This window comes from Apteryx rowi, unplaced genomic scaffold (assembly GCF_003343035.1).
Source record: "Apteryx rowi isolate R43461 unplaced genomic scaffold, aptRow1 scaffold_128, whole genome shotgun sequence".
Classification (NCBI taxonomy): domain Eukaryota; kingdom Metazoa; phylum Chordata; class Aves; order Apterygiformes; family Apterygidae; genus Apteryx; species Apteryx rowi.
Window position 1 is genome coordinate 1,666,674 of NW_020447508.1, and position 68,022 is coordinate 1,734,695.

A 68,022-nucleotide genomic window follows, 5' to 3' on the forward strand; every position below is an offset into this window, starting at 1 on the left:
GCTACCTTTCCCTCTCAGACCCATTTTGCTCTCAGTAGGCACCAATGACTATCAGCACTGACCCTTCACAACATCAACACGCCTCCAGGAGTAGCCATTTCCATACGTGACACCTCAGAACAACATCCACACATATCGATCCCTATCCACAGGCATCAATACCTCTCTCAAGATCGATACCTCTCCATAGCCATCACTATCGAAACAYATCGATACCTCTCCATCTCCACACRCATCAATCGCTTTCTGTCTCCGACCCATTTTCCTAGTCGACAGCATTGACCGATACYGACACTGATACCTCTCAATATCGAGGGGCATCAATGCCTGCCCATTGTCAAACCCATCCATAGGCATCGATATCAATAGGTATCGATAGCTCATCGATACATCAACAGCTCATCGACAGCTCAGAACATTTCTACATTTTTTCAAGTAGTTTGGCCAAACTAAACCTTTAACATGTCTAATGAAAAAATAAAAAAAAATAAAAAAAGGAGGGGCTCAAGGAATCTTTTTTCTACCACTTAAAAGAAGGCACAGATACAAATAAAATAATCACGAAGGTGTTCAAAAAGGACAGATGAGCTTTTAATTACACTACTAAGTTGAGCTGGAGTCCTGTCTTATCTCCAAAAGGAGTGTCATCAGCAAATATCGTTAACACACTACATTTTATACGAGAATTGTTAATGAAATGCTAAACAAGATCAGTACAAACTAACTGTTGATTAACTCCACCAAAAAAATCCAGCTAGTCTAACRTTTCTCTTCGCAGTGACGCATTTTGTGTCATTTTCTTCTATCAGATGATTGCCCAATTTAGAGATTTTCTACTGATCTTTCCATTGTCCATCCTCCCTATCAGTTTCTAGAGAGACATCATATCAACTCTTTCCTTTAAGATCAGATGGATTAACACCCCTTTTTTTCCTTTGTCTAGAAAGTCAAGTTAACAGGAGAGAAATAGAAATGTTTACAATGTCTTCTGAAAGTTGTCATGAGTTTGAAAGCAAGCCCATCTGCTGCACACGCAACAAATCTGAATGCAGAGCTCCAAACAGAGCCAGCAAGAGCTGGCAGGTTAGTATGCCACTGAGAAAGCTTGTAGATGTTACCTACATTGTGTGTGGCAGCCATTTGTACAGAAAATAGGGAGACCCCAGGTAAGAGCACAGAGGCAGCTGTATCAGTGATAGAATTAGAGCACTGAAACCAAGCATAGAGAAAGCTGAACCAATTTAAGATCCTAATGTAACTCAGAGATAAGGGGAAGAAGATCAGAGGTCTAGGAGAGATGTTTGAARAGGATGCCCTCAAATGGGAGTTGATGAAAAAATAACCTCTATAAAAGGGCTTCTATTTCTTAAATCGTACATGAAGCAAATGAGCAAGACTAATCAAAGATTCTTGGATTCCCTTACTGTTTTTGTCACTGGCTGACTGCAAAAAATGTGGGCAATCCAGTGAACTCCCACATGCCTCTGTTTCTATTTTTAGGGGGAAACATGTGRCATATGCACTTCTGTGAACATTTTAAAATCTGCAGATGAATGTACTGCAAGTCATTTTAAAGCAATATTAATCAGTTGCAACAGCAGCCTATTTTACCGCAACCTCCAAGGCCAAAACCTTTGAGGTACGATTGCCAACAGTAAGTTACACTTCAGCATTCAGTCTTGCAGAGGATCCAATGGCGGTTTCCATCTGTATCTAATTCTGATTAGCAGCTCTCATAAAACTGGTTGTGATTACTTTATTCCAGCATTAAATATCAGCACTTAGCACTTCCCCTTGTGTGTTACTGTCCAAAATACACATCCACGTATGAAAGACTGTTTTAAAAAGACGATTCCAGAGAAATCTGCCCCCTGTTTAGAAATACTCCATGGTAATACAGAGGCAATGGCAGATCAAACCTCGCTGAAGCTAAGCCAAGAAAGCAGTAAAGTATCAAGGCTATTCCCAGTGGTCCCACTGATCTTGTGTAAAGTAACTTAATGAATCCTGGTCCTCTGATAAATTCCAGTATAACTCTGCTTGGCTCTGGCTTCAGCCTGCTTGACATGCTTAGGTACAAATAAATGATACCGAAGTGAGTTTCCATTCAGCAAGCAGAGTGGACCGCACTTCGCACTTGTCATGGCTTGATTTGAAAGAATATCAGGTTGCTACGAAAACTGCATGAGTACAGAAGAGTTGGGTTTTTTTTCATACTTCAGGGTACAATCTTGCATTCCCAAAGATCCTCTCAACATTTTTCAAAATAGAGTCCTAACCTTAAATCTGAAATAGTTTTAAAAAGCTACTTCATACAGTCTCTTGCTTTCCCTCTTCTCCAGGTTTTCAGTTTGAATTCCTACCAGATGAGCAGTAACAAATGGCTGTGGTCTCCAAAAGACCCTCTGTGTCTTGTCTCAATCCGAGAAGAAAGGCCTACATTACAAGGACCACTGTTTGCTCCAGGTAACATCTTGTTAACAGTCCTAACAGAAAGCAAACTCCACAAAGTTTGYCAGGCTATCACTGAGACATAATTATAGTATGGGAATGCCTGTATCAAAGCTGTCCTATATGGTAACTAATTGAAAACCAGAGGCTTGTTCCCCTGTGAACTGTCAATCATATTGCCCAGGCACTAAAATTAACTGTATTGATTTATTTCTTAAAAACATTGCAATGACAAGAAAAGATGCCAATACAGAATGACATTTCTCATGTTCAATAAACAGAATTACTTCTCATTCCGTGAGAGTGGACCACATCTTTCCCACTACAGATGTAGTACAGCAGAGTGTCATGGGTGGAACAGAGTAGATGGCAACACATAGTGGATCTAGATACTGGGGTTTATTTAAGAACCAGCGAGATTAGAGCTCTTMCCCTACTTGATTATCTCACAAAATCACTTGCTCCCCACACTGCACTACATTCACTGTGTCTCAGCTTCCCTTCCTGGCAAAGAGATCGCTGCTGGTCCAGAAAAGTCGGGCAGAAAGTTGTGTCAGTTCATGCTCATGTATTACCCCAGAATTCATCTCTATGCAGTTCTCTCACCTCCACAATCTTCCTCCACTTCCAGGATCTTTCCTCCAGTTGGGCTCTTCACCATCTTCTTTCCAGGCCCCCTTCTTTTTTCCAAAATCACTTCTTTTAAGAAAGMCTTCTTTTGGGCCTCCTCTTCCTTCCAATACCCCAAGCCTCTGGTTTTCCCAACCTAAAGTCTAGAGTGCAAAAGCACAACACATGATCAGCCTTCTAATTGGTGGCTGTGTCTCATATCTTCTTTATTAATTGGAGGATTCAGGACTTTAACTGGAGGATTTGAGACTTGCCACTTCTTTTTAGTCCAGGTATTATCAAAATTTATACCCAGCCTGTACTGGTTGTAGTTAGCAAGTAACAGGCTTCTGCTTGAAAGTTCAAAAGTTCAATTTTGGACCTTCTCACACACACACAGAGTTATCTGCCACCTGTTTGCTTTCACTGTTTAAACTATTTTTCAGCCAAGACACAAACAAATGTGTTAGCCATGTCGAGACAAACTGAAATCTGCAGATCATTTCCACGTAAGAGTCATGTCTCCCAAGAGACTGTCATGAGAACTGGATTATATAATGCGTCATCCTCTAGTCCTAGTTAAGTTCCCACACATATTCTGGAATCAKTTCAAATGAAAGCAAATTGCCCTGATCCAAAATCCAAAGTCTGTGGATTTCTCTGTTGCGAACAAGCAGATCAGGCCCCAATCTTTAGTTGTCCACTGCTTATGCTTTTACCCAGACTGCTGTATTTGCAGCAGTAGTAAAGTATTTGGAAGGCAGCACAAAAATGGGAGCTCTGATTCATTTTGATTTTCAACTCTCAATAGGAAAGAAGCAATTAAAAATATCATCAGAATATTCCCCATTGAATTAAAAAAAGTTTTAAGGTTAAACATTTTCATTATTCTTAATAGCTCAGAGTATAAAGATATAAGATATATATGACATATATATGTCTCAGACACACACACACATATATATGGAAAGATATATATGGCTTATATAAGACCAAATGACATAGGCAAAAAAAACAAAAAAGTTTTTGGCCTTCTATAGGACCTATTTTGTTCTAGCTATATCAGTGGATCTAGACAAACTATTTGCCTCACATCCTTGGGCCATCAAAGCTACAAGAACACTATTATTCTAAGTAACTTAGCATCTTACCAACACTGGGAATCAGACTTCATAAACAGGTTTCCTTTTAGAAAGGAGACATAAACAGAGAGAATCATGATCTGGAAGATTTAACCTGCTTTTTATATGTCAGGAAAGGTATTTTCTTTCCATGGGAACTCAGAGCTATCTAATGATATTAAGCTTAAGTCCAGTTTTAAAGTTCTCAGATATGCCAATAGATATAGCTAGTTTAACTGCCTTCTCCCCAATAGATTAAATGAGTTAATTTGTTGAGTTTATCAGTGGCAGAAACTTTCATTAACATACAATAACTGCACAGTGCATGTACACTGCAACTTCCATACTTCCATCTATCAGACTATGGCCCCAGTACTGCAATACTCAAGCAGCTCATAATTCTCTTTGAATGTATCTCATCTCCTTGAGATTGAGGATATACTATTATCCCTATTTTGCAGGTAAGGAATTTAGGCAGAGACAGATGTCTGACCAACCTAAGGACTCACCTGAGGTCTGCAGAACTGCAGTAAATTGAACTTCGTTCACCTGTGCCCCAAGCTGACAGTCCTCACTATTGAACAGTTCCTTCTGGCAGATTGCCTTCGCCCTCCATACTTCACTTTGACAGGCTCTGTTCCTACATTGCTGACAAAACTATTTTCCATAACATTGTTGTCCTGTGATCATGAAGAACTGAAGAAGTGTCTCCAGAGCTAAACATGCCCATCACAGCTAATGGTCTTGCCATTAAGACAAACAGAGATAAGTCAAGCTATATAATTTGAATATTAACAAAATTGGGGGGGGAAAAAAAGATTATCCTTAATCCAGCAGTGCACTGCTGTCTTTTTTTTTTTAATAGCACATCCCTGTCTTTAATTACAGCAGGTGGGATGTCAACACATGCTTATAACACCAGGCAACCCAATGATTCATTCAAACTTTTAGCTAATAGAAAATCCTTTAGGTAGCAGACTCAGGCAAACAAGATGTGCAGATTCCCCCCAGCTGATTAAGCACTGGGTTTGCACAAGCTTGGCTCATTGACCACAGCTGTTGGAGATATGAATGTCCTCACCTGACAGCCCTGTTCTCAGTTTCATTATTGTTTTGGGTTGAAAACGAAAGTGTCAGCATTCAAATAACAAAGTACCACAAATCAGTAGGTGAGGAATTCCTGCATGAAATGAATCTCAGGCTGAAGTTATTTAAATCATGAAAAAATAAAAGCAAAGAAGAGGATATGGGCTACTGTGATACCCAGACCACAGTTCTCAAAATCCCTTGAATTTATGCACTGGTTCCAGGTATCTCAAATATGAGACCTGGCTCATATTTGGCCCTGTAACTACATCCCAAGGAAACAAAATCCACACAAATTTTCACTGATAGCCAAACTTCCTTCCTGTGGAAAACAAGGTATCAGAGAAGGGGAAGGGTGCACACCATGATCTCATGCTGGGGTGCAAGCAGTGCACAAGCTCAAACCTGTACATAGCCTTTGTGGTACATTATCCAGACCCTGTAGCAAACAGCAACTGTTAGTGAAAAAAACATGGAAGTTTATTTTTACTGATTTTTATCTAATTCTAGCTCACAGTTTTGTGTTGTCCTCCACGTGTCAAGGACAAATGGATCACTCCTGTGTAATTTAAAGAACACTGTCTTTTTAAAARGACTGATTGGGTCAAAACCACAGAACAATAGGACATTTCCTCAGGCAGTTCTTGATCAAACAGGACCTGAAAATTTCACATGCAGAAGAGAAGCCAAGACAACCACATTTTGAGATCTTTCAATGCTCAAAATACCCCAAGGACCAGCTCCAAAGTCCACCCAAACTGATAGCCTTTTACTCAAAACACATTGTGTTTGTACAAGACAAAATTGTCCGCCAGAACTTGACAGTTAAAATGAATATATCAAACATACAGACACCTTTAGGTTACTACAGGGTTCTTTTAAGAAATGAAATAATATTTCTGGATATGTCAAACACAACTAAAACCTTCAGAACATCCAGCTTCATAAAAGGACAAGAGCTATGCTACAAGTCCTTTCTCACAGATGTTGACAAAGAAAGGCAAGCATGCCAGTTTTGCTGATCTGTATGTCTGCTGAGATAAACCATGGGGTACTAGACTGCCCTCAGGACACAGAGAATCAGCTGTGAAAAGGACAAAGGTAGGCAAGCCATGACAACTTGTTATGAGGCACACCACATTTGCAGAGAAAACTGCCACTGCTATTTATTTCATACCACTGCAGCCCAAAGTTGGTTGGTGGAACAAAGGGATGAATCCTGCAAAATAGCAGTAAAACCAAATTCAGCAGGGAGCTGATGGACAGCCAGGCAAAGAAGTTTAGAAAAAAAACTACTGTAGTACAACAGAATTTCCAGGGATAATTCAGGAGCCAGCTGTATGAAGAGTCATTCCTTTGATTTGCTTCTCCTGTTAGCATTTGAATATAAGATATGGCAACAAGATCATATGGAATACGCATGAGATCAGCACACTGCTCTTAGCAATGAGATGGATGTAAATTCACAGTAACATGGTTGACATCTGCTACTGACATCAGCTTTACACGCAGTTAAACACATTTGCTCTGAGGGCTTGTAAGAACATGCAGAGAGCTAATCAGGAACAACTAATTTATTTTTTAATACCAGCCTTGGTCCAGACTGAAGGCAAGACTGCATCTGACATTACACTAAACATCTTATTTTCCTTGGAGTAGAGAAAGTCTAGGATATATCTTTCATATCCTGCTCCTTCTTAATAGCTGTCCTCAGGAAGGGGAAAACTTTTCTGTATGCTCCTTCCAATAACTAAGTATTCCTTTTTACCTTGGGAGTGACTCTGTTACAGAATTCTTCTATATGAAAGAGAAAGCCAAATGTGTTATGTCAGCTGGGCAGTTTGCAAAGGGCCTGCCTGCTTGCTTTCACCATGCTTTTCACTAAACAGCTGTCATTAGCCCTCCACTTTTAATCAGCACTAATTCACTGAACCAGATGAAAAGAYAGAATGCTTGGGTAAGCCCTGATATTACAAGGGGAACACACAACATAAGTTTAATCCTACTCCAATCAGCAGAAACTTTATCGAGCATATACAGAGGTAGATCTTTTCATGTCTGGGGCACATCTTTAAAGGTAATTTGTTCTACAGATTTTTTTTWAAAAAACTGTGAGCTAAAAAAACCACACACACCCTTTTTAGCATTTGAAGTCTGTTAAGGGACCCGTAKTATCCCTTTCCTTTTACACCGTACTTAGGTTCCACCTACTGGCTTTCAACAGTAATAACGTCAGCCTGAAGAGAAGACAGGTGTATTATTGCCCTAAACGCTTAAATTTCTAAATCTTTGTATTTAGTTGCAGAATACAACTAAAATCTTTTTTTTTTGGACATAGATTTTATCTTGCTATCTCTCTAAAAACTCTCTTGGCCTAGTCCTAATGGGTCTCAGTGAGTACATAGAAAATAATGTAAATACTAAAACTTATTGTAACATTTTATCCATGAGAATTTTCCAGCTATTTCAAACATTAAATCAGAAAGGTCCTAATATACACTAAAGCTTATTCCCGTGCAAACATGGCCTGAGAGGATGGACTGGTTAAGAGCATTAGTAGCTTGCAGACAGGAGCTGTGTAGTGCTGCTGTGCCTGTTAAAACAACTGCTGTGTCCATCCCCAGCCACATCTCACGAGGAATATCTGTCTGATTATGTGGGCCACGAGCAGAATTCTGCTGGTAAAAAATCTGTCATGACCAGTGAGATCTGTCCCACTTAACTGATGACGTTTTCAGCATAGACTCTCTGTACAGTCAGCTGAGAAACAAGCATTCCTAGATCATGATTCAGCCAAGCTATTTTAGAGGTCTACCTTCAGATGAGATGAACTGCATCCTAGAAGCATGTCATTTCCTTAATTTCCATTATAAAGGGAAACTAGAAGACTTACTGATAGGATGATATCTACATCATATCTTGAATCCCACGCAGCATGTCTGACAGACTCTCACTGTCTGCTACACAGAATTTGAAGCCACCTCACAGTAAGCGCTAAGGAGACAGTAAAAGGAATCTGGAAGCAGGGCAATTACAGCAGAGTTACAGAATTTGCAACTAAGTGAGAAGATGAAGGTGACAAGTAGCCATACTACCACAGACAGCTTGATTCTGAGGTTCACCCTGCTGCTCAGCACTGCTAGACTGGTTAAAGTAGGTTTGTCTTACTCTAGGAAAGATATAGGACAGTTCTGCTCCTATCTAGTTTAAAAGGAAAGTTATAAAACAAGCTATGTTTATATTTCAGTTTCCCAAGGCATAGCCTGTAACCACTGACATTTTAGCCCTTTTCAAAAGAGCTTCACCATCTCTAAAGAATCACCATCCTCAAAGGGAAGGGAAAAAAACTATCAGAGAAATGTGAAACTTAATGAATTTATCAGCTGCCACACCAGCAGTCAGAAGCAGGTATTTTAAAGTAATTATACTGTCTTATATAAACAAAAAGACTGAGTTCACCAGAACTGGTTTTGTTTGTCTACAGAGATCATATCCATTTAAAGCAAAGGTGTAAGGAGAGAGAAAAAAAAAAAAAARGACCTAGTTCATGATTGACCTAATTCATGATTGTGGAGTGTGGAATGGAAAAAAGGTCTTTAATTCCTTAATGCRGCTCTTTCTGTCCATTCTCATTTCAAGGAGCTTTATTTTTTATCACATTCTGTTTAAGCCTGGCACCTAGCAAGTCACGTCTGCTTTTCTAAAATGTGCTTCCAGTGTTCAACAGGAATCAAATTTATTGAGAGAGCCCAGCRCAGGGTATTGTTCCAGAGCAGGGTCTCTCAACTTCCTCTTCACAGCTTACCTTTTCACTTCTATCCAAACTTTCATGGATGAGAGCTGAATGTGAAAGACTGGCTTTCTTATGCAAGGAAGAGAAAATCTTCAGCAGCTTCAAACTTCATTATTCTGTGAAATTGAGAAGAAAAATTAAGGCTACACAATGCCTATTTATCTCGCAGTAGAGTTCATATCCTAATCAACCTAGTTTTGTGGTTTATTTGAAAGAAAATTAAACCACAGTTTTTCCATACCATCAGGTTTCACAAAAGCTGAGAAGATTTACAACACCAAGTTGATTATAATCTCTAAACTTTTTTTTAAGAGTTTTCACTTTGCAAAAAATTGTATGTTGTGCAGCTCTATATCCCAAAATGTAGAATCAGCTCCCACTGTGAGGAACACCTACTAGCTTTTTCACAGCATGGATTACAAAACTAGATGGTTTAAGGACTGAAGAATATTGTAGCAATCCTTGAGGTAATCCTTTTGCAAGGCTTAATTTGTCATTGAAACGTTGTCCATTACAACAGCATATTTAATTATACACAAGTCTACTTCATCCTGAGTTTGCAGTCAGCATACTTGCAGGCACCATACCCCATTAACAAACTGGGCAGGACTAACCTGGCTGCCCCGGGGGGATACCCTGAGGGTGAGCTTGCTGGGACCAGCATTCACCACAGTCACAGGTCACTTTTCCAGGGGGAGGGAACAGATCCAGGGAAAACGCAAAGGATRGGACTCGGAGTAGGGGGATCAGAAGGACAAAACGCCCTCAGAGAGCCCTGAGACAAGAAGCAGGCCCCATGCGGCCTGCCATTTCCCTGGCTCCGGGCTAGATGCGTTGCAGGTGTAGAAGAGCCGCGGGCAGTTACAGAGGCGGGGCCTAGGCGGCCACCTGCGCCGGCAAGAGTTCCCTCCCTGCGAGGAAAACCGGCTTTGCGTGAAATAACCCAGGCAGAGGGCGGCGGAGTCCCCGAGCCGAGAGCGACAGCAGCAGGCCCCGGCCCGGCCCAGGAGCAGCACCAAGCCGTTGGCGGGCGGTGGCGGCCGGCAGCCGCTGGGGCCATGCCGGGAGCCGGCTCCAGCCTCCCCGAGGCCTCGCGGGTGGCTGCCGCCACGCAGCGCCCGCCCAGGCGCCCCGGCGGCACCCGCGAGGCCCGCAGGTGCTCGCCGGGGGCGCGGAGAGGGGCGCAGCGGGCGCCCCGCGGGCGGGCGCCGAAGCGCACAGCACCTGTCGGCAGGGGTGGAAATGATAGGTGGCTCCATAGCTCAGTGGTTAGAGCACTGGTCTTGTAAACCAGGGGTCGCGAGTTCGATCCTCGCTGGGGCCTTCTGTGCTTTTCGTTTTCCGCCCGCCAAGACGGGTAAATTTTTTTCCTCAGTCGCGGAGCCGCCCGGGCCTCGCTTCCCGGGGCAGTGGGCCTACGCTGCGTCGCCCGGGCGCCTCACGGCCACGGCCCCACGGCCGACAGGGGGCGCCGCCTCCGCGCGCGGCCGTTGGCGGCCGTTGGGGCGGGGTCGTCTCGCATCCGGCAGGGACAGCGGGGCAGCGGCCGCGGATCCTCCCTTGGGTCCGGGTAAAGGGCGAATCCCGCAGAGGCGTGGCGGCAGCAGGCCTCGGCACAGGCCCTTCTCCAGCCCCTTCGGAAACTCTGAAGAGTTTTGGCTGTGCCTCCCCTTTTATTTATACCCTCCCCTTCAGAGGCCCGGCCAGGCCGCGGCCCTCCTTATCAATCTCCTCTCAGCCCCGGCGGCTGGTGCCCCAGGGAAGGCTTCTCGGGGGGCTCCTTGCAGCTGTGGGGGCCACCTCCGTTCCTGTCCTCCCCTGTCTCCTGGCAGAGCAATGCCGGGCAGCATCTATCCCCCCGGCATCTTTAAGGGAGATGTGGATGCCCTGCTCCGTGTCCCTCTCAGGTTCCCAAGCAATGCATTTTTGATCCTGTGACCCTCGCACTCCTTTATCTCCCACAGCCAGTTGTTTTCTCTGTGGTTTTTCTTTTTTCCTTTAGGGTTTCTCTTCCCTAGAAAAGCTTTAATGTTTTGTTAGAGCTGGACTAGCACCTAGCCCTATGGGAGAATATAGGAGGGGTAACAGGCAATGCTACTTAATGAGACCATGTGAGGCTGGCCACTTCCAAGTCCATTTTCATTAAACTTCCCCAGCATCTACGATTATTGGGTGAAGACCTGAGTTATATGGACAGCAGAACATTTTTGTGTTCTTCCCGCTTGTTGCATTTTCCATAACAGTTCTGTAAAATCCATCAGCAGCCACGCTGATTCTGTGCGAGGAGGAGGGAGTAACAGTAACAGGCTAGGACTGTAGTTTGGCTGACACAAGGAAAGGCTGACACTACATTTCCTTACCTGGCAGCTCCCATTTTTTTTATGTTTYGGGTTTCAGCACCTGTTGAGGTCTCTTCCACCTTATTCTAAATGAAAGAACCATGGATTGCCCCCAGAAAATGAGAAGTTGGTCAGCTGAGCTGTGTGGTTGTTCTGCCGGTATTTGCCTTACACCTGAGGGTTGTTTTTCTTACCAAACTCCTACAGCTAGTTATCAATTACACCTTCTCAAGCAGTTTGTCTCAAATGCTGTAGGCTGTTATTCTACACAGCAGTTGTACCATTCCAAGTTGAACCTCGCTTAATGGCAACATTACATCCCAAACAGGCAAGTCCAGAAGATGGCAGTAGGAGAAAACATAACTTTGAAAGCAGTTCCATTTTAAGTTGAACTTGCAAAATGATGCAATTTATTTTGGCTCCATCTTAGCCTAAGGGTATGAGGTGCTGGCACAGGCTAAGCTAGACTGTGGCTCTGCAACTCAAATAAATATACTTCTTTAGAAAACATTTGAGGTTTAGGATTCCCCTGCTTACACCAAAAATAATATAACCCTTTTAGGGGCAGTGATCCTCACTTGCTTAATTCTCTTTGCAGATGCCCATGCAAATTAATTTCAGAGTGTGCTCTGTGTACGAAGGAATATAGCTATTGCCAGAGTGGCTGAGCCCCCAGGAACCCTCGAGCTTGGGGCTCTAGCTCCAACATTGACCGTACCCTGTGCTCAAAAGGAAAAGATGCAGCAGTGGAGAGCTGCACAGTAACTGCCCCTAGACACACAAGTTTCTGACAGTTATGTTCAGAGATGTGCTAAGCTTCTGAATCCAGAGCTTCAAGTCTAATGATTTCTAATGCAAGTGTTAAATAAAGGACCCTTCTAAAGCTCTGGGGAGACAAAGTTTGCAGACAGTTTGGAGGAAAGATTCCTTTCTCTGTCTTCAGAGTGATGTCTTTGTCCCCCTCTGGTTATTACCTGCAGCTTCAGAGAACGCTGCTTTTTCCCCACGCAGTGTCAAGAGGGAAATGGGCCTGTTTGGGGTATGTCCATGGCCCTACCTCTCGCACACAGAGTATTAGCAGTCTTGGTGAAACAGTTATGCATGCTGGAGCTATTTCAACTGTCTAAACTGGCCATACAGTGAAGTTGCAATAATTCTGCTCTGGGTACCTCTGGGTACCTTGGGGAATGTGGAGGAAGAAAAAAATCAGTTCTTGCAGCTTATATAATACAAGAGGTGTAAGATACATAGGAACTTTATAATGTCATGAGACATAGGAGGACAGAATCCAACAGAAAACATCTGTTCAGTTAGAAGCCAGCAGATAGTTCAATGAAATTGCCCAGCCATAGCTGGCCTTTTGGGGGGTGGTTTGTGGTTTTGTTTGTTTTCTGTCTTTTTTTTGGGGGGGGGGGAAGGAGGAGGGTGTTAAAGATTTGCTGGACATTTCTAGCCCAAATTGCATCCTGTGGGACCTGCAGGTGATCCATAACTTGAAGAAACTACTGTTTAACAAAAAAATCACTGCTGATTACATCATCTGAAAGGCGACTACTCTTAAAATCTGCTTCAKCTGAAATTCAGTGTTCAGGACCACAAAATAACACTGAAAGAAAGGTGAGATCATTTACATGTTTATTTCATAATATTTTTGTATTAAAGATGCAAACCTACTAGCAAGCTTGCTATAACTGCTCTGAAAGCTGCAGGCACTTGTATTTGTTAGCCATAGACATACAAAGCCAAATCTTACCAGCAAATGTTTATCAGAGACTCTCATAACTACTTATGTCAGAAAAGGACTTCACAACAGTAACTGCAAAGAAAGTTAACATTAGGATATTGATGCTGTTAAAGTTTAATAGAATATATAGACTGACATTAATGGAAAAGCACCTAGGATCAATACTGAATTTACCCCAAGAAACATCATTGGCATAACAAATGAACTGATTTTTTTTTAATTTGGTCTCTATTGAAAGTGTTCTTCCTACCTGTCAAATTAGTTACCATCTTCTAAATGACTTGCTTTGTTGGGAATCTCACTCAGTTTCAAAAGCTGTTTCTTAATCTACTCTTTTCTCCACCAGTTTCTCCTTAGTTACTGCTCCTTTCTTTGGGGAAGCTTCTTGGTTCTGGTTAGGTGGGAGTTCTTTTTTGTCAAGGACGGCACTGGTGTAGTTTTGGAAACCTTTGTCACCTTCACCTTCTGCTTTGGCTTGTAACGTTTAGCCTTGGCTTTGATTTTTTGTGTCTTTTTACCAGCTGAAGCTGGCTTCACTGCTGATGCTTTTATTTTAGTGGGTTGGGTCTTCTTAGCTTTCTTAGAAGAAATTGTTCGGGTGACTCCAGTGGGGGAAGATGATCTTTCAGGAGGCTGGGTTGTTGAAGGCTCATTAAGCAGCTCAAGGATGGTCTCTGAGGAAAGTAATTAACATGTTTCAGCATCTCTGCTCTGAGGCAAAAGGCTGATTCAGAAATATGGCTGATATAAAGTCTTACTAGAGCTACAGCTAAGAAAAATATCTCACAGTCTAAGAAAAGAAATACAGACTGCATAAACCTGCCTACTTCTTTCTTTCTATCATAGGTGCCTTGGACTTCTTAGAAATAAAATGTGTTTAGTTTTAGAAGAGAAATGATTAATATATATTTGGGAAAATAAGTCCAGAAATAAGATGAAAGCATGCACATTTCTCTTTGGCAGATTTAACATTACAAATTATTCATATTACACTAATATCTGGAAATCCCAGAAAACATAACCTCACCTCACTAAACATTGCTTCTACTCAATAATAAGAGGCAATCCCTGCTCTAGTTGCTTAGGTCCTAGGACTGAAAAAGGCCAGGAGAAAGGAAGATTAACTCCCCTAGATTTATGGAAAAGGCTCTGTAACATGGGGGGATTACATTATTTGACTCAAGGAGGTTGTTGCAGAGCTGGGACAGGCACTCAGAACTTCCCAGTCCAAATCCAATGCCTAAACCAAAGCCATCCATTCCCTTGTGATGCCCACTCACACTGTTGCTTGACAAGATTTAGAATGATGGGGATTAAAAAGCCATTGTATCAATTAGACAACAGAAGCATTCATTAAGCAAGATTATCTAACTTCAAAGATTGCTTCTGCTCAGTGCTTTAAAGATCACTAACCCTTTCAATCACATACCTTTAAGACTGTTGACAGTTTTGCTTCTCAATAACAATAAAGCCTAACAACTTACTTGCACGTGGAGCAAATGGAATACGTTTACTCTTTGTTTTCACTGGGACAGGCTTCCATTTACACTTCCCTGGTGGAGCTCTCCTTGAAAAACACAGAAAGATATGCAGATATCTGAGAAATCATTAGAATTTTATTTGTTCCAGAGGCACATATCAGTCCTCCCTTGTCATTTGCCTCTGCTGGAAGAGGCATAAAAGCACATAGGCACCTAGAGTGCAATTTTGGTGGAATCTGAGCCTAATGCAGGGGTACAATCCATGAAATCCCTGTCTGATTACTAATAGCAGCTGGAATCCTGAAGTTTCTCTTCTACCACCATTTTGGCCAACTTCATGCCATCATGCAGTCTGGATTCTTTCTTCATCACTGACAGCTGGTGTGTTAGGCCATGGGATGTTGACCTGCCTGCATGTCCTGTTCAATATTCTTTATGGCCCACCACTAAGTCAAGAATGCTGATTAGGCATGTTCAGTTACATGTCTCTGCTGCTGGAGGTACAGTGCATCACTATTTCCAGAACCTTTTTGGTATAATGCAATATATTTCAGACTTCCAAATCACTTTGAGTTGTCCACACCAATACTGGCTCTTGCATCCCACCTTGAGGTGGGGGAGTCTCATATTCACGGGCATAGGGCCAGTCAGTGAGAATGCTTTCTGCATGCTTGCAGTACAGCGTAAGGATTTCTGTCCGTTCAGCAGAATATTCCCATGCAGCTCCACAGAAGTTAGCACAACCTGCCAAGGGTGCTGGCTGGTTATAAGGTACTGTTACATCGAGAAGGGAGGGTTTACAAAAGAAGGGAACCAGGAGGAAGTGATGGCTGCAGAGAAGCTGTACTCGAGTTCCTCTCCTGCTGGCATTCCCTGGCAGCTTCCCCCAGTACAAAAGCACCATGTGCACTTTCTCCAAGGCAAAGCTGTCACCTCTAAGTGACAGGAAGGGGAGGGGGGGATACAAAGAGGAGAAACATAGCTGTGTTTTCTGCCCTCCCCCTCCCCCCCCRGGAACTGCTCTAAGACACATAAGAGCAGGCTCTTCCAGTTTGCTATGCTTAATAGCACAGAGCAAAGCATGACCTGAGACATCATATTTTCTTGTAACTAGCTAACTAGCACTCTCCTTCAGACATGGGAAACTGCCAAGTGTTTCCTCCACACCATTTCAATTAAAAAAAAAAAGAACAGGCTATTAATTAAGGCAGGATTGTAGAACATGTTTGGGGGGGGGGGGTTTGAAGCAACACCTAACACCTCTTCCCTCTCCTCCTGACTGAGGGAATTTGGTACCAATCCAGGCAGAGGTCAAATCCCCCCTCTGCTGTCTCTCAGAGCACTGTTTGAGAGACAAACTTAAAGCAGGGACACTTGGCTCTGCTGCTTTCTGTTTTTCTGTGAGGTCCATAGGGAAATTATAGGCTTGCCCTCAGGGAGATGGCAGTGGTCCCACCACCGGTTCAGAGCAGGCATTTGTATGGCTTGCTACCCTTGCCAATGTGTGTGTTGAAGTGTGGGCAGGAAGCAGGGAGTGCGTGGGCTGGACAGAACAGGACTACACCCATTGGCAAGGTGTCACAGAGGAACTAGTCAGCCAAGCCATAGCTCACAGGGGGGAGGAAACAGAAGAATCCTATAAACAGCATTAAATTGCACAGAAAAATGGATAGTCTCTATTCATAATGGGATCAGGAGGAGGCCAGAGTACAGTCAAGGATCTGGAGATGTCAGGACTTGATTTGCTCCATAGCCAAGCAACCTCAACTTCCACAGGAACTGCCAGTGCTTTGTACACCCCGGGCAAGCTTGTTAAGTGCTTAACCAAACAGACAAGGGCAAAGCTGAACAGTGACAGGGGCTAAGGTAACAAGGGCAACCAGAAAATAGAATTCCAATGAGCCAACAGATTAAGTGCCTGATCCTGCTCTAGAAATGATGAATATGAAAGCTCCAAAAGCACAAGGAGGAACTGGCTTGTTTCCAGAAAACCTTTCAGAGCAACAAAATCACCTTACTGTTGGCAGGGGGGGCTTGCTACCCCCATGGAGTCATAGTAACACTGTGCATTACTGCACGGCCCCTCCAACTGTTCTCAGGCAGGCAGCCTTCTGGAAAGGCTTCTTCAGGCTGCTTGTAAAACAAAAAGCTGCATTCCACGCTTTACAGACAGCAAGGGGAGAAGATTTATCATCCCAATAGTCTTGATGAAGCATTAAGCAGTCACACAGAGGCTGCAGGGCTTTTATTTATAAAACACAGGATGCTCAAACTCTCTGTGTTTAGGCTAGCTCACAATATTTTTTTTGTTAAGATGAAAATCTTATATTTTGGTCAACCACAGTTTACGCAGTTCAAAGGCTTCCTGGCAGACAATAAGCTGTTAAAGACAGGAGTCTCCTCAAGTAGTTACAGCAAAGTCATCTAGAGTAAAGGACTCAAAGTCCTATTCCCACCATCTTGGTACAGACTTTGGGTGAACTACCTAATTTTTGATTTACCTTCCCAAGAAAACATTTCTTGATTTCCTCATGTTGTTAGTGTCTGAGGTCTCAGCAACAGAATAGACACATTAGTACTTTATCTACCTTACAGGACGATTTGAAACTCATTTAATGATTTTTAGCAAGATCCAAAAGCTTGGGAAGGTAAAAACTGCATAAATATGCTTATTATAAAAGCAGACTTTAGCAGGGATAACTGCTTAAAAGGAAAAAAAAATGCCTGGAAAATTCTGTTTTCAAGTTCCACTTATTATTTGAATACTGCATGAACCACCAGGTTTCACTCTTTTTTGTTAGAGGGCTTGCAGCTAATCTGTGGACTGCACTTTTTTTTTTTTTTTATTTAACCAAAGTCCTTCACAGTGATCTGGTGTCATTTCAGATCTCTACAAATGCAGGCATTTTTGAAGTTTTCACTAGACGACTTAAGTCTCACTGATTTCAGGGAGAATTAGGTGCCTAACCTGCAAGAGGTGTTCTCACAGCCTTCTCCCCTCCACCATCAGCTTTAATATTCATCTATGTGAGACCTTCATCAGGGTCTCTACAGTGTGGGCTAATCCTCTCCCCCAGTTTCCATAAGGAGAAGGGTTTTCACATGGAAAATTAATCAAGGATTCAAAGTTATTCATCTGCCTTCCAAGTGGCAGTTCTTAAGGGCACATGATGACTCCAGTGAGCCGGTTTTCCTTGCATGCAGTCAGGGACAGACATCCCCACAGTACTACTGTCAAGTCAGAAATGGCAGTAAGTCATGGAAGAATCTGCCTCCCAGTGCCTTTCAGTTACCTTAATGATAGCCTTTTAACCAGCCTGAGGAAGATTCATAGCCAATCCTGTCAAACTGCATTAGCCTCACCATGTAACAGCMAGAGTTTGTGGGAGCCTCAGAGGCTGGCCTCAGTAAAGCATTCTACATCTGTTTTCAATTTAAATTGCTTTAGCAGCAAGGGAGACTACTACTGAGACCATCCAGGATATCAGAGTCCTTTGTACACAGATGCTGGGTGGTGTGAGGACTAGCAGCACCAGCTTTCTCCCACAAACAGGCTGCACACACATCCATGAGCATAAGGTCACCAGTTTCCGCATGGCCCGCCYCAGTCTGGGCCTGTTTGCAAAGGCTGGAGGACAACCTCCCAGGCATATCTGAGTAGAAAAATCAAGCCATGCTAGGATGTTTGGCAAGACCATCAATTTGTGTCATTATTTCTATTTCACTAGCAACTTAATTTCAGCCTTACGCAGTTTGGGCTAGGTTTGAACTTATGAGATGGGGCAAAAGCCTTGAAGACCGTAACTATTTCTCTTCATGCAGTCATATACCATCAGCCTTTTACTGTGATTTACCTGCATTTTATGATGGAAAGGGATACATGCCAGCCAGTATGAAGTAAAACAGAAGAGAGAAGTCTCTCTGCTGTTGCAAAATTAGGTTTGTTTAATTTTACAAGGTCCTTGGCTCAAGTATAGACAAAATATTATCTATCTCCTTCACAACCCTGAAGAATATGAATTGTCATTTTTTTTAAGGCACCACTGTGCTATACTTTAGACATGCAAACAAGCAAACATTATTTTCTGAACCTGATCTATTTCCAGGTGCACAGATATGAGTGTGGAATAACTTCACTGAAACTGATAAAGATGAAGCAGATGTACAGCAGGCTAACAGAGACCAAAGTCTGGATGTGCGGGTTGCTAAGACTGTGTATCAGTAGTACTTAGTGCTCTTTATCTAGTGTGATAGCTGTAGAACACATAGTGATTATAGAAGAATTTGGCACAGAAAAACTGACCTTTAATTACTAACCTTGCAGGATCAACAAACTTGTAGAGAGAYCCATGTGGTGCATAGGCACTGGGATAAGAAGTAGACATAAAATACAGCTCACCTAAAGAGAGAAGAAAAAAGTAAGAAAACCTTCAGATGCAAATGACAAGGTAAATCCCTGTTCTTCATTCCCCTCTGTTCCCTGGCTTTTCCACTAATTCACATGGTCAGAAAAAAACACCCCTTCAGTCATCCCCTCAGTCAGTGTCTTACTTGCAAAGAGGGGGCTTTGGTCTCACCCTAACCTGTGTAGGCAGACTGCTGGGGACACAGAATGAGCTCTTGATTTCAGTAGCGTACCATGCAGAACTAGCGGTCCTATATCAAGCACAATGCACGAGCAGAACCTTCATTACTTCATGTCAATGGCCTTCTAAAAGGTTACTTTCCTCTACATAAATATGTATTTTTAAAAGCTTGTTTGTACCAAAGAAGCAGCCAGAAGCTACAAATAGAGGGAAAAACCACACAACAAATATCAACAAATATTTAGCCATCTCATAACCATAGCCAAAAAAAAAAAAAAAAAAATCCAACAGGAGCTATATTGGCCATCCATGTAAAATAGAAGCCTCTTATTACTATATTGTGACTGAGGAAAGCAACTACTCTTCATGCCTTCCCTTCAGCAGCCACTGGTACAGTATCCAGGCAAATTATTGTAGCTTGGGGGAAAAAAAAAAAAAAAAAGGCAAAACTCTTGTTTGCATTTCAAATTACATTACAGCACCACACTAGTTTATAAAAGAGTAGCCAGTAGAAGGGACATTTAGCATCCAAATGTTGAAAAAATTTGTACATATTTCATAATAAAGCCACATTTCCTAGGTCTCCCTGCATCTCTGACAGAATATGCAAGCAAGATCAGGTAGGATCTTTCCATTAAAAAAATGTTTTCTGCTGAATCGTGAAATATCAGAACTTGCTAAAGCACATCTAGATTCTCTCAAGAAGTTTGCAAATATTTTGCATCACATAGGCCTTTGTCAGGAGACTTGTATAAAAATGAACAACATATGCATTTGGTGAAAGTTCTAGTCATCAGGACCATAATAATCCTGTGCATTAAGACATTTGCACTAAATTTTGAAATCAGTGGCTTTCTTCATCCCCAAATGAAGCTTTGGTCTATAACCCACAAAGTGAAGTGCCGTTGTTGTGAAGTCTGAGGAATTTATACTAAGAAAGAGGGAGAGATTCAGACAAACTATAAGAACTCAAGTAAGGATGAGCTGTTACAGTGCAAGAACAAACTATTGACATAGCCTTTTCATTAATAGAGCAGCATAAACAGCACCAAAAGGAGAGATAAGCCTGAAACAAACACGAGTTCAAACTCCTCAGTGTGCCTGAAGTGTTCAGACTCAGTTCACATGAGGATTTATTTCCTGAGCTCTCCATCAAGCATGCCTGCAAGAGCCTCACAGGGCAGGAGACATCTCTGAACCACACACCAACCCTACCTGCCATGCCGAGATAGCTACAAACCTGTTGTGCAGTGCCTGCTCTTTAGTAGCATTTATGAGGTGCAACATAATTTCACTTTCAACACAATTTGTCCTAGAACACAAAACTAACAGGGTACAATTTCCAGTAAAGATATGGCTACTGAGATACCCTACCTGCTTCATCCTCAGCAAATGAGATGATAAATTTGCTGTAAGAACTGATCATTCCAGGGAAAGCACAAGCTTTTGTGTTACCAATACAGATATCTTGCTTCTTCCATCTATTTGTCTTCTCATCTTCCTGTAAAGCCATAAGTCGACTAGATGAAAAATAAAACCTTGTGTTTTATGTTTCCATTATCAAAATTAGAACCTGCCAAAATTATGCATTACTGAAATAAAATGTCAATTAGGACTGTGAATGTTCACTAGCTTTAATTTTTTCTTTAGGAGAAACAGGCCTAAAACAAATAAACAAAAAAATCCCACCACTATCCTAAGGACCCTAACTTGGAGGAAGTTCAGATCCCAATCAGAATGTCATTATAATGGTCAAACAGAGCCCTTAATCTAATGCCCAGACATCTGGAATTCTCATTTACTCCAGCTCAAAGGTTTCAGGATGCTCTGACATGCTTATTCTGCTCAGACAAGGCAAATACATGTACAAAATGGGAACTGGAGAGAAAAGAATTCCATCTTACCCATTCATGAAATCACCAAAAATATACAGGCCGTTCAGGTTGGGTGATTCACATCCTCTGTATACATAACCTCCAGTGACTGATTTCCCCACATTGCGGCCATATGCAAATATTGGAAGAACGTCATCTATTAAATGCATATGCATGAAAAGCAGAAAGAATTACATTTAGGGAGCATCAAAAAGCAATTGGTCAGTAACACTGATGGGCACAAAAATGACTGGAAGGACTGGTATAGTTGAATAAACAGCATAGTTAAATTTCAGTAGGGATTCGATTATTTACTCCAGTACAGAACTGATTCAGGGGCTTTAAAGAGCTTTCTGTGTAGTTCATCAAGGCTTGGTCAGTGAACTTCCATAATGCATAGGACCAAGATTCTTTGCATCCAGTAAGCAATATAGAACAGTATCAGCCTGCAGGAAATAWTATAGGTATGTCACGGCACCAGTCATTTGAACAGATTGTCTTGGCAAATGCCAGCATTTCTTCAGAAGAGGATGCGATCAAACAGTTGCAAGTCAACTCCACACCTTTATGGATTTGCTGTCATTCTCAGCACAGAACATGCATAAATGTACTATCTATAGAAAAGATGCGTCATGAGACTTATAAAAAGTAAAGGCTTTGCCTCTGACAACATTAAAATTGAATTCATCCCTTACTTGGAGCAGAATTTCAAATCCCACAAAATTTTAGTCCTGTCCTCACTTTTTTCCTCTGGAACAAATAGCTTGTCTTTAATGCTGAGGATAAATGTAATTCATTAAAAGCTGTGGTTTAACAGCAAAATCTAAAGCAGGTGTGTTGTCAGCTGAGGCTTGGACCACTATTAGAATTGTTTTAGAATAACAGAGCCATGTGGATACCAGCACTGAAGAGGAGAAACATTAATAACACGCTCCACAGTTACACTTGCCTGTTCATACAAATGTTTCAGAATCATCTACATGAGCTTGAGACCAAGTGTTTGCTTCCAATGGCTTAAGGAACATTATAATAATACCCAGTTCTTCTACAGTGCTTTTCCAAGATCTTTACAAAGACCAGTGGTATCCATTCTTTTTTAGAGAGAGCGGCACAAAGGCAGAAAGAGACAGTTTGTCCAGTCACACACAGTCAGACGCAGAGCATAGCTTTTGGGTGTTCTGCTGCAGTGTCCTACTTGCTGGGGTACATTGCCCCCTCCATAGGATTTGTTTCAGGATCTCAACCCCAGCCTGGTCCCCTTGCCTTAGCTGTAGACATGGCTCAGAGCTTCTAAAGAAAGCAAAATATTACTTGTTGTACTTAAACCCAATCTATTGTCTTCCTGACTCTGGAAAAACTGTCTGCAAGAGGCACAGGCTTTGACCCTAAACTCCTTATTCAGTGCAGTGCATGGCAGGAAATTCCCTGAAGACACAGGACATCATTACACCCCAACGCTCTAAGACTGGAGAGAAGGGATTTCTGCTCTTAACAAGTAAACAAACTCCATTTCAACACATAACAATAGATTTAGCTTCACTGGAAAAATGGCACTATAATTGATTAAATACATATAGCACAATAAGTGTTCTTTAAGTAGTCTCCTGCAAGAAACTTCTTCCTTACCCAAAGAGGAATTATGGCAAAGCTTTGTGTCGTAGCATTCAAATCCCTCCTTTGCTCTCCAGCCATAGTTCCCTCCTTTCACAATGATGTTAATTTCTTCAAACCTGTTCTGCCCAACATCCCCACAGAAGAGCCTCCCTCTTCCCTTTCTTGTGACAGGGTCCCCTCTGTCAACCGCACAGCGCCACATATTCCTGACCCCATAAGCATACACCTCAGGGCAGGCCTTGGGATCAGACACAAAAGGATTGTCAGGAGGGATGCGATAAGGCTTTCCATCTGGGCTTTTTCCATCCACATCAATCCTCAAGACTTTTCCCAGCAAAGTGCTCCTAAAGAAAATGGCAGATAAAGACAGATTTATAAACCCCAGCATGAGAACCAAGTGAAAGTATAAACAATTCTCTCCTCCTTCCCCCTTTCCAGAAGAAAAATTCTCTGTCCTGAAGAAATAAACCAACAGCTGGTATGTCTTGCAATCAATCAAGTCACAAAAGACTCTCTCTCTCACTCTCAGGGAAGTGGGTCCCCTCAGCTTTCGAAATGTAATATTTAACTAATTTTTGAAATACTGCAGACTGACTTGCAGATGCACAAGCACTTTTGGGAAGCTCTTTTAGTTTGCTCTTCCATGTTGCCTTACCTCCAAGCCTTATCTCTTGGTSTACCAGCTCAAGGCTTTTGCCTGCCTTCCTACTTACTTGTTCTGAGCATTTCCAAATTTTCCAAAAGGGTCTCCAGCTTTCCCTCCATCCCCTGTGAACAGGTACATATAACCATCCACACCAAAGAGAATCTGTCCACCATTATGATTAGCAGCTGGTTCTTCAAGCTCCAGAAGATTCCTAAAAAGAAAAAGAGAAATAGCTCCACATGCAGCTACTGAACATTTGGTTAGTTTGCAGAAGCACTGCATCACACGTTCTACAAAAGAAATCAAATTTCCCAGCTGTACAGTCTTTTCAGCTTTGTCAAATACAGTGCAAGGGCTGAGTTGCATCCTTTTTCTGACAGGAAGAACCTGCAGCACAAGGCTGGCTGCATGCTTTCTAGCAGGTGTCCTTTCAGTACAGAGTCCCTTGAGGAAACATGCTTCCCATGAACCATATAGCACCATGGCCTCTCTGCCATTTGACAGCCCATGAACTAGGGCTTTAGCCAGCCCTATCAACACCTTTTCTGATACAGAACTCACCCATCACTGTAGGCATAAGAATAYCAAAACTCATCTAAAAACAAGGCTAAAAATATATAAAGCTTTTGCCTAGATGGAACAGTTGACCTGGAAACTTTGCTTGTCACAAATGGGTTCTGTTTCCCTATATGAGAAGTAATTGGTGAATCTGAGGGCTTTAGAAGGATCTTTGAGGTCTATGGTGATTGTGAAACTCATTTTGAGTTTGTACTATTAACAAATTCTTCTTCATGACTGATAATTAGCTTTTTTCTTTTTTTGGGGGGGGGGGGGCAGGGGGGAACGAGAGGGAGAAGCACATATCAGATCAATTAGATGAATGTATAGTACCCTAAGTGAAACATCCCTGTAGTGAGTACTAAAACCAGAAAGTTTTTTCAGTTTGTTCTACAGTATTAAGCAACATCAGGGCAGATGTTAATTCCAGATAAGGCTGTAACGTACTGCTTTTTAAAAGGCAAGGGTACAAGATGGAGATGGAAGGAAACCTGTGAGTCCAGATCCTTGGTTCTAGTTTCAGTTTTGTTTCCATCTAGTTTGCCACATGACCTTGAGCCACCCTGCCTCCAGTAGCTTCATAACAGGTCCAGTCACATGCCTAAAGCAAACTGGGATTGGAAATTTGCTGGTTCTGCAAGGAAGGAGGAGGACAAGGACAGAAAATCATTCCTCATCATGGTATACAGTAGCATTCAATGTGAACTTTTACCTTTCTGAGTGTGGATCAGCTTTGTTGACATCAGATGCTGAAACCTTCAATTCACTGATTCTGATCTTTTCCACTTGCTTCTTATCCATGTAAGAGTAATAGATATAAAACTTCCCATTGTACTTGTACTTGGGGTGGAAGGCCATCCCCAGAAAGCCCCTCTCATCCCCTATCCACGGTGTAGCCAACACTATAGTTTTAATATCCAGAAAGGGCTCCTCCAGCCGACTGCCATCAGGTAAGTAGACCCAGATCACACCCACTTGTTCACCTACAAACATGCGATGGGTATGGTCATTCGCATGGACCATCAAAACTGGGTTCCTCAGGCCGTTGGCARCTTCTGTCAGGCACAGCTGGAGGCAGCCTTTGCGGTCCTCCACCACCAAGCCCAGGTTACGGTTGAGGGCTGTGTTCTTTAGCACATTGGGGAAGCAGTAGTCCTTATCATGTAGGTTAAGGAGGTTACAGAAGCGCGTCTTGTTTGTCTCGCAGCATTCTTGGATGTGTTTATCACCAGTCAGCAGGCTGATAGCGGAGTGGCAGTTGAAGTGAAACTCAGAGCAGTAGTCAAAGCAAAGTCCTGGGAGGTTTCGAAGAGGCGTCTGAGGGTTTTCTGCATCATAAAGATGTGCAGCATATGGAGAACATTCCTAGAAAGTAAAAGAAACTAAATATGTGGCAGTGTACACACATCCAGGAGAAGCAGGGATACCTTCATGGAAGCAAATCAATAAATAAAATGAAAAATAATTAGTAAGGCAAAGAGCGCAATGAATCATCTTTGAAGTGGCATAGTAAAAAACAGAGAATATGGCTAAAGTGAATTCAGAGGCTGGTAGTACTTTCCTTTACCAAAGCACAATCAGCTGTACCTAAATTATTCCCAAAAGAAGTTTGTCTAGGGATGCTGTGGAATTTCCATTACTAGAGGTTTAAGAAAGTGACAGGCAATCTGTTCTTGTCAATAAGTACCCTTAGCATTAGAGATYTCCCTAGTCTCTGCCGCTAGATTTTAAACCAGGTACTTCGTATCCTATTCTTAACAGACTGGGAAAAGAATTTTTTCATGCCCTCACTGTAGCAACTTTTTGCACTCTAAAGAACATTAGCCTCCCGTCTTCTCCAGACCAGCAATCCCACTTCCCTCAATCTTCTCCCTCAGGTGGTGTTTTCTATATGTCTGTCACGCTGACTGCTCTTCCCTGGACTTTCCCTTTCTTGAAATGGAGTGCCAAATCTGGTCATATCCTTCAAGTCAATTGGTATYACTGCCTTTTCCAGATATATGTAGATCTTGCTTCTTTAAACTACTTAAGCACATACCTAGCTCTAATCAAGTGTTAGAAAAGAAAGAACGAACAAAACAGATACCGGTTGACCTGCACCTTCAACACTGCACAGTTCTGGTCTCCTTCTCAAAAGCAACATGGCAAAACTACAAGTGAAAGGCCACCAAGATACAGAACAGTTAAGTAAGGTGGGACTGAGCTGTCTTGAAGAGAGATGATCAGAGTGGGGTAAGAGTCTGACAGAGATCTGTAAATATCACAAGCGACAGTGGAGGATGGATGGGGATCAGTTGTTCACTCTTTCCCCCAGCAGAAAAGTGAGGGAGCATCAGATAAAGCTAGCAGAAGCTAGATTAAAAAATGGAGGTGAAACTCTGTCAAAAGAAACTGTAAATGCTAAAGATGTATATGGGTTCAAGGGGAGCCTGTATGACTGCATGAAAGAAGCCACTGACGATCACTAAATACACAGAAATTACATCCAGTTCGGGAAGTTCCTAAGCTGAACGGGATTGGAGGCTGGGAGCATATTCTGCGGAAGTATTTGTATTTGCTCTCCTCTTATACTCTCCTCCAACAGCTTTTGGCTGCTGTCAGACAGTATCCTGGGCTAAGTGAATCTTTGTCCTGATGCTGTACAACGGTCATGTTCTCACATGTAGAGTATCACTGAAGTCAACTATAGTTGAGATTTAAAACTATTTGGAATAAATAAATCTTATCTTAAGCAATTAATGTAGGTACCATCGATTCTATACATGATCTTTGGAAACAGTCACTTTGGGCAACATTTTCAAATGCATGCATCTATAATCATACACCTTCATCTGCAAGTAAATTTTTAGCTGCACAAAATACAGGTTAAATACTGGAAATCATGCACTGTGTTTGAATTTGTGCTTAAATTCAAATTCCTCATCTTGCAAAAATTCTGGGCCAGAACTTCTGTAAAATATTTCTATTAAAATCCCACCTATTTATATTAATCAGCACAAAACTGCAGAAGTTAACAGAAGGAGCTAAATTCTGCAGAAAGATTTTACTGTTTTTCATGTCAGCAGCCTGAAAAAGTCTATCCAGAGTTTGTATTGCACAGATATGTAGGAAGGTAAGTACATAGACAAGTCCAAGAATGAAGAACTACTATACTAGGGGTTTTTTTCTGCTTCATTAAACAAAATTCATTAAACAAATCTGAGGCATTTATGTAAGTATAGTCATTATTTCTGTTGCAAATAGCAGCCTTTCCAGAATACTGAATGTGAAGGCTAGAGACCCTCATTCTAAACTTAGCATAGCAAACTATCCTTTGTTTACAGAAGAACTCAATGGCTTTTGGCCACACTAAGAACAGATATGATCTCTTCAAAGTACCAAAGGCCTATCCAGTTCTTGGATCATGTGCTAGGTTTCTCACTTTTCATTGTTGCTATTTGATTATAAAACTGCATGGAACAAACTGGTTTCTGTTGCTTTGACATCACATCTGTAAGGAATCGAAGATAGACAAAGCTGTCCCAGGTCAATGCTAGATACCAGGACAGACTTCTTCTGTGTGAGTGTCAGTGGTCTGTACCTCTTTTCTACGCCACACTCATCTCCTTCCAAATCAGAACTCTCCATCTGCAAAGTGAAGACAAGTCCCCCAGGCCTGCCCTTACAGCCTGAGCCCAGCCTCAGATGACAAAACCACAGCATTTTTCCTGTGTTTAAGCTCTTCCCTGAACAAAGAAGGGCACCATTATGTCCTGATTACCTTTTGTCCAAAAAAGCCAAAGCCACAAGTGCGTGCCTTTCTGTCCTTGTCTCCCTGAAAGAAAGCAGCTTTGGTGCAAGCACTTCAACCACAACTGGCTGGCGTGTTCCTCCAGTCTAGTAAGTCCATTATCCATTGCTTTCCCCCTCAGCTTCTGCCAGCATGCACTCATATACACCCAAATATGTCGAACTTCTAGTTAAACTGCAGCTTCCACAAAATATGGTACTAGTTTCAAGTGACTAGAAGTCACCTAGCCTGATAGGGATTCACCAAGAAAGGTGGGAAAGAGTAGATAGAGCCTAACCTGCATTGCATATTGAGTTCTGGAAAGCTTACTTGAACCCACTGTGTCCTTGCAGCTAGTTCAATGTTCTTCATTGCACCTGAGTCTCCACAGTTCACTTGCAGTTTAAAGCTCTTCTCCATTCTGTTCTGCAGTGATAACTTTATTAAGTTCTCTGAAAACATTTTTAATTTGCCTCAGTAGGAGTTAGAACAGAATCAAACTCCCAGCACAGGATATGAGAGCTACTACCAACAGTAAAGCAGCTTCCTCTGAGACAGGGCATTTTCTCAGCACCTCTGAGCTCAGTCATCTCCATTCTGCTGACAGTCTGCAGTATGAGGGTCTCCTACAGTTCATGATCTCAAAGTGTAGCCCCTGAGCAGTTGCTGTTTTTCCAGTCATTCAGCTTCCCACACATCATTTGCCTGGCAAAGAATGTCTGCAGCACAATTCTGGCAAAATGCACGAGGTGGAGGCATTCCTCAGGGTGGACGTAAACTCCCAGGATTACGTGGCCTTGCAGTAATTGTTGGTTGTCTGCATTCATTTCACTCTAGTGTGCATGAAACAGTACAATTAATCCAGATACTTAATAGAGCAGAAGAAGCAGAAGATGCTAAGATCAAGTTGATACTTCTGTGCCACTTTATAATAGTTTCTCTGCAAGAGTATCGGGTTTCTTCCTTGTCATTGCAAATAAGTGTGTGCAGAACCACATCATGCTACGTTACAAAGCTGGGGCTGCCTATCACCACACCAGACCCTCCCCCACCAAGGAGACAGAACCTCTAAAGCACTGACCTGTATGTGCAGTACACAATCTCCTACTGGTCCAAACTAGGACACAATAGACTAACACTATGCGTTCAAGCAATCACAGGTCAGGCCTCAGATTAAAACTGGCTTAAGAAATATGTTGTTTTGCCTGCACTAGGCTCCTGTCACGTGCTTGTATCATGGCTTTCAATCAGCTTGAACAAGACTGCTTTTTGAGTAGAGAAACATTCTCTCAGTCAGTGGCCATACAACGGTTCTAGCACATGTAGCAAGGTATGCATCCAGTGAGTTTCAGCAGCCATGCAACTTGTACAACATCTCCTTAAGAACATTACAGGCAGTTTTCAGAGCTTCGTGTTCAGTTTTTAGGCTAAATCCTAGGACAGCTCAGCTGAGGGCTAGGTTCTAAACCTGCAAACATTTACAACAAGCGTAACTGGCAAATATAGCCCCAGATCTTGCCAGGTGTAAACTGAAGTAGCTCTACCAAGCAGAGCCAGATTGCTTTATAGACAATCTGGATGCCTCTTCAAGTCAGTTTTTAATAGAAACAGCTGATTTAGAGTGACAGCAGGAAATCTATGATCCAGAACATATCCCCAATCAATCATTTTCCATCTGTAAAGAAACACACAGCTACAGTGCCAAGGTAAGGGGCGTTCTGTAGCTCCTTCTTGGGCTCTGCAGGACCAGTGAGGCTGCTGCAGTCACCAAAAACAGTTTCCTCTGTTCAACTCCCAGCACACCACTCACTACCACACCAGGAAGGCAAGGAAAAAAAAACAGCTGGACTGTTGTTTACTGTCCACTGTTTTGGGCACTGAAGAAACACCTGACTGAATGGGCTGCTGTGGCTGTGTTACAATGCATCCCTACTACTCCAGTTCCCCAAAAAATGTGAAATAATGCTATCTTCACAGTATTAGAGCAGACACTGAATTTAGGTTTATCAATAAGCACCTATATCTTTCTTGAAATGTGTTTTGCTCAGAAGACAAAAACCAATAATGTTATTTCATCTGTCACTGCTTCTGTGTTTAATCTTCATGTCCCAAGTTCCAAACTAACAACATCAAAAAAGTGCTTGTTATTGAGAGCGGTCTACCCAATGTCCTGGTGTAGACAACGGTAATAGGCACTTAGCAGAATCACATCCAGATAGCATATGCGAGTGTGTCGTCTTGTATTTGATGTGGCACTAAGCATGTGTTGACATGTCACAGGTAGTGGCTACTAATTATTAGGATATTGTGAACAGGGTAGAATGGAAATCTGTCATCATTTTCCACCMCCTCCAAGTGAGATCACCAGTAACAATTAGATCCAGCAAAGTGACATCACTAAAACGAGACCATTTGGTAGATTTTTTGCTCCTCCACTAATTCAACAGCCAAATAACACTTGTCAAAAGAACCCAACATTATTTCCATGGCTGTCACTAACTTGAACAGGAATAAGACAACATAACAATGCAATTACAAGCTCCTTACCATCAAATACTTTACAGCAATCTTACTCTAGAAAGATATGAAAGAGTCTGAATTCATTACTTAGAAAATATATATCCCAGTGTGTTTATATGCTGTAAAATACAATTCCATCAAATGTGAAATTAAACTATGTCCTGCAGAATGAGCAATCCAAGTCTAAAGAGGCAATTGTCACATTTTTATTGTGTTTTTCTACCTGCAAAATGCAAAAGATTTTCTAAACGGAAATATTGGTGGTTCTTCTAGGACCTATAATGCACCTTTTTCTGGTTTACCAACTGTAAAACGACAGAGAGAACCCTGAGCYTACTCTTTTTTAGCCCCAGTGCCAAAAATTATTCTTCTCCAAGGAGATGCCAGAATCCCATCAGTATCCAACACATTTGATAAACAAATAAAATTTTAAGGCTAAGGAAATTTTAATTAGAAGAGTTTTTTGTGTTCTTAAGAACAAGTGTGTCTTTTGGCTGCTTTGTGTTCTGGCATGCATTAAGTCCTGCTCTGCATGACTAACACAGTTGTTAAAGGCAGGTCAGTTTTGCTCTTTTTTTTAAAAGAGAGAGCCCAGGAAGAACTGTGCCCTTGGTCTTTTGTCACTGCAAATACCTGCTTCTGTGAGCCAGATGGACAGTGTGAAGACAGCACTGAAAGAAACGGAGCAACTGAAGCATCTGGACCATGCAGCCACATGAAGCTACTGTCTATGAAACATTGTTATATTTTAATAACCACAACATTTGAAGCATCCTAGGCAGGAACACAATCTTAACACATCCTTCATGGAACCTAGGAATCCAAATACTGTGCCTGATAATTCTTGTATCATTTGATCCTGTAGAATTTGCCATCCACCACCTAGTAGCTGCAAGCACAATAGAAAATAAATATTGATCTGTAACTCTCCCCTTTGTTACAAGAAAATAAACAGAGCAGCAGGATTCCCATCATCATGAGCTGGGCAATGATTCATAAATCATTATTGCTATCAAACATCACTATATATTGCCAGATACCACAAAGCGAGGTGCCCTACACAAGGCACTTCACAAAATGCATGCTGGGAATCAGGTATCATTACTCTGACATGACAGCCCACTTTCCCCCTGCTCCCACACCTCTTTTCAGAGTGACACAGCTATAAAGACAATCAGAACCACAAACCACCCCCATGGTCAGCCCAAAGTGTAGGATTCAGATGCTAATTTTCTGCCTTACCTGACACAGGATATCTTTGATATATGCTCCACACAGCTTATGCCCCTGGGGATCAATATAATCCATGATCTCCCAGTATTTTGCTGCAATGCTGTTGTCTCTCTCCTGGTCGCAGCAGCCAAAGTTTTCATAGGCAGTGCAAAACTCCAAGTGAAAAGGGGGCTGGAAAGGCGGCCCATAATCCAGGCACTGAGGATGCCCCAGAAGATTGCTTATTTGGCATAACAAGGAGAGGCAAAAAAAGACATGTGGGCAAGAAAAGGAAACTCCAGAGCTGCTGCTGCTCCCGCCAGTGCATGGCCAAACATTCACTTTCTCCACTGGAGGTTTCTTGAGGTCAGAYGTATAGAAATTCTCGACCTCTTCATGGTATGGTTCATTCATCCTCTGTGCTTTATTATTTGCCAGCTGCAGAGCTCAGTGYTTGCCCAGGTTTGCTTACATTCTCTCTCCCTCTTTCTAAGTTTACCATTTGGCTGGAGAGAAACCCTGCAGACTGCCTCTTTGGTATTTCACACGTCACACTGCTGAACCCTCCCCCCCAGACATTTCTCATGTCCCTAGAAGCATTCACAAATCTAATCCTACAGCTTAGTTTAAAATAGGCTCAGAAATCATTCATGAAGAAATATGGACACAAAATAAATAATACAATGTATGATACCTATATACAGAATCTGATTCTCTCTCTCCATTTACAAAACACAAGATGAATTCTTCTCAGTTGTTAACTACCATTTTACTCTACTTTTAAAATGGACCAGACTTGGGCCTGGTTTCATAAAGACTGAACAGGGATTCTTACCCTGTGACCAGGGATCATTAAAAAAACAAAAAACAAAAAACACACACACACACACACACACACACACACATACATTAAGGCAGCAGTGGACCATAGGTACAAGTAACTTCAAGACCAAAAGCTTTACAGAGGTATTGCAGGAACTTCCAAATCCAGGTACAAATTCAGGGTTAAATTGAAAAGAAATTCAAAAATAGTGAAGCAGAAAACACACATTTAAGGCACCTAAACAACCAGAACTCAGCTGTGATATTATGCAGTAACCCTGCATTTAAGCTAACTGATTTTAGTGGTTTTGACCCAGGTGCTGTTAAACTGATACTTAAAGATGCATGAGATTTCTGCCCGCTATCTCCTCTCTGGAGAGCAGTCTGAGAGCTCCCTCCAGAGTTCGCTAAGTACAGCATCAGCTGCATGTGTAAGTGTACTATGTTTGTACATACTGTACTCAACCTTGGTTTCTGAGAACAACACCTTTTCCTAACCCCACTCTTCTGCAAGCAGAGACCCCTTTGACCACAACCTAGATCCTTTACCATTTCACCAAAAACAAGTGTATGCGAGAGGAAAACACATCACTATTCGTAACACAGCAACAAACCTACACCCATCCATAACATTCATCACCACTGTGCTGTAAACATCACGAGACACACAAGTTTAAAACAGCAGCGCACTCCTCAAACTGTGAGCCCAAGTGATCCAATGAAGAGGAGAGTAGTGCTCTTCTTTACAGCCATAGGAGTAATGCAGCAGGTCTGATTCTATTGAGGAAAAGCCTTTAGCATGCACSTAACGGCTAGACATTTCTGTACAACAGAACTTAAAGAACAAGGCTTTGCAATCTGTTCTATTGCTTCTGAAGCACTAGCAAGAAACTAGCAATTCCTGCAACTCAGTATTACAGAACCTTTTCACCCAGAGACACCGTCATTTGAAACAAGCTCCTTTCTCATTAAGTGACCACTAAAGTTTGCATAGCACTTTTACAGTACCTGCAGGCAGTGATTTCAAAGGACACTGGTTCCAGAAGGAGTCATGAAGGCATCATTTATAACTTGAAAATCCATCTTCACATAGTCATTTTGCATAAGTTTCATATAGTCCAAGGCTACACAAATCTCAGCTTAGGAAAAAAATCTAATTGCTGTTTAGGGTAGATCAACATTGACAAAATGTTCAGGTGTGTCCAGCTAGCCTTGAACCAACCACCTCGGGGGAGGGGGGGAGAACACTTTCAGACATGCTTCAATATCCAGACTGTTCTTCAATATAAAAACCCCACATGCTGTGGGGAGTGTTCTAGCTTCTGCCTTTAAAAAATAAAATGCCAATTAGATGTTTCTCCTCCCCACAAATCTTGGGAGAAATGATTATAGCCAATGCACAGATGTCATTTCTGCTGTTTCTTGCAGTTTCCACAACTTTCTACTTACTGTTCTTCCTCCATGGGGCAGAGGGGTAGAGAGTGGGGAAAGGGAAGCTGAAGGGAGAATGTCATGTTTAGGGACACTTCTGCTCATTTAAAAGTCCTTCCCCTCTCCCCACACATCATCACTTACTCACAACAGTCTAGCTGCATGTGGCTCATGGGGAAATTGAAGTTCCCAGTTCTAGATTCCCAGTAAAATAACCAGTGCAAAGCAACAGCTAGAAATGCTCTGTGACTATTGGTCTCTTAGTCTTTATTGGGAAATGATTGTTTTGTTTAAAAAATAAAAAAAAAAAAGAAGAAGAAAAAAAGACACCACTGGGTTTTTAAACCATCACCTGTTGTTTTGCTGTGGCTCTAAATTGTGGCACCTTGACTGTCCAGCAGTCTGTTGACAATATTGTCTCTGCTTAAGCTTCAATGATTTGGAAATATGTCAGCTGCAAGATTCAGTACTGTCATGAGATAAAGCACTTAAAATTCAAGTATGTGGATCCCCTCAAATACCAGTCTAACTCTATTGCTCTCAAACATCACAATCATTGAAATTTAGGCGTTTCTTTGGTATCCCCTGGCAATCGTGCAATTATTTTGAAACCACAACAAACAGCAAGGACGACAAATTAGGATCCTTGCRTATTCTTCATTTGTAACTAGAGCCCTTCAAGTTTCCTGTGCTTTTCATTCCTTTAGCTTTACTGAGCTCTTTGGGGTAACTAACCTTATTCATCAGATCGACTTTTTCTGTTAAGAGAACTTAAGCCCTTCTCTCCCTTTCCTGGAGACATGGTGCTTCTAGACAAAAACTCAGAATATTTACATTCATAAAGAACTGCACTTCTGATACTTCAGACCAGGAGGCAAGAATATTCCTTGCTGCTCATCTGAAGAAGGTATAAAAACTAGAATAGCTTTAATCAAGTTTGGACAAGGACAGAAAACAACCTCCCACAGAGACTATTAACATTACCTGAAAACTCTTCAGTGAGCGGTCTAATTCAGCCAACATATCCTCTCAAGCAATTCCTTAAATGCAACAAAACAAGACTCAGTGGAACTTGCCATTTACCATCACAGATCAGAACACCAGTTACTGAAAGCACAGAACTGTAAAGTCGAACCAGTGCACAGCACAGCAGTTCTCTGATTCAGCAGGCACCACTCCAAGGGTAATGGATATACCCTTTTTAGTGTTGACAGCATGCTTACACTGCTCTGAAAGATAAGGCAAGTCTTGCCCAAGCTTCCAGTATGAGACAGCTGCTCAGGAAGTGGGGGGAGAGGAGGTAAGGGAAGAGGGGGGAGATGTCAAAGCACAAGGGGATCAATATGCTTTATAAGCAGCAGACACCTCATTAGCTCACTCTTCTTGATCTGTGGTGAGACATGAATTTTTAAAACAGGAAAGCAGAGGCAGCAGCATCACAAACAGGGATGAGACAACAGGGAAGGCAGAGAGTAAAGCTAAAATGAATTGCAGTTTTGTGTAAATCTTCATCAAATTAGATTTSAATACTAAAAATACCAGAATGAGAGGTGGAATAACAGGGACAATATGCACTGGGTCTATGGACCTGAAGATGTGGTTTCCCTGGGCAAGTTCCTTATCTCAGCATAAAGGAGAGTAGTAAAGTATGTGATGTTTGTTTCATGGAAAAAAATATATATATAATAAATTAAAAAAACCACAGAAGTTTTGTACACAGGATGAGGAGGACTGTTCATAAGAAAACTGCAGAATACAGAGCCAGAGAACGTTCCCGTCCACTGGGAGTTACCATATTCAAAGTACAATGCATAGGCTTGAAAACACAGCATGTGTTGAATAATTTGCACAGGAAATTCCACTCAGGACTTGAGATGTGCAGTTTTGGCTCAAGTGTAAATACCACAGCCTTGGGTAATAGCATGGTTTTTTTACAGGGCAAGAAAGAGCAATGCTTGAGATTGATTATGTCAAAGCTGGGACTGCGCTCTTCTTCCACTTGCAGACTGCAGCCCTGCAGCTCCAGCACCAGGAGAGAAAACAATCCCTGGCTGCAAACCAGCTACAAAAGGAACCTCTGAGGAACTKAACTACAAACAAGGGGTTCCCTTCCCTCCTCTCCCTAACCCAGGGGATTTGGGGTAAGACAGTGTTGGCAAATATGCTATTTCCAGAGCTTWGGTCTGAGCACTTAAAGTTGACAACAGTTACAACCAAGATTACAGAAGAAAGCTACAAGCACAATTAATAGATTCTTCAAAGGCATCAAGCTGCTCTTTGTCCTCTCATTCTCCTCACCTCTACTCAGATCTTTGCTGCTTTGGTTCCCATTTCTTCCTCAGTGACAAGATGGATTCTCAGCTGCTACAAGGTACACACATTTCCCACAGGCAGCTAAAGGGATAGAGGGAAAATTACATGGGAGTTCTCAACAAGCAGCAGGAACACTAGCATTCAATCCCTTTACTATTCCAGAGTAGTCATCTGCAGCTTTTTACAGAAGTCTGAAATCAAAGGCCACTTTTCTTATAAAAGATTTTGTACTTGAAGACTCAAAGTTGTTCATATCCCAATGCTAATCCCTTCTCCCAGTGTAAATCAACAGTTCTAAAAATACTTATCCCRAAACTAAACTCTTGAAACCCTCTTCTTTTGAGAGAAGAGTTCAGGAAAAACAACTTCTCACAAGAATATTAGAAAAACCCTAAGTTACAATTAAACTTTTAACTGTAATATTGAGCAAATCTCGAGTTTTACAGAGGAGATGATCTGCCCTGATGTGTAATGCTGGCTTGCTACCACATGGCTTAGTAAAACTGGGACAGCATCACAATCTAAAGCTCAAAGCTTCCACTCAAAACTGAGTGGAAGACCTCCAGCAAAATGTTGAGCATTACAGAATAAGCAGCATTGTTAGTGGGTCAGAACTAAGCTAGTGCTCAGATCAGGAGTCACTTGGATAATTGTTAATTTTTAGATTAAGTTTGAAGTTACGACAAGTGGCTCACTTAATGTTTAAGAGTCAAAGCACATTTCACAAGGCTCAACATTAACCCAGACCAAACTCCCAGATAACAAACACTCAGCTTTTAAAGCACAGCTACTCTCATCCATATACTACTCTCCTGTCCTGTTAAAGACATCCCCTGTGTTGGTTCATCCACCAGAGTTCTAGGGAGCTGTCATTAGCAAAGTTAAAACAGAAGCAAGTATTTGGAAAAAAAATTTTTTTGAAACAAAACAAAACAAAAACAACTGTACGGCTAGTTTGTGACAACACATTAGCATTTGCTTTCCAGAAGCAGCAACAGCACATATTTCAACTGTCATGAGCAGGACTGCAAGAACRTTCTAGCAAACCTCTTCCACCAGGCAGTAGAGTTTTTGGTAGTTCTGTTTCTTTGCTCTCTCAAAGCACTGTGACACCAGCTTTCCTATGTAGCCATGCAATTGAGATGACCTTTCCTTCCCTCCTACCAGGAAGGAAGCGAAAGCGTTTCCTGAACCGGACACAACCCACAAGCATGACATGTTTGAAAAGTAGTTTTGGATATGCCGAAGTGCATCATCCATTTGAACAAACTGTAATAGAACTTCACGACCTCTAATTCTACTAAATATACAGTGCAAAAATACAATATAGGCCTCATTTTCCATTTATTTCAGGAAAAATAATTATAAGCAGCAAGTTTTGTAACCTTTACAGGTTGAGAAGTATATTTTTGCACTGCATCATACAGCATTCCTAGGTTTAGACACTCCACTTATTATGAATACCACAGCTAATCCTGAATGGATTTGAACTACATTCCAGCAGCCATTTAAATCAGCTTCTGTGTATCTAAATACAAGAAGAATCAACCCTGCTATACTACTGCCACAGAAATTCTGTTCCGTAATTAAATATTTTAAGATGTATTTGAAAACAATTTTGTTTCCATTTCACAAAAATGAGACTAATATTAAAAGAAATCCTTTAACCTTATCAGTTGACATATATTGATTTCATTATAAAATAAATACAAACCAAGTTGTTTACAGAAACATAAACAAAGTCTAGCACTGAGCTGATAGGGTTTGCCTATAAGTTTTAGGGTAGCACTGATACGAACCCAGTTTCACAGAGAGGAAAAGGTACAGCGAGAACCTTAAGGATATCTAATCAAGTTTGTACAGAAGAATCTGAAAGACCAGATATTCTCAGGTAGACAGGACTGTGCTTATTCACAAATTTCTTCAGTGTCCGAAGCCTTTTCTTCTGATCTTTACAGCCTTGGTGTGATACATATTTAAAGTACTTGCAATCTAACAGAAAAAAAAAAAAAGTGATGTTATACCATGATGTAAGTTATACCATGATACAAGCCAAAACAAAATGTTCTGTTTTTTTAAAAATAACAGTATCTTTACACACAAGCATCTCAAAGTTTTTCAGTAATAAAATGTTATAATCCAAGATAGGCACATTAGAGGCATAGCTGCAGCTTTAAATATAGTCCTCATTTGACCCATAAAACATGCACACGTTCCACAAGACACAGCACACGCCTCTTTTGTTTTACTCTTCAGATATACTAGAAAGTAAGATTTCAAAAGTGTAAARAAGCATTTATTTCACACATTAACGTATTATCTTGGATAAGTGAAATACAGACTCATATAAGACTTTATTTTACACCAATAAGCACAGATAGGTTCATTAAAGAAAGTCACAGCTGGAATCATCTTATTAGTCATCTAGAGATAAAAGCCCAGGAGACATTTGATAACATTTTACTGAAAACGAAAAAGCTCTCAACATGAGAAATTGTTTTATGAAGTCCAGAAGGTATTAGTTATAGCAAAGCTGACAAAGAACAAAGTGACCATCCAGAAGTCCAAACTTGTCTACAAGCCATGCTCTCTACGCCATTTTCTCATTCTCAGCTCAGTGGCTGCTTCTTGGTTTGATCTTCCACTTGGTTTTGTCAGCATTTCAAAGAATGCTACCAAGGAGGTCATGATCTTCATGACCTTCCTATCAAATTGCTGACAGTTTATACTCAAGGCCTCCCTCCTTCTCTTTCTTGTACTATGATATGCTCATGACCCTTAAGCACTGGCTACTCCCCAGTATTTGCTGGGACACTGCCTAGACTGGCATCCAGCAAGTAAAGTCTCCACAGTCCTCACAACATTCACTCAGGAGCACGTTGTGTATTTCTGAAATTGTGGTTTCAGGGTTATAAACAAGAAGATAACTAGTACTGAGACTGCTCAACAAGGCCAAATAAAACAGAACTTTAAACCAAGATGAAACAAGTTACGTGAAATATGTCTCACTGACAAATATCAAACCATTTTGGATATTTTTCTCATGTTCAGCTTCAGAGAAAACAATCTTCCCTAGAAGTATGAAATTGTCTTTCTTCAAGGGAGTAGATCAGATGCATCCTATTTCATTAGGACTAGAACTAGACAATATTTCTGGAGTGAAAAGGAAACATTTAATATTACCCTTTCCCAGTAAGATTCCAGCCACCAGAGCTTTTTCATACGCAAGGCTTTCATTTTCCTGCCAATTCCTTTTTGCCAAGTAGCGGCTAAAATGGAAGGCCGGCCACCAGTCCTTTCTGGAGTTCCACTCCTGCTTGATCCAGTCAAGATGCTTCTCAGAGCTTGAAAAAGGCAAAACAAGTTATAGAAGAGTTTAAATTGGGCTGAGATGATGACTGGGGGCGGGAGGGTTGATTTTTATAATCAGCTCACTACAAGTTTCAGAAACTGCTAGCATAGATGCATTGACCTTGCACTGCAAACTGAAACACTGAACTAGGCAGAAACATCCAMTGTTTTTTTTTTTTTATTATCCCTGGCAATGTTAATGAGGCAGGAGGTAAATTCTAGCAGTCTCTAGATTTTACAGTGACACAGATTATGGTGAAACAAAGCAAGCTTTTGACTTGCGTGCCAGTTTAAAAAAACTTTCTTATTACTATTGACAAATTTGTCAACAAGTTAGTATTTTGATATATATATATATATATATATATATATATTTTTTTTTAAGAGTCTGTATACTCAAAGACTAACTTATCCCAATAACTGTTACACAATAAAGACTTTAAACCAAGCATTTCAGAAATGGAAGTTAACTATAATATGCAAGTGATATTCCAAAAATGAGCAGAATACTCAGTATATTTCAAGATACTCTGAAGCTGTGTCTTCAAACACAAAACTGCAAGTAAAGTTAGAGTATCACACCATTTTTACTAGCAATATACATCAACACTCCTAGCTTTAATGCATCAAGTTCTGGGCATTAGCCTTGTAGGGAAGGAGCCAGGAAAGAGCAAAATGGGTCAAACTAAGTACTGAATTAGTTTTACTGTAAATATACAGGGCTTTTTTKGGKKTTTTTTTTGTTTTCTTTTGTTTTTTGTTTTTTAAAGTTGTATGTTGGGTAAAATAAAGTCTAGTCATTAGAGGCCTTCTGGGCATGGATTGCCTGGAGCCGGCTCCCTCTGGAGTCCATGTCTGTCAGTGTTGACCAGGATACATCAATCCCTGGGCCTGTTGGCTCAGCCTTTGATACTACACTGGCTGCATTCTTCAACAGTTACCACTATCACACAGCAAAGAACACAACACACCAGTCTATACAGTGCCAGCTGTGCCCATGTCATCACCCAGGGATTCTCAAACAAATCCAAGTAATGTATGCACAGGAGACATTCAGAAGACCCAAAAACTCTTTTCCCCCCCAAGAAGAGGAAAAATGGTGACGGGMGGCAAATGCTACCTAAACATCTGAACAACTCCTTCTGCAGAAGCACATAGCCTGGTAAAAAAACCCTTTCAGGCGATGATGATAATTGAAATTCAGGAATCTCTTCAATAATATTTCTTCTTTCCTCCTCATGAAAGCACGCTGCAGCCAAGCACTGCCACAGAACTCAGAGCAGGCCAGCTGACTCTTCCATTCACCAGCATGGAAGACAAACTCGATAAAGGATCACTTTGTCAAGTGTCCACAGGTGGAGACCAGACACACTCAAATTTGTTTTTAGTACGTTTTATCAGAGATTCCATACTTACATTATAATTTGTTTAACTTGTCTTGCCAAACAACTCCATGCTTTTACATTTTCCTTCCACCCAGCATAATCCAAGGCTGCAAAAATAACCTCTAGCCCTAGTCGACGTTTTTTTCTTTTCTCTGAAATTAAATTAGTCTGAATTCATTAGTAAGCAACCACAAGTGAAATCTAGTTCTCCATTCATCCTGCCTTCCCACACATTGCTACTTTCCTTGTTGCTGAGGGTTCTTCCCTTCTACCTACTACCTCATCCAAGAGACTAAGTAAAGGAAGACTTTCTGGGTCTAGAGCACAATTCATATTAGAGACACTCTGTCCCTACTCCCATTCTGCTCAAACATTGCCCATGCAAAAGGTGCACATAGAACTGCTCACCCATCCTGCACTGCCCTTGCTTGCAGCACAGCTGCTGCTTCCAAAGCTCACTAATCAATGCTCCCAAATGGAGCTGCTGTTCAATTTGTTCTGCCCATGGGAACTGAACACCTTGCCTCCGTGACATTTCAAGTCCTGAGATGCTATCGGGTGGGGGGCAATTCAATAACACTGAACTAAGGCATAAGAATTAGAGACTCCACAAGGGAACAGCAAGTCTGGCATTCAGACTATGGTACCTCAAAAAAAGTGTTTTTGATATCCTAGATACGTGTTACAACATTTTGCTTTGATCAGCCTTTTAACTTAGAAAAGCATTTTACAGAAGCTTGTAAATGCCTGCAGTAACTGACTTCAAGGTTTCTATGATCTGAAAGTTATGGATTTTTTTTTAAAACAGAACTATTTTAAGGAGCACACAGGGTTATAAAATAATTTCAGAATATCATTAGATATCAGATTAACATTAAGGAAAAGAGCAAAGATATTTAAAGACTTACTTGACTTTTGAAGCATGGTATTAAAATCTATCATTAGTTCATGAGACGGAACAATATCATGCAAAATCTGAAAAAGAACAAAAACCAGAGACATCATTTCTGATATAAAAACTTTCAAAGACTTAGCTTAGTCAGGTAGAAGCACAAACTTCAGATTTATTCATTTTTTTTAATTAGAAAAATTAAGCAATCAGGTACCTTAGTGTCTTGATATAACAAATATCTAAGGGCCATTTTGCAGCTCTGTGACACTACCCTGTGACATGATAGATGAAATACCTTGATGGGAGTCAAGAAACTGCATAAAAATATAACATCCTCCAGAAGCAGCCCAAATCTATATCCAGTATCTCCTTTTTAGAGGGTGACATCATCTCCTTCCTAGGCCAGTTCTAACTCCCCTGTTTACCGCTCTGTGCATTGGGTAATAGTTTCAGGATCTCTCAGACCAGTTCTTTGATTTGTCACTATCTTGTAAAAGATTAGCTTATAAAACCACTGCTGAACAACTCTGGGAAATCAGAATTTTATTTCCACAGGCTACAGTTTAAAAGTGTCAACTTTATGAAGCTGTGTTAAAGCTTCCACCCTAGTGAAAGTATTTTAGTRCCATCAAGTGGCAAAAGAGATAATAAAACACTGTTGGCAAGAAATTACCAAGATCAGTGAGCAAGGGCAAGGAAAGTGGGAATTCAAAAGCAACTATACAAAAGCTTAATACAGCAAAGTCTTGTCTGTCAACAGTCAGCAGAAACAAAGTTGTATTGTAGCTTAAATGCATGGCTCATTGAAAACAAGCAGAGAAACTAATTGCTAGACAATTGTGAAGAAAGCAAGCACCCTGTCATTTCTTTAATACAATAAAGTTCAAACTGTAACAGAAATCAACACATCMTGTTCAATACTGCTGGTACAGACTTCTGGACCATACAAACATCCTCTCTGAGCTTAGAGTTATTGACTTAAAGAAGCTGTGGTGTGTTAAGTTACACAGGCAGAACAGAGGCTTGAATTTAAGCTAACAGAGGAAAGGAAGATAGTAAAGGATGCTGCTTGCTCTGCTCATCAGCATCCCTCCATCTGACTTTCCTCCAGTTGTCTACTTCCCACAGAGAATGTAACAGGGCAAATAAAGTAACAGGAGCACAGCTGAACAGTCAGACCACCATGCAACATGAACTATATCTACTATATAATATATACCTTGAGCACAGAGATCAACRACTTCTTTGGTTCACCATGTCTCTTTAGGAACTGATAAAAGTAAACATGAGCATTGGGATTAGCAGGAAACTTTGAGTTGTAGGCATATTCACTTAATACTTGGCGGGCTTCATCATGGTCCCCGTAGAACTCCAACAACTAAGAAAAGATAAGTCTATCATTCATTTGCCACATATGGGCAATCAAACTCTTACAGCTAATTTTGGGTTGCCACAGAACTGTCCAGCAGCAGAGTCTGTATATAACAATACAGCATATCAGAACAGAATAGGATCAGTCTATTTTAATCTTACTGGTCCCTAACGCTACTGCTCTTATCACATGCAGACAAAAATTCACATACAGAAGCAGCCATAGGAGAACATTCCTTTAACACTTATCTGTTTAAGAATTACCATCACTTCTTCACAGGAAAAAGACACTGCAGCAGTCTGCCATGTCTTTTAAGAGAAAACACAATGAGAGAACTTGGCAGTTATCAGCACCTGGTAAAATTCCATAAGATGTGGTAAGAGAAGTCAGAGCTTATCAATAATTACAAATATTAAGTAATTGTGATGGTGTGCTCCTTTCCCCCCCACTGATGTGCTCTCTCCCCCTCAACCTGACCTCCCTGTAAGCAGCACCTATGTAGGGGCTAGTTGAGCATGCGCCTACTAAGGCCCGTCTAGCATGCAAATACGACTATGAGTCACACCCCCCCCCCGATAAACAGGGGGCAGCCCAGAGCCCACTGAGCTCTCCTGCACGGCAGCGGGCTGCACTGCAGAACCTCCTCTCGAGCAGRGACGCCTCTCAAGGTTACTCCTCGAGGTTGAGAGATTCCTTACCCGCGACAGATCCTCGGTAAGTGATTAATAGCATGCTGAACTTTTGCAAACTTCACGAAACTTTGCTGAGTTATATCTCTGACTAATTGCGCACATAATCCTTTAGACATAAACCATCGACCAAATCTGAGACTAGGACTGGCCCAGCTGCACTTAGGCTCCTCTCTGAAGGAGTTTAGAAAGCAAGGGGGTCCTTTCTGAACCTCGTGACTCAACGGGAGGGTCTCTATTGCACATGCATCTGACCCTGTCCTTCATGCAGTAAATAACTGAGTGAACTTTGCCAATCGAACCTCGTTAAATCGTTCTTATTTATGATTGAACTTTGTTAAGTCGCTGTCTTACTGCAACAAATGTAGTGCTCTGCTTCCCTCTTACGAAGGAAGTGCATCACTCCTTTCGCAACAGTAATTTCAAAGTGATTTTAAGATTAACTTTATTTCCTGATCAGAATTTCTAAGTGGATATTTAAAAGAAAGTGAGGGATTGCATGTTTGGTGTCTTTAAGGTTTAGTATAATCAGAAAAAAACCAATTCCTTTCTTGTTGTCCTGCCAAAGAATTTGTGTTCAGAAATTTAAAAAAGCAGCTGTGCTCAAATTTCTCTACCAGCACTACTATAAAAACAAAATCTGCAAGTTGGTTGTCTTTTTATTGGCAAGGCATGGATGAAACCCTGTTTGTATTCTATACAGGCTCTGCTGTTGCTCTAAATCAAAGCCAATGAGATGCATGTACTAGATAYGTTGCTTTTAAAAATATTTCACTGTCACCCACATATACACAATAAAACTGTAGACATATCTTACTCTGACAGTGAAAAATCAGACAGGGAAACACAAAACTGAGATCTGTAAAACATGCTCTTACATCTACATAGCATTTCACAAAGACATCCCAGACTCCAGGTATTTGAATAATCTCCTTTAAGTTCACTGCTGCCTTCCGGAAGGAACTGTGCATTTCCTGTTCAACAGACAAGTCTTCAAATCCTTCCTTATCTACCAAAATATGACAGAATGACACAAAGTTAGCTTTGTTAATCAAGAGGTATCTTGAAGAAGTGGTACACCTGAGATGATCACATTTTGCTAAGCAAGGACTCCACTGACAGAACTTTTAAGAAAGCAAACAAAAAAAGAAAAAATCCTCAGAGCAAACCCTCAGTATCAGAACAACAAGAAATTTCCACTGTTCTGCATTCACRTTTATATTCACCAAACTTTGACTCATCAGACATGAGATGCACTGTTCCAAGAAAAGACACTACCAATACAAGGTCTACAAATCAAATTCAATACTGAATTTTCGATAGAAACAAGCAGAGATCCAATGCAACTAATAACACAGAGCCAGCAGGTATCCGCAGGGCTAGAGGTCACGCACAAGCAGCAACCCATACATTGCTATCTTTAAACRGAAAACCCAAACACACATGAGGTTTTTTTGTTAGCGCTCAAAATTCTAGTGGCAGTCACAAACCCTTATGCACCTACAAAGAAGCCACTGCTATAGACAGATACATTCCTTTGGCCATTGTTTTAGGTGATACTGCAAGAACTGTGATGGTGGGAGGGAATGTTACTTTGTTTCAGAACAGCATTTCAAGACTCTTTAAAAAGCGCCAAGAAATTTGCTGGTCAGTATGTCTTCCCAGCACCACCATCACCGGTGATACAGAATTACGTACCGTTTGTACTCTGAACTTTTGAGGTCCCTTTGGTGCCTTGTTATGCAGATAAAGGTAGAAGAGCAGCCCACATGAAGAAAAATGTTAATTCAAACCATGGTGCCCGCAAGAATAAGCAAGTTGAAATGTACAGCTCAGTACAAAAAGCAGTACTAGGACTTACCATACTCTAGCAGGACATTCTTCTGTTTAGACCAGCTATAGTAGTCCAAGAGTCCTCTGTAAGCCTGAATCAGTTTTAGTTCTTTATCCTGAGCAGTTGTTTGCTCTCCAAACCTCCAGCTTTCTGCCAGGGACAAGTTTTGGTAAGCTTCATCTGTTTGTCCATTACAAAGGAGATGAAAGGCATGCTCCAAACAGACCTACAATTCAAACAGTCCATACCACAGCATGTCACATCATAAATGGAGGGAATCTTAGCAATGCAGCAAAGTTCTATACAGAAGTACAGGGAGAGAAAAGAACCTCACTATTGAAATCCATATAAGTATTCCAAACACACTGTTAGTAAAACAATTTAATTAGAATTGCATTTTACATGTATTCTCTTATCCAAAGAGTATCTTTACAGGGAATTTTGGAGAAAAATGCAGGAATGCGAGAATACAAATGCCCCTGGGAGGGGTGAGGGAAGGGGTGTGCCTAGAACCTAAGCAATTTATCTATCTGAAGATGCTGGAAAAACATGAATGAAAAGGATCTCTGGGATACTAAGATGTGTCCCAGGGAAGTGAGAAGGCTAAAGCTTCTGATAATTTGCGGGGCAGAAAATCACCAACCCAGGTGGTCTATATCCAGTGGTACTTATCAAAAGCAGTTGTCACAAAGCTTGCTTGTCATTAGTCAATGCTGTATCTATTTTAGAAGATTCAGAAATGACCTGAGGAAATCTTGTCAGGTTCACATTTGCTGAGTTTTTCATTTGGTTACCCAACTGCAGCACACCCGAAAGAGGGATGTCTTATTACCCTGTCATGTTGATCAGGGAATGGATAGAAGTCTGAGCCTTAAGTTGAAGACCTTTGCCAGAAGTTCTTCACAAGCGATTACTAGAACTAGTATGACAAGAGAGGCAGAAACATTGTCACAGATGAGAAACAGTCAGAAAGACCAAAATAATGTATGTTTGAATGGGCCATCATGGACAAAGAAAAACAGCTGGGTGACAAAAGGGTCCACTGTATAAGGCCTACTGTTTTATATAGAGATTAACTACTTGAAAAGTGAGTAGATAATGACAGCAAAAATTTAAGTTAAACTATATAGTTTAGTCAGGAGCAGAGTGGCCAAATGAAGTACCACAAAGAAAACTTTGCAGATGTTAACATGAAATTAGATGTTGCTGATAAACTGATTTTCACACGTGCCCCAGCTTTATAGAGGTTTCAAAGTAAATGATCAATTAAGAGATCTAGAGACTACTAAGGACTGACAATATGCAACTGTGATCAAATACATAGACCAGTGAGATACTGGTAGGTATAAAATAACATTAAAAAAACATCATGGAATTGGTAACACAGATTTACAATCCTTGACTATTGTCAGTAATACACCCTAAAAGATATAGAACTTTCAGAAACAGTAATACTCAAGTAAATGTTTAGATAAACATGTGTGGCAAGTCATCAAGGCTGCATTAAGTACACTCTTACCTTCAAATACCTTTTTACTCCCAAAGTTTTCATCTGTTCTATGAAAGAGTTGAAGTCTTTCATGCTGCTATACGAATGATGGCACAGAATTTCTGTTCCTATTCTCCAAATCATCTATCAATGAGGGGGAAAAAGATCCARAAATAACCTTTTTATAAAAACGGAAACAGTCACCATACATGTAATCTTAGCAAGCTTGTAGCTACTGTAACAKATGAATAAAATACGCATTTGAACTGCAAATTAAAAATAGAATTCTAAGTGTTGTCTAATGACATAGCTACTTACATGATTATCTAGTACATTTTTATAATCATTCAGTGGGTACTTCACAATTGCTCATGAAAAGTCCAGCACTTCAGCAAAGCATATGGAAACTGCATGTCAGAAGGTTCCCCCTCCTGTTACCGAAAAGCTTGTTTTTCTTTGATATGTTCCTGCTGAAGTGCAGGGTATACATAATTCATTTATTTAACAACTCAGCTTGATCCCTTTCCTCCTGCTTCTATCTCAGTACCTGTTTGGAGTTTTGTAGGTACTAGAAAAGCTAGTAAAGACCTAAATAAGCCACTAACTTTCAAACAGATTCTGACTGATGACATGCCAGAGGCAAATACATTTACTGCTTCTCCATTTTAGAAGACTACATTAAGACGACTTTTGTTAGATATGCCACTGACGGAATTCACTTGTACAAAGCCCAGTTTTCATCTGTTGTGGCACTGGCTTATGTAAAAAAGCCTGCAAGTCAAGAGAACTTTTCCAGAGCACTAAACACTGTTGGGGAGGACATCAGAGAGTACAATAATTTATCAGCACTCTTGAAAGACAGATCTCAGCAGAATTCAATGCCCAGCAAGACTGGTCAACCCCGTAGCACAGAGGCATGCTTGTGCAGATGCCAGCCTGACATACTTTTAATGAGTAATCGGGCAACATACCGCCTTGAGCATTACCAATAACAAAGCCTGGYGTACTTTCTGCAGCCTGTCATCCAAGACCTTCCACTTCTCTATCAGTACTTGAATAGCTGCTTATACTGACACTCTTCCCCCTTTGTAACACCATGCTCAAATCCATACGTTCTCTGTTATACAATGACTTTATTAAAAAAACAAACAAACAAACAAACAAACAAAAAGGAACTTACTTAGCTTATGAAAGTTTCCTGACTTTTCAGGTCTTATCTTTGACACTTTTTCCTAAATCAAGCCTATGGAATTTATTTAACTAAGACAACTGTTAGCCCTGAAGTACTATAGATGCTTCTTGCAATTATTTTTTTCAACTGCAAAAGAACTCCGACAAAGAACGTTGACTTACTTACCTCTGAAGGACCCATGTATTCTGTAGAAAAGTCTTTCTCCAATGACTCAATATAGAAGGTCAGAAACTCTGCAGCCCTCTTCCACTGCTTTTGTAGCATGGCATCCTGAATGTAAGTTAAACATGCTTCCTTGCTCTTCCTGAAGTTTAATTTGTGTTCATGGGAAGTTGCTAAAAACAAACAAAAAAAAACAGTATTCATTCAAATAATAATATGCCTACCCTTTTAGTGTGTCTCTCTGTTTATCAAAGAAAAAATGATTTCTCAGACACTACAGAAACCGATCTTCACTTACATACCTTTGAAGGTAAACACACCTACTTTCTGAAAAACCTGACAGGAGAACAACAGATTATGACAAAAGCTGTAAATACAATATAAAATAGCATTTTCACAAGCAACACAGATGAAGACACTTCTGAAATAGCCAAGAACTAGCTGTTGCACACTACTTCCCTAGAGGTATTAGAAAATCATGGTGCTTCGGTAACTTAGTAGTGTTTTCCGATATATTGGGGGAGGGGGGGAGGACACGTCTCTCTTCCTTTATTAATCCTGAACTGACCTTGTGACCCCACTGTGCTGAAGTGTCACATACACATATACAAATGGGCCATTCCAGTAATAAAGGCTAAACAATTCCCATTAAAAACAAAAAGCAAAACACAAAGACACACATAGCAAATTATTCTCTTGTGAGTACTAAATGGGAAGGAGGCCACTTACTCCTTTTACATAAAGGGTGCAAGACACTGGTTTGCCCTTGTTATAGCACAAAATTGAATCTGTTTCCACATCTTTTTAAAGTCCATGGCTATGTAATATTTGCATGCCATGATCTAACATGCCCCTGCAACAATTTTCAAGCCACAAAAACCTACTGCAAAGAAGATGCAGAGCTGGCCAAAGCAGCTCCTACATGGATGCTGTAGGCAAAGCAATGACTCAAACATAGGCCGGCAGCACTTTTATTACAGTGCATTGTACAAAATCACCTCTAACCAACCTACCCAAGATCATATCCACCATTCTAAAAGAAGCTTCTTAGAGTAGAGCAATAGTGTCTTCACACCTGGGCTAACATTTAAGTTATTTTTAATTTCACAGGTTCCAACTACTTAGAATAGAAAAACACAATGAACATTGAAAGATTAACTATATCAAGGACTATGGTTACTGTAGGTAAGTCCTATCATATAAGCTGCTGAGAAGACACCTGATATAGATAGATTTGATGTAAAGGCTCTGCTAAGTGTTTCACTACAAAAATAATTTGAAACAAGAACTTTGCTAGAGGTTTTCCAGTTACTTACATCCACTATACTTTTGTATAGTCATTTCAACTACCCTTATTTACTAATAGTGAAAATGCAGAATAAGCCACATGCAGCTTATTACCCACAGAAACGGAGAAACAACACAGGGATGCTAACATTAAAGACATCAGTCTCTGCGGCACCAAGCATCCTCCAGGCCCCTGAAGCCACGAGGCTGCACGGGCTGCCCACATGGAGGGGAGAGGGGCAAGACTGCCACAGGACAGCCACCAGTCATTCCTGCTTAACTGCGACCTCCCAGCACGGGGCAGAAATGACACCTTGGAGCACCTCAAAGGCCGCTAGACAGGCCGGCCAAGCGCAGACCACGGAAAAGGGGGGGCCGCCAGAGACCCTCCTCGCTCTCTTCACGGGGGAGCGACGCAGGGTGCACGGCGAAGGGAGGCAGCCGGACCCCGGGGGCGGCGGGACACCCGCACCGGGCGGCGCTCCCCCCTCAGGCCGCAGGGGCGGGCGGGGGGCGGCGGAGCGCGAGGCGCTGAGGCGGGGGCTGCAGGGACCCGCTCCCCCCTTACCCGGCCGGTAGAGGTGCGGCGGCAGCAGGGGCAGGTGCAGGGCCGGCAGCAGGACACTGCCCGCCTGCGCGGCAGGGCACGGCGCCGCCCGCTCCATGAGGCTGTCCATGGCCTGCAGGAAGGGGCCGATACGCCGGGTGGCCGTTACGGCGGCCGCTAACGGCGCCGCTGCGCGAGCCGCCCTCACGTGACCCTCCACGCGACTACAAGGGGGCACCGCCTGACGGCAGCGGCCATCTTTGACCCTGGCGGTCGACTTCTGGGCGGCCTCGCTACGGGGCGACCTGACTACARTTTCTAGTCTGTCTAATCCAAGCTGAGCCGCTAAGCTATCCTGTGAGAAAGGCGAAGCCGCTCCATCCTGGCGAGCTAAGCCGGAGCTCAGTTTAAAGATGACGACCTTTTCCCGCCCCCAAATAGCCTCTGGCTCCCAGAGCCTGGGCCAGCTGTTGCCCAGGTTTCACAGGGCGCATGCGCCCTGTGGACACTGGGCAGCTTCACCGCCATGATGAAACGGGGAAAACTGCCTCTTGCGCCTGCGCGCTGAAGAACTTGGGCAACCACRTCGCCATGATGAAAGGGGGTGGGGATCGCCGCCTGCACCTGCGCAGTGAAGCGGGGGCCAAGTGGAGGCGCGGGAGGAGGGGGTTGTGCGGAGTGGGGTTACTCGTCTGCTCTCCTCGTGGTGGGCAGGTGCCCTGGTCCTTTGTACTTGCCTTGGGATCGACCCTAGAAAGGTGCCGCTCACCCTCAGTACCGAGCGCCCCTTGCGGGTCAGGGTGCGGCGGTGGCTGCTTCCAGCTGAAATAAATCCCAAAGAGCAGGGCTGGGGGCTCTGGGCCGTAAGGGTTTTGTATGGCCCGAAGGTGCTGCTCTCACCGCTGTGCTCCTGCGGTGAGCAGCACAGGGACTGAGAGCTGTCGCTGATCACAGGCTCTGCCAAGGAAATGCAGCACACTAGCTGCCCGGAGGAAGCCTTCTAGGTCCAGGCAGCACGTGTTCGTGAGATGTGCTGGCTTTTATCTGCGTGTGGAGGTGGGGAAATGAGAAACGGCAGTGTGAGGAAATAGAAGGAGAACGGGAGACTTACTGGGTGTGTGCGCAAGAGCTGGCAGAGAACTGTTTAACACATAGCACCATCAGAGTGTTGTTACACCTGCGACTAGTAACTCTGAAAGTGATCATTAACTGGATCCGGTTGTCACCTTCTTCCTTTAGGTGTACTGGTACTTTTCCGTGGGTCTGTAATCTAGAGCACCATTTTTCTACGGAAGAAAAGGACCCCAAATCAGTCTTGTGCATTGTAGAGTAATAGTGATGCCTGTGTTCCTAAAGGATACCCCGATTCTAGAAGTCTGTCTACACRGAGCATGGTTTGTATAAATTTATGCTGGAACTTGCTTCATTGAATCACTTTCAGCAACTGACTTAACCTTCAAGTGTTTTGGTATGTTTAAAGTCCTGCTTTCTGAATAAGAATGTACAWTTTTTTCAGAACAATTCTGCCAGGTGAAGGTGAGTAAGTGAAAATACTGGCTCAGATGAAAGGTTCATCTATTCCAGTGTCCTGTCTTCAACTATGATCCAGAACAGGTGTCAAGGGAAAAGTTTAAGGCAGGGCAGTTTTTTTGTAGTGTCTACACATTTAACCTCAGTATCATACCCTACTATGACATTCAATAAATCTATGTGGGGATAACAGAAGTCTCACCTTACTGGTTTTCTTTGCTCTTTTTTTTCTGATATTGGCCTCTCACAGTCCCTGGTGTTATCACAAGAGTGTAGTCTTAATCTCGYGCTCTTCCAATTTAGGCCCAGAATTTCAGTTCGTAAGTATTCGGTATTACTTGTAGATACAATTAACTTATTCAACTAATTAGACTATAAACCTTTTTTATTACATATTTTCTTTGTCTACCCTTTATATAATCAGCACCTTGTATGAGTGTCTCATTGATTTTTGGTATTCCTAAAGTGCGGTGTCGCATCCTACATTTCTGATGTTCTGTTACATCAATACCCTAGTTTCAGTATTCGGCTTCCCCCGCTTTATTTCTGAAAGTTCTCGCATTTGCTTAGAGGCAGATATATGTTTCTCTTGGTTTTTCTATTTTTCTGTGTCTTTGCTGATTCCTGTGTGAACTTTGCCAATTGGTCTTACTCATGGGTATTAGTTTTTCATTTGGTAGATGCTTTAGTGCAGGAGAGATGGGGAAACTATAACTGTGAACATGTACAGATATCAAGATTCCATGTGCATAATGGGACTACTCTCATACTTGAAATTGAATACACGTTTGCAAGATTAGGGTTGAAGACTGAAGGAAATCTTGCCTAAAACATCTAAACAAGTGAAATATTCCTCTTCTGTGTCACACGTTAGGGAAAGCTGCATACATATCATTACTACGAAATACTTGAAATTGTAGGGAGTTTTGGATGGTTGCAGTGGTAAACCCATGTATGTATATTGACAGCAAGCTATTCATTATTGTACAATAATGGCAATGACTCATGCAAAAAAAAAAGTGATCTTGTTTCTCTTCACATTTCACTTTCCTGCACTTGTTTTTTATGATCATAGACACCATTACTTTTTATCTTGGTCTTTTAATAAAGATAAGCTTGATAACCTGGTGCTAGCAGGGAATTATCCAACAGCTATATCTTCACAGCAAGTGGATCTAAAGATCAGAATGGGAATTAAACCACAAGAAATGTTAATGTTAAGGAAAAAATTACTTGTCTTTCATTCTTAGTCTCATAAATTGTATGACTTGAATATACTAGTTTCCATATACAGCAGTGTGTTAAAATTTTCTAATTTTGCCATGTTTGTATTTCATAGTTTTTCAGTAAAATCTGTTGTTATGTTTATGTTTGGAGTTAACTCTTATGGGGTATATTTCAAGAGAATTGCATCTAACAGCTCAGGCTGGTTGCAAGCTGTGATGAAATCCACATTTAAATTTTATGAGTTAGACTCTCCTAGAGCTTTTCCTCAGACAGTATCATTAATAGCAAGTAGGTATCACCTCATTTTATAGGATGTGAAACTGAGAAAYGTCAACAAAACTCCAGGGAAGCAATCAGCAAATGCTGCGTTCTACAGCCACGATACCGTGCTAGGCCTAGGGAATACGTGTGGGCACCTTCCTGGAGGAAATAATACTGGATGAACCGTTGCATTCCTGTAGCACATAGGTGTTTCTTTAATCTCGGGATAGATGGGGCTATAAGGAGTGGTGAGATGTTTAAGGTAAGTTTGACTGTGAGACACTGAAGCCTCTCCTTGCAGGACTAAATTAGGAAGGTACCTATTTCTGCCCTGATGCCTTTTCATAATGTGATAAAATATTAAACTGCTCTAGACTGGAGGGAGGGGAGTAAAAATAAAATACCTGATTTTCAGAGATCATGTAATATTACCTATGCTTGGCTCTCAAGCTGTAGGGCTCATGGGGCTGTAGAAGTGAGAGTATGTAAAACAAAATCAATAACCGTGAGGATATGATAAGAACAGGAGCAGTACCGCTAACGCAATCAGCAGCGGTGACTGCTAACTGCTGGTGATAAGGGCCGGCAGTAAGTGGAAGAGGAGGATCAGCTTCTGTTGTAGTTGCAGAATAAACCCCAAAGAGCTGATGCTAAGAGCGCTTGCAAATGCGTCGCTTAAAAGGGCGCTTTTGATATGCACGGAGAGGCAGAGCCCTTGACCGCCAGTCCTGCCGCATTCCTGCTCGTTTCTGGAGCACCTTCAGAGCTTGCCCTCTGGCTGCCGAGGGGAAAATCTGCCGTTTGATAAGCCAGCAGCAGCACTCCGTTACCTGCCCCCTACCCCTCCTGGGCTATGTCTTGCGCCCTTCGTACAAGGAATTTTCCATTCGCTGAAGGATTAACACGCGCCGCAAAAGGCGGCGGGGAAGACAGTCACTYCATTTTTCTCTCGAGCAGGACCGCGGCAACCGCTGTTCCTCTCCCGCTGGGGCTGCCTGCGGTAACGCGGCTGTCGGGGACGTAGCGAAGAGCTGACGAGAAGCGCCAGCACACGCGTAACTGGCGGCTCCGCCGCGGGGCGGTCGGCCCTCGTCAGCGCCTGGAGACCGGGGCCGCGGGGCGGAGCCGAAATGGCGGCGGGGGGCGGGAGGAGGCGAAATGGCGGTGGGCGGAGGCGACATGGCGGGTTGAGGGCGGGCGCGATGGCGACGGGAGGGAGGGTCCGGGCGCCGCCCGCTGCTGCCGCCGCCGCCGCCGGACGCGGGGCCCTCCCCGCCGCCTGCCTCCCTCCTTCCCTGCCTCCTGCCGCCGGCTCTGCTGACGTGTCTGCTCCCTCCCTGCCGCCGGCGCCCAGCGATCATGGCCGCAGCGCCGCCGCCGCCGGCCCCTCGGCCGCTCCTCGCCCTGCTGCTGCCGCCGCTGCTGCTACTGCTGCTGCCGCGGCCGCTCGGCGCCGAGCTGGGCCGCCGCTTCGCCGAGCGCAAGCGCTGCGCCGACCCCGAGTGCAGCAGTGAGTGGGGCCGGGCCGGGCCGGGGCGCCGCGCCGGGACTCCCGGCGACTTGTTGCCGGCGCGGCGCGGGAGAAGGGAGCGAGGAGCGGTGCCGGCGGCGCGGGGGGCCGCGCGCAGTTCTCAGCAGCGCTGTTTTCACGCGCAAATGCTGTGAAACTGCGGGGCGGAGCGGGGTGGGCTGGGATTTACTTACCCGCTCGGTCTCTTGGGGCAAGTTTTCCGATTCCCGCAGCTCTTCTCTTCTGCAGAACCCCCTCGTACAGACGCCGGCTGGGTACTGTTTATACCCCGAGTAACAAACGGGCTGATTCATTATGAAACGGATGTCAACTTTCAGCCCTTCTTATTTAATATTAATAACTGGCTTCATAGCGCACTTCTCAAATGTAATACTCAAGTGCTTTACTAAGCTCTTGTCTCCATCTGTGGGCTTTTACAGTATTTTTCCTTTCTTATCCTAGTTGTACTTTCAGTTACGTTCCCATCTCTTGACCCAGTGCTTAAAAGCTGTGTGTGCGGAGAGGTCGTTTTTCCTGCTGATTAGCAAAGATCCTTTCCACAAAACTGTGACCTTTAATTTTTTGAAGTAATGCTCTGTTTTTTGTATTCTTTGTACAGTGTTAATGTGCCGAGGGAAGGCAATGCAGGACTTCAAAGGTCCAGACTGTCGTTTTGTAAATTTTAAGAAAGGAGAAGCAGTGTATGTATATTACAAACTAATAGGAAAATCAACTGAGCTTTGGGCTGGAAGCGTAAGTACTGTAAAGCATTTATTCCACTTGATCTTGTTGGCACTTTCTTTGGTAATCCTTTTTTCTTCCTTTTGCCTCTTATGAGAAAATTTTAAGCTTTTACCAAAAAATGTCATGCATGCTCTTTTGTCTTGAGGTTAGTGTGTGGTTGCATCAAACCTAAAACATTAAGTTCTGTGAAAATGGGCATGCTAATATGTGATAAACATCATTTCTTTTAGGAAACTTTCTTTGTGTTGAAAAACCCACATTGCAACACTAACTGATGGCCCATGGACCTATCTAGTAGATACTATGTTTCCCTTCCCACCTAGAGAGACTTAAGCCTCAGCTTGCTTTTACCCATGACCCATGCACCCTGTGTAATCTTGCTAAAGATTGTTCAACGTGTATTTCAAATAAATTTCTTGTCCTAATATTCAGCTGCTGTCTTCCCCCTTTTATCTAAGTTGTATGCACAGCTGGAGGGGAAAAAAAGTAGTAAAACTAAAAACAGTTAAGGTATATTGGATTTTAAAAGGTCTATCTTTCAGCTTTAGTAACCGATTGCAGCAGTTTGCAGAACAGTTGTAAGGACTCCGAGAGGGCAATGTTAATGTGAAAGGAAGGTCTTTACAGCAAGTGCTTCTCTGGGTGTGAGCCTGCAGTTTTTCCACAGAAAACTTCTCTCAACTCCTCTAAGATATCTCCTCTGAGATATCCCTGCAAAAGAACTATTTTCCTGGGCTTCCCACAAAAATGCTGGCAGTTCAGAGGTTACTTAGTCCACCTCCTTGTTCCTCCCTCCCCCTGCTTTTTTTCTCCCCTCTCCTTCCCTTGTTCTTTGTGTCAGAATCGTTTACTTCAGCCTCCTTCCTTACTCTGCTCTGCTACCAGAGATATACTGCCTTTGACAGTGGTCTAGACTGGTCAAAGCCACACCTGTGTGTTTATTGTGGGACTAGTGGTTTAGCAAAAAGCAGGATGTATCACTTTCTCTAACCTGTTCAGGCTGGGTGTGGACAGCCAGGCTCTCAGCAGGAGTCAAATCCAATTAAAATGACACAGAAGAGACCAGAAAATTGCAGCATGTGGTTAAAGGAGAAGAGTTTATAATTGTATCATGCTGGTAATTCCCTTCTGACATGTACTGTACCATAAATAATCTGGATAATTAGATGGTACAGGTTTTCATGACTAACAGTTCTTCAGATGCGAAGTAGTAACCAGGGGCCAATTTTGCATCTTCTGCTAACAAGGTGTAAGATCAGACCTGCAGGTTTTCAGTAATTGCGAGTCAATACACAGTTTAACTATATTCACTGATAGATAGCTAATGCAACCAGTAGGTGTGTGTCTCTGAGTTAAAAGGACTTTTGCTTTGACTTTAGCAAATAATAGCTGAAGTTGGCAGGTTTGAAAGAATTGTAAAACACCTATTTACTTATTTATTTATTTTGTGTTGCCGAGTTTCCTATATTGCCCTTAGGACAGTGAATACAGACTAATTCCTTTCAAYCTGTGACTGTGGTCCCCCCCCACACCACCACCAATTTCATTGACTGCTTCTGCACTGATCCTAATAATGCAACAAATAGGTTGCAAATGCTGCAGAGAGGTGAGACCTGCCTACCCTTGCATGTTCAATAGGGGGCTGGCATGCCTGACCCTGCCGCTGATCCTGCAGTCATGCACTTGCAGATAGCGCAGCAGTCCTTCTCTCCTGCAATATGACTTCACGTGCCAGATTCAGCTGGGCAACTTGATTTATGCAGACCAGCTGTGCCTGCTATGCAGTGTCCTGGAGCTGGGAAGAGGCTGTTGTTTGCAAATTAGAAACAGGCCACCTTGTGAGGTCTGTGTTCAAAGAAATTCCAGTGGAAGGCATGTTACCTTCTGCTGCAGCCCCTTTGGGAATCTCGTCACAGGACTTCACATGTGCTCATGTCTGTCATCTGACCCTACTGCTTTTTTCTATTTGCCAAAGCTTTGGGGGAAAACATTTCTTAGAGCATAATGAAAACTGAAATCCAGGGATAACTCCAACTTAACCAACTACAGTTTTTTGAAAACTGGAAGTCATTGAATCATATCTTTTATGAAAAGTTTATAGTCTGAAATATATTGTATGAATTTCTACTATAATGTTTAAGCTTTGATTTTTTTTTCCCCTTGCAGATGGAGGGTTTAATTTGTGACTAACTCATGGATGTTCCTAGCAGATGCTCCCCCCTTGATTTGGGACAAAGGTTAGGGGAAAGTGTGTGTGAGAAGCTTGAACTACTGGAACTTGGGGCTTGTTCCAAACAAGTTATAAATACAGGTTCTAATCCTGGAATTGATTTTGAGGAGCCATGAGAAATACTATTGACCTGAAAGGAGATGATCTGACAAGAAAGGATTCATCTAGGCCAGAAAATCTAAAACAGTTGGAGTTGGGCTTTATTTGCCTTGACTTATCAAGTTCACTCTGCCCTAATCGAGCTATTGTTGAGTTTTGACCKGTGCCAGTAAACATCTTTGTTTTAACAAAACAGAATCTTTGTTTTATGAACCCAGTCTTATATACTTTGTACAATATTGCTTGCAGAATTCCCATTGAGCTCTGCAAGTATTTCACTTGTGAAAAAATTCTGGAACCCAGCTATAGTATCTATTCTCTATATTACACGGCATGCAGCTTTTAGCAGAGCTGTCTAAACCTCGTTATTACTGCAAAGCCAAATGCTGGGACAGTATTTTGAGTGATTTTATGTTATAATCTTCATGAATACCTCAAGTCCAAAAAACACTTGAGTTTTTCACAAAGGCAGAGATGGAGCATATTTGGTACTTTCATTGTCTAGTGCTCCATGTCCTACTCTAAAACTAGCCTCCTCTTTGAGCATACACCTCACATTGTTTACATCATCAAGTTTTGTGATACGGACTTTCTTATATGGTTCTTCTGCACACTCCCCTCATCTTTAGCAGGGTCCAGAACTCCAAAACTATTTCAGATAACTCAAGTAAAAACTGCTCTTTTTTAACAAACACTTTAGCAAAGATGCTTCATGTTCTTGCTGCGCAAGACTATTATTTTACCTTATGGCAAAGATCTGAGCTTTGTTTTTCTTGATGCATGATTGAAGAAAACGTTTCTGGCCTCAAGAAATGGACTTGACTGCTGATTGCTTGCTTTTTTGTTTCCCTCCCCCCCCCCCCCCCCCCCCCAAATCTCGTAGGGACATAGCAGAAAAGAAAGAAAGGTGAAGTAAATTTAAAGTAAGATCAGAAGACAGAGTACTTCTGGAAGACCCACAGAATCAGGGGATTTGTTCCTATTGTTTCTGTGCTTTCTGAACAATGCCAGCACTTAGTAAGGGCAGACCAAAACAACACCCTCCTTGGACCAATGTTTTGGCAGTTCTTGCTACCTGTGATGAGAGCCCTCCTGCTGATGTTTGTGCTTTAGGGATGTGGGCTAAGATTAAAAACATTTGAACATCTTGTTTTCCAAACTCCCTGTTTTCTGTCACTAAGGTAGGTAGAGTAGCCAGAGGGACTGGCTTCTGGTCAGTGGTGCTTGGTGAACCTGCAACAGCTGGCTGCTGTCACAGGTGGGGACAGATGCTGTACACACCCACACGTTGTTTTCCACCCTGGGCATTGTAGCTGACAAGAGAGTGAAGCTGTCCCCTGAATGGTCTGAGGGATGTATCTTTTTCTCCCTTGTTTACTTGGCATGCATATTGCCTTTCCTCTATCATATACATACAGAACTAAGAATGTTTCCTTTCCCTGCCTAATGGTACAAAGCTGACATATTTTTCCCTTACAGGATAGGAATTGTAGGGAGAGGAACAGATAAAATTTGGGCACACAGGTCCTGCACAGGTCATAAACCATGTAAGTTGCAAACTGGGTCACTGCAGAGGACTTGTGCAGTCAACAGCTTGGATTATACTAAATCAGTTCCAAATTGCGATGTCTAATTATAATGATAGTCATGGAGATTAGTCTGTAAGGAGGCTATTTGAAAGCTTTGGCTTTTGTTTTTGCAAAGTTTTAAAACTGGAATAAGAGTTTGTGGAGAGAAATGTGTCAGTTTAGAGTAAAACTGTAGTATGTAACACAGGAACAAGCTTTTGATTTGGCTTGTCCAGTTTAATTTCCATTCCCAAGAACTGGTTTGCGCTATAAAAACTGCATACAGGATCTCTTTTCCATAAGAGAGTAATTAGTTGTTGGTCTGCTGCATGTTTATAAAATGTGTATGTGTGTAGGGAGGGAGTTAATAGTGTGGGGGTTTTTTTCTTTTTTCTTTTCTTCCCCTCCCCCCCCAATAACTAACTTTAGAAATCTTAACTATGGAACGTAGGATTTGAATGCAAAAGGAAATCCCATAACATATCAGCACTTACTTTGCTTGCATAAACAAAAAAGTACAAATACATCTTATCCACTGGAGATTTTTCTCTTCTTTATGCCRTTGTAAATCCAGAAAACTTCAGCCAAGTTTAACTGGTTTCAGTTATATCAATGTAACAAAACTTGGCTTCCCTAATTGTTTTGACATAACTGTTTTTCTTTTTAATTTGATCTTTAACTGAGTGCTCTTCAGAAATAAACTCTTCAAGAAAATTGGCAGTTGTCTTCCTCCTATAACAAAACATTCAGGAAATGAGAAATACTTTCTTCTCCTGGACGTTTTGGTCCTCTAGGAACTCTACCCTTCTGGGTGTGTCCACCAGGCTCTGTTTGCCTGGATTATCTAATCTGCGTAGTGATAGCATGCTATTATTATTGGCTTCTTGACAGCAGCTGTCAGAACTCTCAAGTGAGAGCATTACTGTGTAGATCTTATCCAGTGAGTGATAAGAGATGTTCTTGTCTTCCACTATTTACCTTGTCTCAGCTGTTACCTTGCTTTTAAATAGCTACCTGCAACTAATTGTTGCTCACAGTAGTCACTAAAGATCAATAATATATTTGCAGAGGGGGTGTGTTTTGCATACAGGTCTTAGATTATTATATTAACTTGAGTACAATTTTATATTTTCATAAAATCTGCTCTAAGAAATACTTTTTCCTTGAATTACAAAATGAGTATATTTACAGGCTACAATATTATTACTGTACAATAATAATAATCTACAAGGAGGTAAGTCCTACTAGTCAGAGTCTCTTCTGCTTACTAATTAAGAAAATACTCAAGACAAATATGGTATTAGGGAGAGCACAGATTAGCAGATAAAGCACATGTGAGCCAGAATGCTTGGGTTTCATTTCTAACTTTCCTAATAATTTGTTATATAAGTCAATCTTAAAGCAGGAAAAATAAAACTTCCCAGCCACACAAAGCTGTTGTGAAAGTTATATGTATAAAACTTCCATGAGAACTCTTGTACAAATCAGGTATTACTAATTATTTTCTTCTATTCATTGCATTAAACTTCATCTAGAAATACTTGAGTTTGATGTATTTGTGACTAGTGTCTGTAATTAGGATTCTAACGTACTTTGTTCATAATTTCATGATTTCAGCAGTTTCTTTAACTCTTGTTTATTTGCTTTTGTTTTCTGGCAGGTTGGAAGTGATTTTGGATATTTTCCAAAGGATTTACTTGAAATAAACCATAATTATACCAATGAGGAGCTAGAATTACCAACAGATGTAAGTTTTGGTTGTTATTTTTTAATTAAGCTTTTTACTACTTCCTACCTTAGCATTCAGTAAAATCGCTGAGGAGAATAGGAGTATCAGTAAACCTTAGTTATTTTTCTGTAAGTCAGCAACTACATAAGTACGCACATGCACATACATGTCAGGGGAGGTGGAATGTTTGTGCAGATATGTATGTGGATAGGTGGGTGAATATCAGTCCATAATGTGGGCACTTATTTTTTTTCTTTTTCTGAATGTTATGTTTTTCTTCTAACAAAACCTGTTTGAATACCTCTAATTAGCAAGCTCTAGAAATGTTGCTAGCTGGCTTGCACATAGGCTATTTGGTATGTATTCAGAATTTTTTTCCAAACTTCAGAAGTTTAAAGTACTATCAGAAACAAAATCTGCACTATTAGCACTCTGATTCTAGAGCTGATCCCTCAACTCTTCCTCACATAAATGGTTTTCATGCACTAATAGCTCATTAACTCCAGAATTGTGTGAGTAAGGCCTGTTTGTGGAGACAGGTTCAGACCATTATAAAATTGAATTCTGTGGCTTGCACCACTCTTATTTTTTAGAAATTGTGTGACGGGCAATCTTGCGTGGAGGAGTTTGTTATTGGAGGAGGGACCAACTAATGAAGACTGGGACAAATAAGCTCAGTGAAGTTGGTTTCCCTCTATACAATTAAGAACTCCTCATTGTCATTTGGCAATGGAATTGTTCTTATTTCAAAGATGCATGTGGTGGTATTATAACACTATCAACTCCATTGCTGACTTCCAATTTGTTCCTCACTAGGAGGTCTTAGAACTGGCTAATCATGAGCTTTTTTTTTTTTTTTTTTTTTTTAATGGGTTCTTGGGCAAAACATCCACTGATTTCAATGAGAGTTTTGGTTAAGGACTCAAGGAGTTAATCTGGCACAATTAATAACACTTACTTTGCTGCTGTATTTCTTTCTAACCAACCAAATGGATTGGGTCTCATCACTGTAATAAAGAAAATAATTTTTGTGACTGACTCTTTTTTTTCCCATTTCAGGAAACAGATTTTGTTTGTTTTGATGGCGGAAGGGATGACTTTGATAATTATAATGTGGATGAGCTTTTGAAGTCATCAGGAGAGACCATAACAAATGAAGGGGAAACGGAATCAAGTGATTCAGGGACAAAACCAGTTGAAGGAATCAAAAGAGATGAAGAGGTGGAAGAGGTTGATACAAAAAAGTTCCTTGCTGCTTTGGAGATGGACAAACTTGAGCTAAACACAGAGGAAGACAAGGAAGCCCCCTCTTTGACAGAGGAAATAGACAGTCCTTTTACAGAAGGAACTGAAAACACTGGGGGAGACGCCAGTGTAAATAGTCACGAAGAAAACTCTCAGGGAGATCAAATTGCACATGAGCACTTGAAAGGCATGCTACATGAGAAACTAAAAGGGCTAGAAAGTGAAAATACCAAAAACACTAGTATTCCTCAGGATGAAACCAGTCAACTTGACAAACAGAGTGAAGAAGCCAATGCCTATACACTTTTAAACAGAGAGCTGTCTGTGAACTTGAAAACAAAATTTGGCTCCACTGCTGATGCTGTTGTATCTGATGATGAGGTGACTAGCCTTGTTACATCACCGGAAGATGATTTTAATGAAGATTTGAGCATTGATGCTCATTATACAGAGGAGGAACAAGACTTTGCAGATCAGCCTGAAGAAATTCCTTTGCTGTCATTTATGACAGAAGAAGAAACTGTATCCCTAGAGGATTCGGAAGCTGATGAAAACAATGGCATTGAGTCACAAAATGAACTTGATGAAAATGCAAAGGGTGCTACAGAGCTAAATAACCAAAAAGATGATGAGAAAAAATATGATTCAGATACATTAATTCTTGAGCATGCCTTCAGTGAAAGCAGGAGGTCAGGTGACAATATAAATGTGGATAGGTCTGAATCTGTAGAAACAAAGGAGAAGCAGGATGAGGTAATGCTAATTAGTAAGAAAGAAGCAGCAGCAACACCTCAACTTGAGGATCTCTCCAAAGAGCTCCTTAGAAAGGAACCTGTAGTTGCAGGCGATCCTGGTTCAAAGGGAGAAACAAATAATACTGAACAGTTTGAAGAACAGCTCATGGATGGTGGGACTGAATCACATACTAAACAGCTGAAGAGTACATCTGTGCCTGATTCCCATGTTTTCCCTAGTCCAGGAGATGAATCATCTATTAAAGGCAAGCAAGATGCTTTAAAACCATCCCTCAGTGACATCAACAGAAGTCCAGAAGGAACGCCACTTGCTGAAACAATTGAGGAGGAGGAAAACACTGATGATGAGAACTTGGAGGAGGAGGAGATCTTGGAAAGTGATTTAAAGCACAAAATGTTATGGGAGAAAACAAAGGAGAAAGGAAGAGCAGAGGATAAGCCTTCTGTTGATGTTCCAGCCAAACCAGTGGAAGAGGTACAAAATGCATCTCAAAACGACTTGAGAGATACTGACCTCTTAAAAGACAAAATGGAGCATGGAATGCCTGCTGTGGAGAAAGAAGTTCTGAAACATGAAGAAGATTTAAAACAAACAGAGGCTGATCAGGAAAATCTAAAAAACACCCCTTTTAAAGAAGAACCTAAAATAAAAAGGGTAAACATGAAAGAAAGCCCTATAGGGGAGGGAGACCCAAACCATCAGCATGTGAGTAGAGAAGCAGTTGAGCAACCCAGGCCATGGGAAAATGAGACTGAGTATTCGGAGGCAGATGTGAAAGAACAGCTTTCAAGAAATCTTGGTGAGGAGACAGTATTTGAAGAAAGCATTCAGAAAAGTTTCCCTGAAGGAAAATCAAAAGGCACCACACAGAATACTAATACAGGGAATTTTACTCAGCAAGGAATTAATCGTACTGAGGATGGAGGTTCAGACAGTTATCTTGGCACACATTTAGCTAGAGAAAAAACACTGAGACAAGAATTCCAATCTGAAGAGTTGGATGCTGAAGAAGACCCTGATTTGAAACAAGCAGAGGAAGAGCTATTGGAGGACGAGAATGCTGCAAGTGCAAAGTTGTCACAAGCAAGACTTGCAAATGTACAAGGTAATAAACTAAATATTAGAAGTACAAACCTTGAATTAGAAGCACTAAGTGAAGCTACTTCAGGAACTGCTAATCCTAGTTACAAAACTGATGAAACAGGAGAGGAAATAAATGCATTTTCTGAGGAAGCAAAGAAAATGATCAGCATGGAAGATGCAATTGAGACTGGGAACAAAGAGGATGACGTACAAGTTGGTGAAGACTCTAAACTGGATGAAATGGAACGTGTCAAGGAAGATGACGAGGAGTCTTCTGAAGCTGAAGAACCATCAGCTGTGGAAGAACATAATTTCAAATCTTCTGAAACAGAAGACAGCGATGACTTTAACCAAAGAAAAGAACCTCTCCCAGAGGCTGTTCCACAAAAAGACTCAAAAGAGATGCAAAATTTAGAGCACACAAAAAATGATCACCAGCAGTCTGTGTATCTCCCCAGCCCTGCTGTCTCAGTGACCATAAATGACACTGTCATATCAGACTACAGTGAGTCTGTGAAACAGCTCACAATAATGAGGGATTTCCTTGATGAAAAGCGTATAGCACGTTTACAAAAGTACCTTGGGCTCCATCATGTGGTTAGGATAGAAGCCATGTTTCAGGACATGAAGATAGAGTTGGAGCTTGCTCGGAAGGCAAGTCATAATAATGAAGAAATAGAAAAAGTTTTGGACCAGATACTTGAATTTTCAGAATCTAGTATTATGGACGTTGTAGGAAAAGTTCTAGATTCCAGAGTGGCAGAAAATAAAGAGGAGGTGGTGAAAGAAATGGATTTGTATGATGAAGAGAGTGCACTGATGGATGATATTCAAGAATTAATATATTCTTTAAGGAGCAAATACTCATCTGCTAGTGAGAGTGTCCCACTTGCAGCTGTTCCAGAACAGGAAGATTACCAGCTCCATCGTGAAGGTGGGATGTTAAAATGCATGCATGATGGCTGTTCTGGAGAGTTTGTGAGAATTGTGTTCTRTGTTTGCAGAAGAAAAATAATAAAACATTAAACCTGAACTAGTTAATGAATAGATGAAATGGAAGTAAAACCCTATCCCAGACCAAGCTATGTAACCCAGAGAAGCTTTAAGAAGGGGTTGAGGAAGCAGAATTGGAAGAGGTCCTGAGGAATCACTGGGATTTTGCTTACTTTTGATGCAATTTTTGCCATGATGATGGGTGGCCCTGGGAAATCCTGAGAAAGAAAATGTTGAGCTCTGCATGTCTGTTCTTATGGGCCAGGCTCTGCGTAAGGAAGTGGGATCAGTGGATAGATATGGCTAGAAGGAGCCACTTGGGTCTCTTCCTTCCCCCACCCCCCACAACATAGGGATTCACATCTGTAGCATGTGCTGAATTTTCTACAGGGTCTAGAGATTATTTTCCCCAAACTAGCACGTAATTCTAAGATGTGCAGCGACTAATACAAAACTCAGGCACTAAAAACGTACACCTAAAATCTCAGGTGTCCCTATCATCGTATTTTTGTCCATATTCATAAAAGATGGTGCATAAATAGAAGAAATACTGAACAAACCTATCTTTTGGCAGGGGGAAGAACCTGCACTAGAGTCTGCTATAAACTTGCTGGTTTTTTTCTAATTAATGTGTAAGGCAGTAAGATATACTCTTAGCAAGGCTCCTTTCACAGTAATAAATGTTCAGCATGTAATTTCTGATAAACTCATATCACCAACAATGAAAAAAAAATCTCACTATCGGGTCAGTAGTTGATACCTTGCATAAATTCCATATCAACATTTAATTAGTTGTCACTGAAACTTGACTAAGAATATAATGAAAGCAACATACAAGCTAGTGTTAAAAAGTGTCAGCAAGGCTTTGTCAAATGCAGTATTTCACTAGAGACAACTGCTAGTAGGAAATGCATATCAGTTCAATGCTAAATTCATGTTTTTGTTGCCATAGATGCTGCAAAAGAAGCTGAATATGACAGAGTTCCCTTCAGGAACCCAAATGCCATTGATGAGAGCAGTCAGATATTTCAGCAACCTGACCATGAAAGGCCAGTTCTGCCTACTGAAAAGGATGAGCAAGCTGTTAACATTCCACCTGAGCATGAAGAGACCAGCTTCTCAGATGCTGGGCATGCCGAGGAAGGGTACAACAACGAAAGCAGATTGCCACCAGCAGATGCTTCCTTTGGGTCGATTGATTCAGGACAAGGTTCCAGGGAAGATACCGCTGCAGGTAAAACTTTTGAAATCTGTTGTTTTCTTCTTTTGCTTTTAAAGATGAGTACAGTTGACTGGTTCTTTTATGCAAATACTGAGGTTTTTCACTAATGTTTTAATTATATGTACTATAATTCTAACATTTTTTTCAGTAATCCAAGACAGAGTCTCTAGTGGCAGTATTTTCTAGCCTACACTGATCTTAATAGACAGATTTTTTTTTTTTCCCCACTACCTTTTTGCACTACAAAAGTAAAGTTCTCTTGTAAGCATCATTGTCAGAACTCTGTGCTAGGGTGGTGGATTGTGTCTCACAATGGTAGTGCATTAAAAAACAAAAAAAAATCCAAAAAACCCACATTGGAAGGACAGACTGAGGTTTCCTCCCTCTTATGGAAGGGACTGATGATCTAACCACTAGGATGTAGAATCATGCTCTGTCTCTTCTGGCTCTCTTTTTAACCCATGACTCTGGACTATATTCCTGCCAAAAATACTTTTCCAGGAATGATGGAGKGTAGCTCCACTCAAGCGATTCTGTAGTTTCTGACTAAGGTATTTGTTGGAGTAGGAGAAAGAGGTTTGACTCAATTCCTCTCAGGACAAAATTAAACTCAGGCATTCTTCCTCTGGAGGTGCATGTGCTGAGCTGTGCTGAATGGTCATTATGACAGAGAGAGAGAGAGGTAGGAGAGCTCCTATTACTGCCATTGTCCCTGGTTCTGTTTTGGCATGAAACTGGCTCYGACTCCACTCTTTTTGCTAAGCTTAGCTTTGGTATGTATTCATCTCTGATCATCATCTGCTTAACAAACCAGGTTTCACTGAGGATTTAGACAAAATTTAGGCATGTCTTGTTAGCCTCTGTATCCTACTAAGGATCCTACTAAGGTATAGTACCTCTGTCCCCAGTCAAGCACTTTTGAGCAAGTTTAAGTACTAAGGGAAACTTTATGTTTAATGTAAAGGTACTTAATGAATTTTAAATGGCTGGTGGATTACTAGCATGTGGTTAAGTAGTCAGGTGTTCTTCCCTTCCTTCATGGTAACATCAAATTAACTGTGGTCAAATGTTGTTTGCCAGCAATTACAATGAAGCCTGCTGGAAATGCTGGGGAGGAAATAGGGCAGGCATTTGTAGCACCATTGGTTACAGAAGCTCTTCCACGATATAACATCAGCCTATGCAACTGGTTATTTGAATCTGCTAACGTGAATTCATGGCAACAATAGCAGTGAGGGAAGGAGGCAAGCTTCAGCACAGGGTAGAAATAAAGATGACTTAAAACTCTTGCACTGTACTCACAGTGCTGTAAATTTATTAGAACCTGATGTGGGTCTTTTGGTTAGGGATCAAAGAGTATGCCCCCTTTTGTTGAGTCAGAGGGAAGGAGCTGCTGACTGTGTGCATTTGAGGTAGGCTTGTGTAAACAACCAGAGCTCTGTTTCCTTGTCCCTCTTCACAGCACCTTTCCTAATGAAGTCCAGAGGAAAATCACTATCATTCCTGAGGACTTCTGCCTCTTCTTCAATGCCCTGGACAAACAGGGATCACAGTTTGAAATCTCACCTAAATGAAGGCTGCGCATCCCCTGATGCTGGTGGGGTTCCCTGTAGCCTCCGAGGGCACTAACAGCCGAGAGGGAGAAATTCCTCCCCC

The 68,022-nt window shown here is 41.7% G+C and overlaps 3 protein-coding genes, 1 long non-coding RNA gene and 1 other non-coding gene across 16 annotated transcripts in view; 2 read left to right on the forward strand and 3 right to left on the reverse strand.

Annotated features, from left to right (window-relative positions):
- Positions 1–2,639: 2,639 nt before the first annotated feature.
- Positions 2,640–9,165, reverse strand: LOC112961087. Its single transcript, XR_003251931.1, has 3 exons — positions 9,073–9,165; positions 4,691–4,924; positions 2,640–3,224 (listed from the first exon to the last, which is right to left on the reverse strand). It is a non-coding gene; the product is annotated as an uncharacterized LOC112961087 (long non-coding RNA).
- Positions 9,166–10,311: 1,146 nt separating this feature from the next.
- Positions 10,312–10,384, forward strand: TRNAT-UGU. The gene has a single exon. It is a non-coding gene; the product is annotated as a tRNA-Thr (tRNA).
- A 2,627-nt stretch (positions 10,385–13,011) lies between these two features.
- HHIPL2 (HHIP like 2) lies at positions 13,012–36,049 on the reverse strand. Of its 8 annotated transcripts, XM_026055929.1 has the most exons (11): positions 35,955–36,049; positions 34,641–34,696; positions 31,434–33,551; positions 24,615–25,267; positions 23,412–23,555; positions 22,711–23,042; positions 21,115–21,241; positions 20,585–20,730; positions 18,942–19,023; positions 14,628–14,710; positions 13,012–13,817 (listed from the first exon to the last, which is right to left on the reverse strand). In XM_026055929.1, exons 3-11 carry the CDS (start codon positions 31,815–31,817, stop codon positions 13,501–13,503), a joined length of 2,268 nt encoding a protein of 755 aa, XP_025911714.1. In that variant the 5' UTR covers positions 31,818–33,551; positions 34,641–34,696; positions 35,955–36,049; the 3' UTR covers positions 13,012–13,500. The 8 variants fall into 8 exon arrangements, with proteins under 8 accessions (XP_025911714.1, XP_025911719.1, XP_025911717.1 ...); XM_026055934.1 differs by lacking the exon at positions 31,434–33,551; XM_026055932.1 differs by lacking the exons at positions 34,641–34,696; positions 35,955–36,049 and adding an exon at positions 30,825–31,080 and having other exon boundaries at positions 31,434–31,518.
- Positions 36,050–37,296: 1,247 nt separating this feature from the next.
- On the reverse strand, positions 37,297–50,616 carry TAF1A (TATA-box binding protein associated factor, RNA polymerase I subunit A). 5 transcript variants are annotated; one of them, XM_026055938.1, is made up of 11 exons: positions 50,191–50,376; positions 48,339–48,508; positions 47,012–47,125; positions 45,520–45,718; positions 45,357–45,392; positions 44,537–44,667; positions 42,817–42,867; positions 41,614–41,680; positions 40,737–40,857; positions 39,153–39,313; positions 37,297–37,961 (listed from the first exon to the last, which is right to left on the reverse strand). In XM_026055938.1, exons 1-11 carry the CDS (start codon positions 50,297–50,299, stop codon positions 37,819–37,821), a joined length of 1,302 nt encoding a protein of 433 aa, XP_025911723.1. In that variant the 5' UTR covers positions 50,300–50,376; the 3' UTR covers positions 37,297–37,818. The 5 variants fall into 5 exon arrangements, with proteins under 5 accessions (XP_025911723.1, XP_025911721.1, XP_025911724.1 ...); XM_026055936.1 differs by having other exon boundaries at positions 42,817–42,975; positions 50,191–50,374; XM_026055939.1 differs by lacking the exon at positions 50,191–50,376 and adding an exon at positions 48,638–48,656 and having other exon boundaries at positions 42,817–42,975.
- A 3,883-nt stretch (positions 50,617–54,499) lies between these two features.
- Positions 54,500–68,022, forward strand: part of MIA3 (MIA SH3 domain ER export factor 3) — a 28,010-nt gene continuing 14,487 nt past the window's right edge. Inside the window, exons 1-6 of the mRNA XM_026055942.1 lie at positions 54,500–54,697; positions 55,317–55,450; positions 60,999–61,085; positions 62,127–65,085; positions 66,097–66,378; positions 67,829–67,988. Coding sequence (XP_025911727.1) covers positions 54,547–54,697; positions 55,317–55,450; positions 60,999–61,085; positions 62,127–65,085; positions 66,097–66,378; positions 67,829–67,988 — 3,773 coding nt within the window. The 5' untranslated portion in view covers positions 54,500–54,546. The remainder of the gene's footprint in view (positions 54,698–55,316; positions 55,451–60,998; positions 61,086–62,126; positions 65,086–66,096; positions 66,379–67,828; positions 67,989–68,022) is intronic.